This window comes from Gigantopelta aegis, chromosome 4 (assembly GCF_016097555.1).
Source record: "Gigantopelta aegis isolate Gae_Host chromosome 4, Gae_host_genome, whole genome shotgun sequence".
Classification (NCBI taxonomy): domain Eukaryota; kingdom Metazoa; phylum Mollusca; class Gastropoda; order Neomphalida; family Peltospiridae; genus Gigantopelta; species Gigantopelta aegis.
In genome coordinates, this window is record NC_054702.1 from 38,466,065 (window position 1) to 38,538,153 (window position 72,089).

Sequence of the window (72,089 nt, forward strand, 5' to 3'; positions counted from 1 at the left end):
TGTAGGCCTACATAACAAAATCTGTATTCACCGTCCGAAGAAGGAAACGTCAATAAGTAATTAAATATGGCATATACAAACATGGGATTTGGCATGAGGATACATCTCAGTACGATGTATTTAAATATGTTTTTAAAAAACGTGTAGAAAACAATAATAATTTTAAATAATGTTTTTAATCTTCGGGCGGAATACGTCACAAAAACGTTCCTCATCGCCCGAAGCCCCAAAGCAACACGAAGTGAACTTCAAAACTACAAAAAAACCCACTACTGTCGGTGTCGAAATAACTATTATGTTTCATCCACGGGCTGACTTGAGAATCGGAGTGTTGTTTTAGTTAATTGGTCCTTTCTTTCCGTGGCCTGCACATGTGATTCCTGATTGGCAGGTGTATATTGCAGGGTATCGACCAGGTAAGTGATTACCACGGTCTAGACATGCGTACAAAATACGTGCCAGTTTTTTTAAGATCACAGGGTATTGTGGCGTAACCTGTCGCGACTATAGTACAATGTTAATGGACATTATCAGCCGCCCTGCTTCATTACTGTAAATAATGCTGTAAAACCCTTGATTAAGTAGACTTTCCCATCTAAAACTACAAAACTGACCAATTACGTAGTACCAAAGAAAAGAAAATTATCACTTGGGTATCGTGAGTGGTCGTTTTTACTCTAACGCACCCTACCAATAGGCCTAATAATATGCTACTTTTTTTTATGAGAGAAAAATACTATAATCCCATTTCGTTCTATTGATGCAAATAGAAATATATTTAGTTTAAAAGTTGATTATACTCTCAAGTCATTTATGTTGTTTTACAAGCCAGGTTAATGAAAGTGAAGCGCCTTGTCGTAAATTAGAGCGTTTGTTTACACTGTGCATACAGATTTCATTATGTACAGCCCGAACATAAAAAATGCGATATTTTCTAAAAAAAAACAACCCAAAAATGTTTGTCCTACATTTATATTTTTTACATATTTAAATACATCATATCGAGGTGTATCTTTATGCTAAATATGAACAGTATACACCTCGGCATTAGCATCCGAGTTTTGGTTTTGTCTCCGGGTTACTTTCGGGCTCCGGGCTGTAAATTGGTCGACCGGTCTGGTCTGGCACCATCAGTTTCTCCACCCTCCGACTCGCTATCCGTTTTTTCTTCAGTATCACTGTTGTAAGTAAATGTGTGTCTTTCTTCATTTACTAACAGCTCATATTGATACGGCAAAACGTTTTGCGAACGAACACTCATTGTTTTGGTAAGCTGTGCAAGTCTTAGATTCTTTATGAGTGGTACTGACTAATGCTTTTAAGTGTAAGGCTTCAGATCAAGCGACGCGTCTCTGACGTCACGGACCTCGTGATTGCCCTGCTCATTAAAGATCGGCAATTTCCGCTAAGAGCTCGTATCTGGGGTTCTTTTATGGAGATATTTTAAGTAATTAATTTTTTATAATTTCTTTTTTTAGGTGATTCAATTTATAATTAATTGTACATGGTTGGTGCCAAATATGGTTTACGTGACATGTTTCCTTTAAGTATAAATCTCTGCCTAATCCGTATTCTGTCTACTCCGGACTCCGGATCAAAAATCAAGAACAAAAGAACCGTTCATGCATTAATTACCTCTGTCTACACCGGATTGGAATTTGACTGAACGGCGAGCTACTTAATTAGTTGAACAATGATCGTCACTTGCCGAGTAACCAGAACGCCGTCGCAAGATCAATTACAAAATGTAATCGCACCCGTGTGAAGTTTACTCTTATTGCAGTAGGCCGTTACATCAATCGGATTAATATTAGTGTTGTGTGTTAATACTAACTGATTTCACTCTTATGAATTCGGCATGTATAAATATATTATCTTGTTTAGAATATCAGTGTCTGTATATTCAAGGTGTTTCTGGTTGTCTTAATAATTATAAGAAGCCCAAACTCGATTTTGTATTCAAATGATTTCGTACGTACGAAAATATAATGTTTAAGAAATAAAATGAAATTTAACCTAGTACACATATTAGAACGATCACAAACACGTTTAATATGCAGCCACTACTATTTGAGACAGAAACATATATTTGATATGTAATTACATTCGTTACAATGGATTGTATGACAGTGTTTCCCAACAATCCATGGGTTCAAATGTCATTGTTGATCTCGAGTTGTCGATCATTCAAGAACCATAACTCTGTCTAAACCAGTCCTTTATGTAAACCGGACTATTTCGACGGTAGGAAGTGAGTCCGGTTTAGACCGAGTCCACTGTATATATATATATATATTTTTTTATTGTCCCCAGAAACATAAGCAAGGTCAAGGTTGGGGGAGAGAGAGAGAGGGGGGGGGGGGGGGGGAGGGGGACAGACAGACAGATAGACAGACAGACATGGACGTGTGGAGTAACAGGGATGAAGCCGAAGCCGAAGGGAACACAAACTGCGCGAGCCGTATGCACACATACATAGTATTCAATATTAAGATGAAACAGATAGGCTTAACATGATACTGTAAAACAGGATATTAGCAATGCAAAAGCCTTACATAACTGAAGAGGAAATATTCTGGAGACTAGGAAGAAGAGTACTAGAAATAGAAACAAAGAGTGAGAGAAGAAGAAGAAGAAGAAGAAGAAGAAGAAGAAAAAAACTTTCTTGAAAGATAAATAAGATCAATGCGATATATTATTATATTATTTTTGTTATGATAGACCAGAGTTACTATCGCATTCAGTTTTGTTATCTTAATGAATAGGATGGTCGAGTTTCTCTCGGCCAAGGAGTTTAAAATGTTTATATGTTTGTTTAATAACAAACTGAGAATTCAGCAGCCTTTTAAAACGTCACTCAATAACAATGACCTCAGTTGTCACCATTGCACTATAATACTTGTCATGACTGAGTCTGATACTAACTGTCGTATCTCTGGTCATAAGGGATACATATTTAAGAAATATATTACGATACATGTTTGAGAAATGTACAACGAAAAAAAGAGTCTCCATTGAAACCATAAATGCCCTTAACACCTTAAGTCATGAACTTTGTGTATGGTGACATGAGTGGCGCAAACCTTGCAGCAGAAACCTGAGATAAAAGTGGCATTAGCAGAATAATAAAAAAGAAACAATGAAGCTCTCATCAGAATAAGCACCAGGTAGTCCTGTGTATGTTTGGTTTTTGGATGCGAAAAAAAGTCTTTGATCGAGTAAATCACTGGACATTATATATGACACTTTTGAAAAAAGGCGTGCCTACTTTTGTAGTTCGCTTTCCCAAAGCATGGTATTTAACCCAATTGTTTAGTGTAAAATGGGGTGCATATATTTCCTGTAAGTTTAAAGTAACAAATGGCGTCCGTCAAGGTGGGGCAATGCCACCCTTATTATTTAGTATATATATTGATGACCTTAACCTACAGTTGTCAAAATGTGCAGTTGGGTGTTTCTAAATAACTTCAGTTTTGCTGATGATATGTCACTTCTTTGCCCATCTATTTCTGCACTAAGAAAAATGTTAACGATTTGCGAGAAATTTGCAAAAGATTATGATATTATATATAATACAATGAAAACTGTTTGTATGTGTATTGACCCAGAAACTCTGAAGTTGATCAATGTGCTTTCAATATAGTTGTGTGGTGATGTACTGAAATTTGTTGACAACTATATATATATCTAGGTCATATTATATGCAAAAACATGAAAGACGATAAAGACATTAAACGACAGTATAGAGCCCTTTTTGTACGTGCAAACATGTTGTTACGGCGATTTGCAAAATGTTCAGAATCTGTTAAAACACAATTATTTGTGAGTTATTGTAGTAATTTGTACGCGGGTGCATTATGGGTGAAATTTACACAGGATAACATGAAGGATCTTAACATATGTTATAATAATGCATACCGATGGATGATCGGACAACGACGACCATACAGTGCCAGCAAGATGTTTGTCAGTCATCGAGTAAAACGCTTTGGCGCTTTACTTCGCTCAACAGCATATTCGCCGAAGAGCAGAATCGAAACAACTTCAAACGACCTACTTGCCCACCTGCGGTGTACAACTGTGTACGTCAAATCTGTATGTGTAAATCGCTGGCACAAGCTGCTGTATATTATGTAATCAGTTTTGTATGTGATGTTTATATATGTCCTATGGATCTCTGATCTGAAATAAAAATCTATTATTATTATTATTATTATTATCATTATTATTATTATTATAATTCCCCTTCATCTAGTTCCGCCATTCCCTTCTCAAACACTCCTCTTCTTTTGGTCCTGGCTGGAGATGCACCAGTCGAAAATCTTTAAATGGCGCGCCATTCACTGCACTAGCCTAACCGGCCTCGGTGGCGTCGTAGTTAAGACATCGACATAAAGCTGATAGGTACAGGGTTCGCAGCCCGGTACCGGCAACCACCCAGAGCGAGTTTTAACGACTCAGTGGATAGGTATAAGGCCACTACACCCTCTTCTCGCTCACTAAACCACTAACAATTAACACTGACAGCCCAGATAGCTGAGGTGTGTGCCCAGTACAGCGTGTTTGAACCTTAATTGGATATAAGCAAGAAAATAAGTTGAAATGAAAAAAAAATGCACTTGCCTAGCAATATACAGACGGTGACAGAATGTAAATAGTTCAGCTTCAGTATCTCATCTGTTAAATGTTGTGTGATAGATTAGGTCTCAGTTATAACCTGTAGTACATTATTTAGTGTTTTCCCTAGACATTTGGCAAGGAATGTAATGGTAGACTAAACAATTTTGGGGCACTTTTGTTTTTCATTAAAGACCAAACAAATTTTTATTGAAATAAAAATAAATGGTCCTCCTTTTTAAAATTATTAATTAAGTGGACTACGGCCATCTAGAATTTTAATGTCAAGATGCCTTCAAATTGGAAAAACAACACCCTCTCTGTAATGAAAATAGACACATTATTCATGACTTTAACTCAGGTATTAAGTGAGATAGACCTATGATGATTTCCGATTTTCTGTATGGCCGCCGGCGCCCATCATTGATTTGGCCCTCTAATGGAGTTAGCCGGAACTTTCGCGAGGTACATGGGGGCTATTTTTTTTCTAAAGGTTCCAAAGACTTGAAATCCACCTTCAAACTTTGGTCCCACAAAAAATTATCACGGGACAATTAATTATGACCCCACTGTGATACGCAGTTTTCAGAGAAAACCCACAACATTTTTTATTAGAAGCAATGTATTTTTTGTATACTATCCCACGGCCTTTATGCTATTCCAGCTGTGGAGCATTTGTTTGCAAGAGGGAAAAAAACGAATCAGAAAATGGATTCACCAAGGAGATCCGATCCTGCAATCAATTCACAATTTTATTATTGTACTCTGTCAACCGTCTGATTAATGTCCCATCTTGTTTGGGCCATTCATATGGGAGAAGGAAGGAAGGAAATGTTTTATTTAACGACGCACTAAACACATTTTATTTACGGTTATATGGCGTCAGACATATGGTTAAGGACCACACAGACATGCAACGGTGCATGGGATGGGAAGGTTCACTGACAGAGTACATACGCCAGAACAAAATAGGGAAAACATTATAGAAACTTTAAAAAACAAATCTCTTCTTAACCGTTTAAGGAGTTTTTAGCCTATTAACTACTCAGTTGCCCCCCCCCCCCCCCCCCCCCAACAAAAAAAAATCCTAGCTACGGCCCTGTGTAGGCCTACATGAATGTAAAGTCGATTTTGGGCGTTATTTTAAACTTACTAGTCTACGCCTTTTACAGTTTTATCATCATGTAATATTTTTCTGTATATTTTGTGTATTTTCGCTTGTAGTAACTGGCCTTTGTTACGCTTAGATACAAGAACGGCTGCTTTGATATAAAACAAAGTAGGTGCTTAAGATAATGTTTGAAAATAGCATACGGACAAAACCGTAATGGATGCGCCCATGAACGAAGACGATCGTTCTGACGTCAAGCCTATATTTCCACTGTTCCCCTCGGCTGGATTTACACCATCAACATCTGCATCCACCCAGAGAAGTATACACATATATAAAATTAGTGTGACTGCACATGAACTTATGTAAATCTTTTTTAAGAACATAAATGTGAGTTTAGCACAACACAACGCTCTATAATGATAATCTATTATCGTTATTTCAGTGTTATCGGGAAATTATATATGTCATGACGAGTAGAACTTGTGGAATACAAAACATAGGATATCAATGCATTTAGCATGTGTCCCATGGTAGGACTTCCGGAAAAATATCCTCCTTTGGTACTGTCACATATAAAGAACATTAGTTACTAAGGGTTAGGGTTAGTCACTTAGTGACAGTGCCAAAGGTTTGAAAGGAAAGTCCTTCATGTCCGATATCGTAATCTCATCATATACCCCGACTAATGATACACAGTTAACTCCATTCCATTGCAACTTGTTTAATGGAATGAAGAAGAAAAAGTTTGTTTTGTTTAACGACACCACTGGATCACATTGAATCGATTAATGAATCATTAGCTATTGGATGTCAAACATTTGGTAATTCTGACAGTCATCAGGATGATCAGAGGAAACCCACTACATTTTTACTAATTCAGCAAGGGATCTTTTATATACACTTTCCCACAGACAGGAAAACACATGATACCATGGCCTTTGTCCAGGTGACAGTTGTGCACTGGTTGAAACAAGAAAAAAACCAATCAGTTGAATGGATCCACTGAGGTAGTTCGATCTTGCGATGCAAGCACCTCAAGCTAGCACTCGACTGACTGAGATAAATCCTGCCCCTTAACAAAATGAAGTATAGCTGTATTACAATATTCCTGTTGCATTTAAGTGTGCATGCATCAGTGTATGTGTGCACATGTGTGAGCATAGATATGTACACTGTCAGTATCAATTTATGTTTGGCAATGTGATCCTTTTTATTCTAATTGACAGAACTTTTAAAAACATATATCAAGATTGGTAATTACTTAATAGGGCCGAAAGTGTTACTAATGACATCAAGAATGATTCATTGATTTTCCCTTAGAGATCTAGATATGTGCATAAAAATTTACGATTTTTATTAAAATAAAATTGCAAATTGTAGTGTTGTTTTTAAAGTGACAGACCCTAGTTTTTAAACACTACAACATATTTTTCACTATTAAAGCTGTTTTTGATAATTTAATTTAGAAGTAGTAGTACTTACATTTTATTACGTATTTAGAATATATTCATTTTCATACACCTGAAATGAATATGGTCATCCAGGTTTTTCTAATTAATATCCCAAAATCAATTGTTCATAATTCTAAAAACACACATTCATCTGAGAAGTAATGGTTATCGAGACAAGCTCTAGTCTATTTTTGGATGGAATTTCCCTGGTTAAACATCACAGACTTCAGCTTCTCTCTGTTATAACCTTATCCAACAGGTGTGTGAAATAAAATGTGTTAGTGCGTCGTTAAATAAAACATTTCCAACAGATGTGTTGCAGGTTTGTAGATTAAATAAACTGTGTCCATTTTTACAGGCTGAAACTAGGGCCAGTGCCTTTGACTTACAAAATATGAAGGCTTACATATATACATGAATATGGTTTGTGTTCAGATCGCTTGTAACACACTTTAATAGGTTTTTTAAATGTTCAGTTCTTTAATACCCAGTAGCTAGTGTTTTTTGTTTAATTACTTGTACACCGAGGTATCATTCACTCACTCACTCATTCATTCATTGTCTCTTTCTGTAGCTGAATCTCTTGACTGGCTTGAGAATGCTAGTTTTAGTACCCAGGCAGTCAGCACGGTCATTGAGTTACAGAAGAAAGTGGCTGAATATGAAGCACAACAGAATCAAGCTGACAGTTCAAGGTTTGAGGATTTAAAGTTTAAAAAATTATGGGTGTAAGTTGTAAGATATACTCAAATTTTCGGTGCACCGAACAGCTGTCTATATCGTAGTTGCATTCGTATTCGTCCCTAGCTGAACTGAATACATGAATACATTTAATATTATGTAATGCTAACTGTACAATTTATATTTCTAATTCACACTAACCAAAAACGCAATACTGATTCGATTGTTTTGATAATGTCCGAATCAGTCTTGTATTAGATTGAGTGCATAGACCAATCCTTTTTTATTCAGCCCATTGGACTGGTACTCTACATGTACCTTGATTTCGCTTGTCGAAAAGCACACATTGATATTAATTAGTTTTTACATTAAAAAAAAACTATTGTTCTTCCTTTCTACAAAACCTTTTCATTTTTGCATTCATGGACGTGAATACATATTTGTATTCATCACCTTGTATTTGTGATATGTATCGTATTCGCCACCTTGTGTGTTTGTTACACCCCTTTAAAAATAGTGTTTTACTCCCCAAGTAGATGGTGTGTACACATACATACATCTTTCAAAGATTAACAACATCTAAGCATATTTGAAACTATGACTACTAGGTGTCAAACATAATTATGATAATAAAAACACTTGATCGAAAGGACACAGCTACCACAACAGGGCTTGATCTTGAGAATTTACCTACACACATGTATGGCAGTCTTGAAATCTTTTTATTGTAGGCAAAATGCTCACTTACAGCTATTTTAAACAAGTAATTTTTGTAAGAAATACATACATACATGTATAAAACCCAAAACTTATCCTTTCAACGGACGGCAATAATTTGTTTTCAGAGGCCCTAACCTGTGGCCATTCATATCGCAACTATGGCAGTTAAGTTCGGTAAACGTAGATTGCTGATAAGTAGCTTTGGCTGTCTTTATATCCACGTCTCCATATATATGTATGTCTACATGCACAATGCATGTACCACAGTCTTTGATATATGTGTCACAAGTGGGACAAAAATTTCCTAAGAGTGTGTGTGTGTTGGGGGAGGGGGTTTGACCACTGTCACTGAGGGGATCAATCCTGTGATCTATTACACCTCAGATGACCACTACCATTGAGCTACATGTACACATATGCCCTGTTCCTGAAAAGGGCGAGACGTAGCCCAGTGGTAAAGGGCTCACTTTGATACGTGGTCAGTCTAGAATCGATCCCTGTCACTGGGCCCATTGGGCTGTTTCTCTAATATGGTTTCTATAATATGCTATCCTATCTGTGTGATGATACATATAAAATATCCCTTGCTGCTAATCGAAAAGAGTAGCCCATGAAGTGGGAACAGCAGGTTTCCTCTGCCAATATCTGTGTGGTTATTAACCATATGTCCAACGCCAGATAAACGTACATAAAATGTGTTGAGTGCATCTTTAAATAAAACATTTCCTTCCTTTTGTTCTTGAAAAACAATACAATATTAAATTATTGTTTTGTGTAGGGTGATGTACATATGTACCTGTATTTGTAAACTGTAAACATTTTCTGCTTGATACAGAAAAGCACCACCTGAAGACATCCAGAGGCCGATTGAGAAGAAACTGAAGATGCTTAGAAAGGAAAGTGAAATGGCTAAAAAAGGTACCATTTAAAGTTCATTTTTATTTTAACTTGATTTTCAGACTTATATTCAATTACGGTTCTTTGACAGTGAATTAATGGTTAGTTGTTGGTGGTATAGCGAGAGAGAAGTCAATGAAGTGGTCTTACCTCTCTACTGAGCTGTGAAAACCAAGGCTTGGAATTAATTTTGTGGAATGGGAAGCAATTTAATTCTAGAAAGTGAGAAGCAATGTTAGAGTTTGGTCTCAGAATTAGACAGGGATAAACATTTAGGATTCATGTTACTGGTCCTGCAAATGAAGAATTCTGGACATATCTGCAATACTGTCAAACCTTCCTAGCATGTTCAAGCCCTTCAAGGCCTCAGATTTCCATTTCCTGGGTCACTGTATTGACAGTGGTCAACCCCCCTCCCCCAACACACACACACATTTTCAAATACACTCTGTAGGCCTTGAATTGGGAGATAACCATATGGGGATTTTATATTTGTGATTTTGATCCCACAAATTATGTAATTTTTGACCGAAGGCTTTAGCCTGAGGTTAAAAATTAAACATTTGTGGGCATCAGATGGACCATAACACTCGCAGATATAAAAACTCCATATGGTTATATCCATTGTAAACTGAAAATTGTTTTTCTACGAAACTAACTGTATATTTGGTATTTCTTGAAAAAAATACTTGGCTATAATCTAACTGTAGACCCTTGAATCGTCAACTTGGCCTGTTCCAATTGCTAATGATGTCACTTTCTAATGACGTCATTAGCTTTCAGGGTGTTATTTTTATTTGATCCCTGAAAAAGAAAGTAATTAACCAAACACAATACAGAACACACTTGCCATCAGCTTACAATATGAAATGACATCATGCTTAATTAATACTGTAGATTATGTACAAATCTCAATCAGAAAGATCAGAGGTATACATAGAGGATATTTCATGTTTTTTGTCAAATATGATTTATATCTCATCGAGTGAAGTTTGCAATCCTATCTCACGAGTAGTGCTTGCACGACGAGTGTGATATGATTGCAAACTTCACTCGATGAGATATAAATCATATTTGACAAAAAACATGAAATTTTCTATTTATTATATAACTTTTGGCAATTTACCTTTATTTTTAAAATGCCAGCAGCAAAACAGTTCCGTCTTTCTTACAGTGATAATAACACTTTCTACAGTGACGATAACACATTTTAGAGTGATATAGTGAAATTTTGACTCTAAAATGTGTTATACCGGCCTCGGTGGTGTCGTGGTTAGACCATCGATCTACAGGCTGGTAGGTACTGGGTTCAGATCCCAGTCAAGGCATGGGATTTTTAATCCAGATACCAACTTCAAACCCTGAGTGAGTGCTCCGCAAGGCTCAATGGGTAGGTGTAAACCACTTGCACTGACCAGTGATCCATAACTGGTTCAACAAAGGCCATGGTTTGTGCTATCCTGCCTGTGGGAAGCGCAAATAAAAGATCCCTTGCTGCTAATCAGAAAGAGTAGCTCATGTAGTGGCGACAGCGGGTTTCCTCTCAAAATCTGTGTGGTCCTTAACCATATGTCTGACACCATATAACCGTAAATGAAATGTGTTGGGTGCGTCGTTAAATAAAAAAAAAAATTCTTTCTTTCTAAAATGTGTTATCGTCACTGAGTGACTGATAACACTTTTATTTCACTGATATTTTAAGATATTTCACTGTACCTTTAATGGCCTTATTGTTGAGTTTAGATGATACCCAGACTAACAGGTAAAGTTACAAAGCTTTTACTTTTCATTACAGAAGAATCTAAAGCAATCAAGAAAGAAGAAAAGGGACATAGTAAAAAGAGAACCAAGAAATCGAAACATAAACACAAAAATAAAAATAAAGGTGAAGGACAAAGGGAGATGTAAGTTTATGTTCAACTTTGTGAATTGGGGACAGGGTGGAGCTCCATTGAGAAAAATGCATATAAAAGTTCCTCGCTGCTTTTCAGTAAGAGTAGCCATGTGATAAAATCAGGTTTTCTCGACAAAATGTTGATATAACTGACAGTATATGTTATATGTTATATGCAGCTAATAATTTGTTGAGGTGTCACTAAGCAAATATTCTTTTCCTGGATTCAGTTAGGATTATTTTACATGCTACCAGCTCTAACAAGACTGATCCACTTTGTACATGACAACTCCTGCAATTAATAAAATATTCACGGCAAAAAAACGTGTCTTGAAAAAAAATTTGAATATAGTCCACAACAACAAAAAGTGCAGTGGAGAATGAAAAACTCCACAACAATCTCCATGGCATTGCTGATTGCCGTGGGCACTTGCAGGGGTTGCTCAAGGAGCAATGTATAAAAGTAAGCAATGTGTTGTATAAAACTGGTCTTATTTGTTTGTCTCATAACTACCAACAGATTTTCTGAATTGCTTTCACATACATGTAATTACATTTAAAGTGATAAAATAGGAATGTTCAGTATTTCTTTATCTTTACCAATCCAACTGGAGGGAACTGTAGGTTTTGTTGCCATCCTCCTGTCTGTCTGTCTGTTTGTCCGTCTGTCTGTCCCACATACAGTTTTCCAGACACTTTTTTTCGCAGTGCCTCGAGATATTGAGCTGAAATTTTGTGCATAGACTTATTCTGTACTGTTACACACCAAGTTTGACTTTTATGGCAATTCATACATTTTTCGCAGAATTATGGCCCTTGAATTTAGGATATATCAAAATTTGTTGGTCCCGGTTAGGGGACATGTATTGCTTTAGTAGTACTCTCAGAATGATTCTCTGTGAATAAAAACTAACATTTTTGTGGTCTTGCATGTACCAGGTAATGTTTTTTAACACTATACTAAGATATATGTTTTTTTTAAACTTTCACAGAGTGCCAACTGAAGATTCATTCAGTTTTCCTCCCGGAAAGATTTTTCTTGAAGAAATACCGGGACTGCTGTCCGAACATGCGTACCGAATAGACCGGAAACGAGACAAACTCCTCTGGACATACAGCAGTCTGTGCAAGTCTCACATTGCCACCTTCCGGCATCTTACACGTCTGTGTTTGGGTTCGACGGCAGACAACAAGATATTTGTGGACAACAACTTTAAAAAGTCAAAGCAGACAAACAGTTCCAGCCAGGATCGGTACTTCTCTAAAAAGAACAGGAAATTTGTTTGGTCAACCGGTGTTACACTTTCTGCGACAGATTCATCTAAAGATGAGAACTGTTTCATAAATTCTCACATTCGGTTGTGCGAAAGTGGGAATGTTCCAGGTGTGAGTGCGAAAGGAGGAGAGAATGTTGATCCTTTTGGAATCATGGACAAATCCACTCGGTTGTATGTACAGGGAAAGGGGGCCACAGAATCTGAAGATGACGACGATGACAATGATGACATCATAAGTACATCTGGATTTCAGATGAGTGATATCTTACAGAAAGTCGGGATTTACAACAGAAGACTGAGAGAATCTCCCCGCGATGTCGACCTGTGGCTGGAATTCATCAAATTTCAGGACCACGTCTTCGAGAAACTCCACACCCAGGACAACAAGACCCCTAAAACGGAATTCATATCGTCTTCCAAGGCAGCCATAGAAAAGAAACTGTCAATCTTTGACAAGGCTTTGCAAGCTAATCCGTCTTCGCTGGAGTTGAAGGTGGCACGGTTGAAGCTGAGCGAAGACGTGGCGATGCCGGGGGAGGTGGACAAGGCCTGGGATGACTTGCTGTTTGTTCATGCTGGCAACGTGCGTGTGTGGAGATACTATCTCCTGCACCACCAGTCGAAGCTGTCAGGGTTTTCCGTGTCGCGGATGACCAAGTTGTACCACAAGTGTCTGAAGACACTGATCATGGTCATGGAAGGACGATTACACTCTGCAGATGTATCGGACAACCTGCAGGATGGAATGATCGGTAAATTATGCGGGGACATTTTTTTCTCATTGGGCCTAGTTCTGGGTCAGCAGAAAAGTCTGCCAAATTATTTATTAAACTTCCAAATTTTATAGATACCCAGTTACTTTGTAACAAAATATCAAAATATATGCTCTTCAAAAAAAGTATGGGAACTCTAATAAGAATTTACAATTGCCAAAATTGTAAGGTATATTAGCTGTGGGGAATGGTTATAAGATAATAGTGAATTAATTGGGCAAACATTACAACCGGTAGTTCAGTATTACTGTAGGTTTTATGACCACCAAAGATCTTGAAGGATGATTGGGGTCAGAAGTGAAATTTGAAAGTTGATGTTTTTTTATCAGTAAATCGCAAATTCAAACAATAAAAATTACTAAAAACAAAACAATAACAACTGTATGATCAACAGAATGCAAAAGATTGACAGAAATAATGTTCCACAGTGATTAATAGACTTTCCTGGAAATTGTCAAAATCGAGAATGACACCCCACGCACGTGTACGGGGCAACTGCGTGATGCATGTGCAAACTATGGAATGTGTTTCAGTGTGTTGATAAACAGCACTGAACGTTCTTTACTAGGATGTCTGTGGTCAAAACGTATAACATTAATATTTCAGGTTCCCCTACTTTTTTTTAAGAGTATATATTAAAATTGTCTTAAAAACTATCTAAAAATCCCAATGTTTTGTTTAAGAACTTTAAACTTCCTCAGGAGAATAAAACACAAATGAAATAAAGTTAAAGACTGGCTATAAGTGAACAAAATACAAAACAACACAAGCTAACATTTGTTTGCTAAATTTACTTAAAATTCTCCATTTGTTTTTTAAATTTGCCATTGGTGAATTTTTCGAGTGCCAGAACTACGGGTACCCCAGTCTGTGTAGGGTTATCTTTTGGGAAGTAAGGAAGAAATGTTTTATTTAATGATGCACACTCAACACATTTTCATAATGGTTATGTTGCATTGGACATACAGTTAAGGGTACACAGATAATGAGAGAGGAAACCTGCTGCTGTAATTCCACGGGCTATGGGCTACATTTTGCTATTAGCAGCAAAAGATCTTTTATATGCACCATCCCATAGACAGGATAGTAATCACCACAGCTTTTATTACACCAGTTGTGGAATATTGGTTGGAATGAGAAATAGGCTAATGGTCCACTGACGGGGATCGATCCTAGATCGATGATGCATCAGCAAGTGTTCTACCACTGGGCTACATCCATAGTTATGTTAAAAGTGACTAACCTTAGTTCCATTAATATTTACCTCTCCTGATTTACATGAAATTTATTTGTAGCTGATATAAACTCCAGGACAACCAGAAATATATCTGATTTAAGAAAAAGTAAGCTGAAAATAGATTTAATATTGTATAATGTGTAATGCTCATGCCTTCAGCTAGCCCAAATAGTTTTTCGTGCGAGAGCTAGACAGACATTTGAACAGTTATAATTGCTCTTTGCCATCAGAGATCTATAAATGTAGGTCTGTAACGAAAATACAAGATTTTTGCCTAACACAGATTAGTCAGTATTTCACATAAATTATTAATCACTAATACACACACTTGTCTACTGGAAGAAACCAGATATCACCCTTTTTCAACCAGTTTTCATTTAAATATATATAGGTGCTAATGGGTCCTGTGGTGATTATATTAGTGATTAATCTGTGAAATATTTGCTATTGGGAACTTGAAAATTATCAATGTAAAGGAATTTAATGTTAAACTTAGGATTATTGTTATATTAGAGCAGGTATCTTTGACTATTCAGGGTCGGGATGTTGCCCAGTGGTAAAGCATTCGCTTGATGTGCGGTCAGTCTGGGATCGATCCCCGTCGGTGGGCCCATTGGGCTATTTCTCGCTCCAACCAGTGCACCACAACTGGTATATCAAAGGCCGTGGTATGTGTTATCTTGTCTGTGGGATGATGCATATAAAAGATCCCTTGCTGCTAATCGAAAAGAGTAGCCCATGAAGTGGCGACAGCGGGTTTCCTCTCTCAATATATCTGTGTGGTCCTTAACCATATGTCTGACGCCATATAACCGTAAATAAAAATGTGTTGAGTGCATCATTAAATAAATCTTTTCCTTGACTATTCAGTGATAGGCAAAAATCCTGAGTTATCACTGTAGAGTTATCTTTGACATCTGAGAGAGAGAGATTATAATCATCCAAATGTCTTATCTACATGTACCGGCCTCGGTGGCTTTGTGGCAGGCCATCGGTCTACAAGCTGGTAGGTACTGGGTTCGGATCCCAGTCGAGGCATGGGATTTTTAATCCAGATACCGACTCCAAACCCTGAGTGAGTGCTCCACAAGGCTCAATGGGTAGGTGTAAACCACTTGCACCGACCAGTGATCCATAACTGGTTCAACAAAGGCCATGGTTTGTGCTATCCTGCCTGTGGGAAGCGCAAACAAAAGATCCCTTGCTGCTAATCGGAAGAGTAGCCCATGTAGTGGCGACAGCGGGTTTCCTCTTAGAATCTGTGTGGTCCGTAACCATATGTCTGACGCCATATAACCGTAAATAAAATGTGTTGAGTGCATCGTTAAATAAAACATTTCTTTCTTTATCTACATGTACATTTGTAGCTCTCAAATGACAGAGTACTTGGGCTAACCTTCACTTCAGTGGACCCAAACATTAACAATATATACTTTTATGTGCTTAACAGCTATCATAGAGAACCAAAACTGATGTGCAAAATGAGATTTGAAAATTAATTGATATATTTTATTTTATAAATTATAATCATCAGTTAGGTTTTTATAGTAAGAATATAAATGTAAGTTGCATTCAATAATTAATTTAATAAAAAATATATATACTAAATGTAATGCAAACTCTCTCCCTCCCCCCCCCCCCCAAAAAAAACCCCAACAACAACATTTCCCCATCCCCAAACAAACCACACCAGCTATTGTATTTTTTTTTTTTTTAATTTAACCAAGAGCAGGTATTCATCTGTTATTTGTATTTACTTGTAGGTTCTTACCTTTTTCATGTAAAATTACATAATTATACATGTATATACAAATGTACATATATTTTCAGATATTTTTGTCCAGTACTGCTATTTTCTTCACCAAGCCGGCCACATTGAGAAGGCAGTGGCAAGCTTTCAGGCTCTCATAGAATTCAACATTTTTCTACCTCCCTCACTGAAGAATTCCTCGACTGATGACAAAGCAACAGTGTTTGAGAGTTTCTGGGATAGCAGTGTGCCCAGGTTTGGAGAGGGTGGCGCCCGGGGGTGGGCAAAATGGATGGAAGAAAAATCCATGTCTAACATTGCAACACCAGTAATATCAGGTACATTAAAATAGCTTGGTTTTTCTGTTCTTCAATAGAATGCAATGACACCTCAGCACATTATTATATTAAGAAAAGAAAGAAAGAAATGTTTTATTTAACAATGCACTCAACACATTTTATTTACAGTTATATGGCGTCAGACATAGGACCACACATATATTAAGAGAGGAAATCCGCTGTCACCACTTCATGGGCTACTCTTTTCGATTAGCAGCAAGGGATCTTTTATATGCAACATCCTACAGACAGGGTAGTACATACCACAGCCTTTGATATACCAGTCGTGGTGCACTGGCTGGAATGAGAAACAGCCCAATGGGCCCACTGACGGGGATCGATCCCAGACCGACCGCGCATCGAGCGAGCACTTTACCACTGGGCTACGTTCTGCCCACCATTATTATATTAATACTTGGTTATTAAGGCATGTGACAATAGGTTTTAGGTAGTGTAAAATATTTTGGGGGTTTGGTTCCAACTCTAACTCACTTAATATTAACTGTAAAAACCAGTGTACATATTCTTGAAATCTATGCCTGAGGAGCTATTAAAAAAACAGATGTAAATGTAACTAATGTGTAATGTTGGGTGTAAATGTAAGAATGTTCTTAGCCACAAGTAGCATGCATAGAGATGCAATTTAATTTAAATTTGTCAAATATTTTTATTTTTCAGCATTAAAACAATCTTAAATTTATTCATTTAGAAGAAACATTGCCAAATGATTATAATATATCTGTTGATGGTTTACTTTTAGAAGAAGTTTGTTTTGTTTAACGACACCACTAGAGCACATCGATTTGTTAATCATCGGCTATTGGATGTCAAACATATGGTTATTTTGACTGTCATAGAGAGGAAACCCGCTACATTTTTCCATTAGTAGCAAGGGATCTTTTATATGCACTATCCCACAGACAGGATAGCACATACCATGCCCTTTGATATACCAGTCATGGTGCACTGGCTGTTTACTTTTAGAGACAGAATTAGAGGCATTGTTCACAGTTATCTCCCTTGTTTTCATCCTTGCTAAATATCGCCACTTGTGTTCAAGAAGTTCACAGATACATATATGCATAAATGTCATAGTAGCGAACATTTTGTTTTGCCATGGAGCATTTGCATCAGTTAAAATGGGACTAATTTATACAATATTTTGTTGGTATTCACATGCACAGAGAGGTAATTTTTCCATCTTTCTTTTTCCTTAAGTTTGAGGGGCGACACGTAGCCCAGTGGTAAAGTGCTCGCTTGATACATGGTTGGTTTGGGATCGATCCCCGTCATTGGGCTATTTCTCGTTCCAGCCAGTGCACCACGACTGGTACATGTTGAACCAGTTATGGATCACTGGTCGGTGCAAGTGGCTTACACCTACCCATTGAGCCTTGCGGAGCACTCACTCAGGGTTTGGAGTCTGGATTAAAAATCCCATGCCTCGACTGGGATCCAAACCCGGTACCTACTAGCCTGTAAACCGATGGCCTAACCACGACACCACCAAGGCCGGTACATATAAAAGATCCCTTGCTGCAAATCGAAAAGAGTAGCCCATGAAGTGACGACAGTGGGTTTCCTCCCTCAATATCTGTGTGGTCCTTAACCATATGTCCGACGCCATATAACCTTAAATAAAATGTGTTGAGTGCGTCGTTAAATAAAACATTTCCTTCTTCCTTAAGTTTGCTTTTTATGCTTAAAGTAAATTTTATAAATTAGATTGGATTTGATCAGGGCCCTGTTTTACGAAGCGATCTTTGCGCTTAGATCACAGGGCTTGAACTTAAGAACTTGTCACCCATGACAATTTTGAGTCTTTAAAAGGTGACTTTTGCAGCAAATAAATATAACTGAAATATTATTTTGTTGCATGTAGACATATTTCAGATGTACACATTGAATACTGGCAGACAATGTACACCATATATATTCATAAAATTGCTGTCATTGAGGATTTTTACTGACAGCAGTAACTTTTATACAGCGGCGTAAAAGTGCCATCGGTGATGCTCCTGATATTCCAACGATGGCAATTGCTGTCGGTGCCATCGTTAATTTCGAGCCCTGGATCATCTTAAGTGCATAAGGTAGCTTCGAACTCAATGTGATGTTAGCGCTAAGGAGTGGGACATAGCCCAGTGGTACAGCATCCACTTGATGTGCGGTCGGTCTGGGATTGATCCCCGTCGGTGGGCCCATTGGGCTATTTCTCGTTTCAGCCAGTGCACCACGACTGGTATATCAAAGGCCGTGGTATGTGTTATCCTGTCTGTGAGATGGTGCTTATAAAAGATCCCTTACTGCTAATCGAAAAAGAGTAGCCCATGAAGTGGCAACAGTGGGTTTCCTCTCTCAATATCTGTGTGACACCATATTTACTGTGAAAAAAAAAATGTGTTAAGTTCGTTGTTAAATAAAATAGTTCCTTCTTCCTTCTTCTTAGCGCTAAGGTCGCTTCATAGAATGAGGCCCTGAAATATGATCTTTATTATAAATTAGTGGAGAGGTTTGAGCTTTTAAAGAATATTTCAGTTTTAGTTTTAAATGGGTCTTTCATCTCTGTTTTCATTTCACTGCCAAAAAAAAAGTATCCTTTCTTGTTATCAAGAACAACATTTTCTCATTTTCATCTTTAGAAGACACCCTTGAGCTGGAAGAAGAAATCATATCACAACAGCTGCCTAAGTGTGACACCTGGCTCAGAATCGAAACATTACGCGAATCGTTTCATTGGTTGCCATGGCGACCCGACGTCTCAAAGAACGAGACGGAGGAAGACTGTGAGGACCTGGATAGACTGGTTCTTGCTGATGATGTCACACCGGTCTTGTTCTCTGTCGTGGGACCCGACCCGCATTTTAGACTGATGGTGGAGTTTGTGCAGTTTCTTGGATTGAACGTTCGCCAGGCCGTTCTAGCTCGTGGTACTTTAAGTCAGTCTTCAGAGTATGGTCAGTTTCTGATGGACAAACTCCATGCGGTCTCCTCTGACATGAGAATGGAGACTGGAATACAGGTGAGAAGAGATTGTTCAGCCTAAAATAAATTGGAGAAGCAGTAAAAAAAATTTTTTATCTGGGCACAGTAATCGAGAACGATTATTATAATACCAGCTGTTTTGTATTGTGTTTAGGTTCTAATTTTTAATTTCATTTAGGACAGGTATCAAAATGTATACGTATACGAGTACTTTTTGTCTCACATTTATAAAGGAAGGAAATGTTATTTAACAACGCACTCAACACATTTTATTTATGGTTATATGGTTAAGGACCACACAGATATTGAGAGAGGAAACCCGCTGTCGCCACTTCATGGGTTACTCTTTTCGATTAGCAGCAAGGGATCTTTTGTATGCACCATCCCACAGACAGGGTAGTATATACCACGGCCTTTGATATACCAGTCGTGGTGCACTGTCTGGAACGAGAAATAGCCCAATGGGCCCACCGATGGGGATCGATCCCACTGGGCTATATCACTGGGCTATATCCTGTCCCTTTATGAAGTGAAAAGGTGAAATATAGGTATTACTTTTTTGGCATCTGCAACAACTTTTACATTAAAGTTTGACGTTTTGATCAGTTTCTCACAAATCCTGGGTCAGTGAAACTTGGTTTATAGTTGCAGCTACTGTATGGATGTTCATGACAGTGCACTGAAAACGTTTATGTTGGGCAACACATTTAATTCCACAGAAGAATTCTTTTATTATTACAATACCTGCTGCTCTGTATTGTCTTTCAGGTTGATACTTTTAGAATGTGTCTCAAAATGTTTACTAAAACTTTTATTATATAACTACTGGTATTGTGTTTATAGTTCATCCCAAGTTTTTTGTTTGTTAATAATTTCAGTTTGGTTTGACGTAAGAAGAAAAGTAAAAGTGTTTTGGAAATAGTGAAAAAAACCCACCTATTTTAGTGTGCAGGTTACAAAACAATCAGCTCATAGTATGAAAAACAGGTGTTCCCTGTGGCGATGGACTATAGGTTGATAGTTTTAAGTTCATTTTAATTTTTATTATAATACCTGCTGGTATTGCCTTTAGATTGATAGTTTTAAGTTAATTGTGAGTTTTATTATAATTGCTGTTGTTTTGTGTTGTTGTCTTTCCAGGTTGACAGCACATGGATACCGCCCCCGTCTCTGCACACCTTCCTACAGCAGGTGTTAAAACAAGGCAGTCAGGTGGTAGTGGACTCTCACCAGCAGACGTGTCTCACTCTCCTGAAAATTCACCTCGAGTGTGTCAGACACGGGACTCCGCTCAGGGAACTGTCCAAACACGGGTGCAAAGAGCTGAGGAAGTTTGTCAAGAACGTCCTCAAGGAACCCCACTGCAGAAACAACCTCGTGATCTGGAACGCGTACGCCAAGATGGAGTGGCAGATGGGCAAGAGGAAGGATGCGGTGGGGGTTCTCGAAACCGCTCTGGGGATGTTTTCACAGAACTGTGCAGACGACCAGTATGCCGGTCTGTGTTCGTTGTACCAGACGTACTGTGATATCATCCTCGGATTCAGTCCCGAGCGGACCCTGGTGATAGGAGTGAAGGACACGTCTACTTTTGAGTCTGCTCGTGACCTTGCCCTTTCTACTTTGTCCTTTCTGGCAGAAGGTTCACAAATGAAACCAGGATGTTCTGCTGACATTTCCGGCAGCCGAGTGTTGAAAATCAGAAAGCATTTTCAGGAGAAGTATTCCAAGCTAATGGAAAATTTCCAGACGACAGCAAACGTCAAGGCAGCCGACCTTGTCCTTCAGCATCTGTCATGTATGGCAACCTTTGACCTCTGTGCCATTGGAACAGACTCTGCTCTGTCACTGTTTGATGAGACAGCAGGAGTGTGTAGATCTCTAGAAGAAATGGATAAAGAACACCAGCCACTTGTCCGTCTGCTAAGGGAAGAGATTTTACACCGAAAGTTGTCTCTCATGCAGAATGTGTTCAGTACAAGAGTTATGTCCCTGGACAAGTTGAGGTCCGTGTTGAACAGTAACCTGGAGCAGTTTCCGGACAGTCCGTTGTTCCTGGACTGTCTGGTGGTCGTGGAGTCCAGGTCACACATATCTGGGAGACTGAGGCGCCATTTCGATAAGGCTCTCTCCCGTATGGGTTCGCCTGTTCCTGTGATATTTGCCATCCTCTCCGAGATGTTGAGACAGCATTATGTTCAGGCCCAGCTGCAGGACGGATCCAGCTATGTAAAAGGTTTGAACGAAGATTTCACTGTACTCTAGAAGTAATGAACAGCAAATGCATAACTTTATTATAAGCTCATTTGGGGAAATAATATTAAGTTTATTTAGTAATAAATATACAGTGTGGCAGTAGGTTTTTCTCCCACATTAATTGACAATAAACACTATATGTATGTTCAGAGATGACAGTTTTTAATCATCTATAAAGTGTTTCCACGTTTTTCACTGTTTATCAAAAGTTGTCCATGTTCTTCATTCAAAACTTAAGATAAGGATTCGACTGTTGCTTGTCATTCATTCTGAATGGAGGGGCGAGACGTAGCCCAGTGGTAGCACGTTCAGTTTGGGATCGATCCCCGTCAGTGGGCCCATTGGGCTATTTTGCACTCCATCCAGTGTACCACGACTGGTACATCAAAGGCCGTGGTATATGCTATCCAGTCTATAGGATGGTGCATATCAAAGATCCCTTGCTGCTAATCGAAAAGAGTAGCCCATGAAGTGGCGACAGCGGGTTTCCTCTCTCATTATCTGTGTGGTCCTTAACCACATGTCCGACGCCATATAACCATAAATAAAATGTGTTGAGTGCATTGTTAAATAAAACAGTGCCTTCATTCATTCTGAATGGGGACAACGATTTGTCCAGTCTCAGTACTCAACCACCATTATTAAAATTTCCAATTTTGTTGTTGTTTTGAAACCCACTTTTTCATCTTTGTATTATAGACACATAATTTCTGATTTACCAATCTGCTGGGGGTCATTAAACAAACATTCCTTTTCTTGTTTTTCCTAAATCAATGTGCTCTAGTGGCGTCGTTAAATAAAACAAACTTTACTTTACTTTTTGTTTTTCCTACAGATGTCACTGTTGTGAGCGAGACTGGAATCGTCCACCGAGTGAGGTCTCTGTTTGAACGAGGACTGGAACACAAGGCTGCAGAACACTGTCCACTTCTGTGGAGAATGTACATCCAGTTTGAGGTACCTGTAGTGCTATGAAGTATGGTTATTTTGCATCTCACAATGTACATCCAGTTTGAGGTACCTGTAGTGCTATGAAGTATGGTTATTTTGCATCTCACAAATGTACATCCAGTTTGAGGTACCTGTAGTGCTATGAAGTATGGTTATTTTGTATCTCACAATGTACATCCAGTTTGAGGTATCTGTAGTGTTATGCAGAGTTCGACAAATCCGCTAGCCCGACGCCCGTGGCTAGTGGTTTATAAGTTCGGGCTAGTGAGAAACGCAAAACCACTAGCCTGCAGGGCTAGTGGTTTCCACCTCACTCCTTATCGCTCGATCGTGTGGGGTTTTTTTTTTTTTTTTTTTTTCTCTCGGCTGAAATTTCGTTTAATAAATTTGATTGTGATGTTTGTCATTGAATAATATCAACAATGCAATCAGTATATAATAATAATCCACTTGAATTAGGTCTGAAAACTGCAGTAACATGCTATCTCTACATCGCCACAGTTACAGCATGCATTCAATGCAAACAATGATTGTTTATTTTTGCCCTTTCAAGTTTTTGGCACAGGAAATAAGTCTAATGACATGCATGTTTTGATTGGTTGGACACGTCACGTGGTAGTTAATCTCGCACATATGTTTTAGGCCAAGAACTTGGAAATCACCAATCGCGACGACAGGTTAATCTGAATCAAGTAAACCCCAGTCATGCTTTGAATTTCAGTTTGTTTTATTTACCTATTGTTTTCTAATTTAACACTTCGCTGACATGTGGTTATCGGCAATCAGGAAAACAATTTACTTTAATGGTAACCGCACATGCAATGACTCTGCTTGGCCTATTGGTATTACGTGTAGCGGTCTGGATAATGCGTCACAGCTGCCGATACAATATGATACCTTTTTTGTTCATTAATTAACAACGGATTAGATGTCGCCGTTATATTCTTTTGATATCAGTCTGACACGGGATAATGCCCAGTATTTGAGCAATTGGCATCACCGTCCCTGGCAACATAAATAGTAGGGCCCTAAACGTATAACCCCAAATCAAATGTATAAACGTTTTTAATTATTATTATTATTTTTTTTTTTTTTTTTACTAACACTCTCCCCACCCCTCTCGTTGTGAGCACAGTTTCTGGCCCTAGTCAGAAATCGTGCTCACAATGAGCGTGCTTGAACATTAAATTGATATAAGCACGTTAATTCCCGACATCTGACCTGACAGTCATTTGTGGGCATACATACATACATACATACATACATACATACATACATACATATAACCCACTACCGAATACACTGAACCATGTATTACCGTGTGTCATACTGTCGTACCCTCATTTAAATTTAATTATTTTGATAGTGGTTTTAGATATCAACCATGAGTTTGCTCAATTATTTTTCCCCGGAGGGAGGGCAAAAGCGAAAACGGAACAATGACAATGGATCACACTTGACAAAAAAACAAATGTACGACACGACAAAAAACTGAAATTTACAACATGATTTAAGTGTTTTTTTTATTTTACTGTTATACTCGAAAATGTGTTATGTTAAAAAAATTATATAAAAATCCAACTATAATTGATCAGGAATTTGGGCTAGTGCTTTATCTTGGTGGGCTAGTGGTTTTCACAAACCCACTAGCCCTGTGGCTAGTGACTTTTAAAAATATTTGTCATACTCTGTGTTATGACATATGGTTATTTTGCATCTCACAATGTACATCCAGTTTGAGGTACCTGTAGTGTTATGTTATTTTGATCTCAAACTTGTATCACGGGCCCTTTCTTTTGGGCTATTTCTCGTTCCAGCCAGTGCTCCACAAGTGGTGTAACAAAGGCTGTGGTATGTACTATCATGTCTGTGGGATGGTGCATAATATATAAAAGATCCCTTGCTGATAATCAGAAAGAGTAGCCCATTGCTTGGCGGCAGCAGGTTTCCTGTATACCTGATGCAGTATAACTGTAATTAAAATGTGTGGAAGGTGTCTTTAAATGAAACGTTTGTTCTTTCTTTGTTTGCTTGATGCGTGGTCGGTCTAGGATCGATCCCTGTCAGGGGACCCATTGGGCTATTACTCGTTCCAGTCAATACTCCACAAGTGGTGTAACAAAAACTGTGGTATGTACTATCCTGTCTGTGGGATAGTGCATATAAAAGATCCCTTGCTGCTAATCAAAAAGAGTAGTCCATGAAGTGGTGACAGCGGGTTTCCTCTCTCAGTATGTGTGGTCCTTAACCATATAACCGTAAATAAAATGTGTCAAGTGTGTCATTAAATAAAACATTTCCTTCCTGCCTTCTATGTTTTGTTTACCACTCACAAAGTAAAATTTAATTTCAAGCAAGTATGTATAAAAAACACAAATACAGTAGACCCTCCAAGTGTGAAATAGAGATTACAGCAAACATAGGTTAGCGCCACAAAAGATTTACCATTTTGCCCCACAACTGGTGTATCAAAAGGCCATGGCATGTACTGTCCTGTTTGTGGGAAAGAGCATATAAAAGTTCCCTTGCTGCTAATGGAAAAATGTTGCAGGCTTCCTCTGATGATTAGGGGCGTGACGTAGTTCAGTGGTACAGCGCTCGCCTGATGCGTGATCGATCTAAGATCGATCCCCGTCGGTGGGCAAATTGGGCTATTTCTCGTTCCAGCCAGTGCTCCACTACTGGTGCAACAAAGGCCATGTCTGTGGGATGGTGCATATAAAATATCCCTTGCTGCTAATCGGAAAGAGTAGCCCATGAAGTGGCGACAGCGGGTTTCCTCTCTCAATATATGTGTGGTCCTTAACCATTTATCCGATGCAATATAACCATAAATAAAATGTGTTGAGTGTGTCGTTAAATTAAACAATTCCTTCCTTCCTTTCTCTGATGATTAATTAATCAATGTATTCTAGTAGTGTTGTTAAATAAAACAACCTTTTAACTTTATTCTTCAGGTGAAATATGGCAGTACTGAACGAGCGAAGGGAATCTTCTACCGATCTCTACAGCAGTGTCCATGGGCAAAGGTCAGTTGTGCATGTCGGAGAGCAGGAATATGTTACTGGTGAATACTAGAGTAAATGTAGAAAGGAGGTGCAAGACGTAGCTCAGTGGTAAAGCACTCGCTTGATGTGCGGTCGGTTTGGGATCGATCCCCGTCAGTGGGCCCATTGGGATATTTCTCATTCCAGCCAGTGCACCATGATTGGTATATCAAAGGCCATGGTATGTGCTATCCTGTCTGTGGGATGGTGCATATAAAAGATCCCTTGCTACTAATGGAAAAATGTAGCAGGTTTCCTCTCTAAGACTGTCAAAATTACCAAATGTTTGACATCTAATAAATAATCAATGTGCTCTAGTTGTGTTGTTAAACAAAACAGACTTTAAATGTAGAAAGGAGAGAGAACCATATGTCAGAGGTCAGGCTATATATACACGTATGAAAAGAAACTCATTGTTTCAGAAGGGGATGTAACTCTATGGTCAACTGTTTGCCTTGAGTAGGTCCTAAGATTAACACCACCCACACATGGTCCCATGAAAACCAGTGCTTCACTGATCATACTTCGGGTACCATGGTATGTGCTGTCCTGTATGTGCGAAGGTTACCTTTCTGGAAATCATAAGTAATAACCTATGTAAGAAGGGTACACTTTCTGGAAATCTTACGTGATAACCTATTGTCAGGGCACATTTCTTCTCCAACAAAGTGTCACAATACTTTATTTGACACATGCATGTAATAGCTATCGATTGAATATTTGTCATGGGAACTTTAAACCAAATAACCATGTCTGATGATTTTAAACAGGTTCTGTCCGATATGAAATGTATTTAGTTCAGATTTATTTTTTGTATGCACGTTGAGGTTTGTTCTAAACAGTAATCAAGTCTTTTGTGAACAGTCCGTCTTTAAAAAAACAAGTCTTTTTAGAGTTTGTGATGCCCACATCAAATAAATTATGTGGAATGAATGGCATTGTCGACTCTTCACTATGATTTTAAATCTAGTTTCTGACAACTAAAGCTGTACACAATGTGTCCAATACCAGTATAAATTCTACCTTTGAGCCTGGAATCTAGATTTTTGCGCTCGCTTGCTATGTGGTCGGTTTGGGATCTATCCCCGTCGGTGGGCCCATTGGGTTATTTCTTGTTCCAGCCAGTGCACCACAACTGATACATCAAAGGCTGGAGGATGGTGCATGTAAAAGAGCAAAACAATGTAGTGGGTTTCTTCTCTACTACTCTGTCAAAATGACCATATGTTTGGCATCCAATAGCCGATGATTAATACATCAATGTGCTCTAGTGGTATCATTAAACAAAAGCAAACTCTCTTTTTTGTTGCTTTAATCAGTATTTTACATGTGTAGCTCTTCATCTCATTTCTTGGGTGTTTTTTTTTTTACTAAAATAAGTTAGTTTGTATGGTCTTTTATTCCTTTTTTCTTTTCTTCTTTTATCTAAATCCGTGTCTTTTTTCTTATGAGAACTCTTTTCACATTTCCATTCAGACCGCAGGACCTGTACCTGGGTATCTTATTTAGCTGTTTGCATCCACATCCCAATCTTTGCTTGTCCAACTGTGAAACAGGGGCAGGACATAATGAATAAAAAAAAGTTTGTTTTATTTAACGACGCCGCTAGAGCACATTGATTTTGTATCTTATCATCGGCTATTGGACGTCAAACATATGGTCATTCTGACACTGTTTTTTTTTAGAGGAAACCCGCTGTCGCCACATAGGCTACTCTTTTTACGACAGGCAGCAAGGGATCTTTTATTTGCGCTTCCCACAGGCAGGATAGCACAAACCATGGCCTTTGTTGAACCAGTTATGGATCACTGGTCGGTGCAAGTGGTTTACACCTACCCATTGAGCCTTGCGGAGCACTCACTCAGGGTTTGGAGTCAGTATCTCGATTAAAAATCCCATGCCTCGACTGGGATCCGAACCCAGTACCTACCAGCCTGTAGACCGATGGCCTGCCACGACGCCACCGAGGCCGGTGACATAATGAATAAATGCTCCAATATAAAAAATTCTTATTACTCAAAACAAAATAAAAAAAAACTGATTCATTTGTACTTCAAGAGTTTGACATATACATGTAATTCTTTACCAGTGGGCGGGATGTAGCCCAGTGGTAAAGTGCTCGCTCGATGCACGGTCGATCTGGGATCGATTCCCGTCGGTGGGCCCATTGGGCTATTTCTCGTTCCAGCCAGTGCACCACGACTGGTATATCAAAGGCCGTGGTATGTACTACCCTGTCTGTGGGATGGTGCATATAAAAGATCCCTTGCTGCTAATCAAAGAGTAGCCCATGAAGTGACGATAGCGGGTTTCTTCTCTCAACATCTGTGTGGTCCTTAATGATATGTCTGACGCCATATAACCGTAACGTGTTGAGTCGTTAAATAAAAACATTCTTTCTTTTTGGACATTTCCCCAAGTGTTTGTAGTACTGTTCAACTTTAGTATGTGTTTAACACTGATGTTGCAATGATTTCAGGTTCTGTACAAGGATGCAGTGAGTGTGTTTGGAGCGGAGCAGCTACAGGAGGTGGTGGACCTCATGACTGAGAAGGAAATACGTATACAGATACCAGTGGAGGAAGTCGACCTTCTGATGGCTTCAGAACCGGCTGCTGCACTCCAGGGAGAGTCGGACGATGGCATCATGTTGGACGATGATGCACAATCTGGTGATGGTGTGAAGTCAGATGATGGTGTGAAACAGAATGATGGGTTAGAATCTGGTGATGGTGTGAAGTCAGATGATGGTGTGAAACAGAATGATGGGTTAGAATCTGGTGATGGTGTGAAGTCAGATGATGGTGTGAAATAGAATGATGCTGAATCAGATGATGGGTGGTGCAGAATGAGATAATGGTGTGAAACAGAATGATGCCAAATTGGAGGATGGCATGAAATAGAATGATCCTGAATCAGATGATGGTGTGAAATAGAATGATCCTGAATCAGATGATAGTGTGAAATAGAATGATCCTGAATCAGATGATGGTGTGAAACCAGATGGTGGAACAAAATCATAAAATTGTGCAGAATTATAACCAGACCACACCACATGAAAACGAACTGTATGTACTGGGAATCAATGGATCACAGTTGAGATTCAACTATATACAGAAGATTATAGTGAACAAAAAACATTAAAAGTTTGTTACTCCATCCAACAATAACCATAGTTTCATTCCGTTTAGTATCTATGCAATTAGAACCTGAAGAAAAGGCCAACAAAAATGTTGATGTGAGAATTTGTAATAGCCAAGACATTGACATCGAGCTACTTGTCAAATTTGATTACAAATGATATTTAAAAATATATAGACATATATCTACATGTTCTGATCCATTTGGAGAAGAAACAATATGTATATAAATTATATACCGAGTATATATGTACATGTACTTGCATATCATATATGCAATCATTAAATGTTGAAAATAGAAATGTGATTTGATTGATAGTTATCACCAATTTCAATTGTTGTTGACGTTTTCCTGAAATAGTTTGATTGCAAAATAATAACAATTTACCATTGTCACCAACTCCTTGGTCTCCTCTGAAATTTAAGAACCACTTCTCTCGTTTTTGTACAAGGTTAACATTAAACAAACATTCCTGTCTTTGTTGAAAGGTTATTTTTGTTATAAAGAAAATAAAGTTACGAGTTACGAGTATTTTACCTTTGCATTTCATCAAATCATTGTTAACAGTTTAATTAAGCAATGAGTGAAACCCTGTGTTTTTTCAGCTGAGGTGTTGGGATTGTAACTCAGCAGTAGCTTTTAATGGACTCGTTCTGGGCCAGTGCTTATAAAACTTCAGAGAAGCTCAGAACAGACTCAAATCTTTAATGACGCCACATGTAATTTGTATGACGTTGCCATGATGTGAAAGTTTCAAGAGGTTATTAAACACTTGAGTGCTAGACTGAAGATTTTTATAACATGGAGCCAGGTTTCCTACAACTGGTATATCAAATCTTTTGTGTGGTTTGTGTATTCTTGATTACACTAATAATCTAAAACATATTCCTGACTGTGGGAAAGTTGACATTTTACACATTTTTTAAAGATTGTCTGTTCACAGATAAGTTTGTACATGGGTTGTTTTGTTCATACCCAGATAAATGTAAAACAAAAGACAATCCTTAAAATTAAATTTAAAATATACAGTAAAGTACACTTAGAACGAACATGCTTAGAACGAACTACTGCATAGAACGAACTGATTGTAAAGTCCTGTTTTATCTCCCTAGCCTATATATCAATAACCAACGTTTGCAAATGTGTACAACGAATTACGGCTATAACGAACTAACTATAATGGTCCCTTCTGCTTCGTTATAAGAGTACTTTACTGTACTTTCTAATAACAGCACTAAAAGTTAATATTTTATTTTGAATTATTTTTTGGTTCTGAAACAATAACGTTCAATAAGACAAAATACCAATACAAAGTGACATCATCAGATATGACATTTCCCCAACGACATAATTTTTACGTTCATTGAGATACAAGCAAACTCAACGTTGCTGCGGCTGGACCAATGAGATGATGTTATATTGTAATGAATGTAACAGAAATGTAATTTTAAACGCCTAAAACTCTGTTGAGTGATCTACTATGGCGCTACATCCTGTCCATGTGTTAAATGAGACTGAAACACCAATACTTGTAAAATATTTATTAAAGGTGAGTCATGGTAAAATGTTGTCTTTTATACGTTAAAGACACATTTATCTGCACATTGAGACCAATCTAAATAATCTCGATTGTAACATAATTTAAATAAATATTCAGCAGTTGATATATTTTTATGAAAGCAGTTGTACATTCCACTTTGTGAAGGGTATGACAGCAGTCATCCCACCGAATCTCCAAATTGTACAAGCTGTTGAACATATTTTTAAAATCCAGAGAGAAAAACACCATGATATGTACTAATAAACAAATTGATAAATCAATTAGTGTATTCCCATCGAGAAATGTATATAAAAACACGAAATAGTTTCTATTCTAAATTTACATGCATCATTATGCAATAGCATAAATACATTTTAACAACAAAATAATTAAATGGTGGCTAAAGTTATTAAGGAAAATATGTTTCCCCATGTGTGTGTGTGCATGAATCCATTTATGGTTTAATTTTTACCTCTATCCTGTGCACCGCAACTGGTATATCAAAGGCTGTGGTATGAGCTTTCCTGTCAGTGGGATGATGCATATAAAAGACCTCTTGCTGCTAATCAAAAATGTGTTGAGTGTGTCGTTAAATAAAACATTTCCTTCCTTCCATTAATGGTTTCAGCACACTGTTCTGGACACACACCTCAGCCATATTATATATTATTATGAAGAGTGTCTTGGACAGGGATTAATGGGATTAATGGGATTAGTGAGCAATTAACTTTCACATTTTAACTTGCATTTCAAGCTTATATTCAAATGAAGTTCAAAACATGATGTTCTTGACACACACCTAATGGTTAGCTGTTGCTGAAAAAGAAGTCAGTCTAGTAACCCGACACTTCCTACGTAAGCTGTAAAAACTCAATCTAAGTGAATGCCCGTATTGGGAGTTGAACCCAGCATCTACCAGCTTGAAGACCGATCGCTGAACCACTACACAAGAATGAATGAATTAATGTTTAATGACACCCCAGCATGAAAAATACATCGGCTATTGGGTGTCAAACTATGATAAATGCAAACCACTACACAGCCAAGGCTCTTGACAAACAGTTTCAACTACTGTAATTTTTTTTTTTACAATACTGGTGCAAATCCGGTTACACGTTCTATAGCCTTGGCCTGTTCTAAGGGCATCATCTGTTCATAGTGTGACAGTTCCATGGTGAAGGTGGCCATCCCGGAGCTGATGGTCCGAATGGCAGTCGAGTAGCCCATGAGTTCGGCGAGAGGCGTGATGGCCCTCACGACCCTGGTGTCCTGTCGACTCTGAATCTCGTCTACGTGACTTCGTCTCTGAGCCAGATCGGAGAGGATTCCGTGCAGCTTGTCTTCGTCCGTGTTTATCTGAAAAACAAGTTGACCAAGGTGATCAGTTAGAGATTATTACCCATATGGTTAAAAATATCTTGGTACATATCAAAGTGATACGTCCCACTAGAACACCAAGTTAGACGTAACACTTTCAACGTCACACAGTGACATAATCGATCGGCACACAACAACCTTACAGGAACGCCAACCAAACAAGTTGAGTGATATAAATTAAGATCAATTATGAGTAATAAATAGGATATTAAACTCAATTCCTGCTTATGTCCCTCATGAAATAATTATACAACCTTACAGAAACGCCAACCAAACAAGTTGAGTGATATAAATTAAGATCAATTATGAGTAATAAATAGGATATTAAACTCAATTCCTGCTTATGTCCCTCATGAAATAATTATACAACCTTACAGAAACGCCAACCAAACAAGTTGAGTGATATAAATTAAGATCAATTATGAGTAATAAATAGGATATTAAACTCAATTCCTGCTTATGTCCCTCATGAAATAATTATACAACCTTACAGAAACGCCAACCAAACAAGTTGAGTGATATAAATTAAGATCAATTATGAGTAATAAATAGGATATTAAACTCAATTCCTGTTTATGTCCCTCATGAAATAATTATACAACCTTACAGAAACGCCAACCAAACAAGTTGAGTGATATAAATTAAGATCAATTATGAGTAATAAATAGGATATTAAACTCAATTCCTGTTTATGTCCCTCATGAAATAATTACACTACAACCTTACAGAAACGCCAACCAAACAAGTTGAGTGATATAAATTAAGATCAATTATGAGTAATAAATAGGATATTAAACTCAATTCCTGTTTATGTCCCTCATGAAATAATTATACAACCTTACAGAAACGCCAACCAAACAAGTTGAGTGATATAAATTAAGATCAATTATGAGTAATAAATAGGATATTAAACTCAATTCCTGTTTATGTCCCTCATGAAATAATTATACAACCTTACAGAAACGCCAACCAAACAAGTTGAGTGATATAAATTAAGATCAATTATGAGTAATAAATAGGATATTAAACTCAATTCCTGCTTATGTCCCTCATGAAATAATTATACAACCTTACAGAAACGCCAACCAAACAAGTTGAGTGATATAAATTAAGATCAATTATGAGTAATAAATAGGATATTAAACTCAATTCCTGCTTATGTCCCTCATGAAATAATTATACAACCTTACAGAAACGCCAACCAAACAAGTTGAGTGATATAAATTAAGATCAATTATGAGTAATAAATAGGATATTAAACTCAATTCCTGTTTATGTCCCTCATGAAATAATTATACAACCTTACAGAAACGCCAACCAAACAAGTTGAGTGATATAAATTAAGATCAATTATGAGTAATAAATAGGATATTAAACTCAATTCCTGTTTATGTCCCTCATGAAATAATTACACTACAACCTTACAGAAACGCCAACCAAACAAGTTGAGTGATATAAATTAAGATCAATTATGAGTAATAAATAGGATATTAAACTCAATTCCTGTTTATGTCCCTCATGAAATAATTATACAACCTTACAGAAACGCCAACCAAACAAGTTGAGTGATATAAATTAAGATCAATTATGGGTAATAAATAGGATATTAAACTCAATTCCTGCTTATGTCCCTCATGAAATAATTATACAACCTTACAGAAACGCCAACCAAACAAGTTGAGTGATATAAATTAAGATCAATTATGAGTAATAAATAGGATATTAAACTCAATTCCTGCTTATGTCCCTCATGAAATAATTATACAACCTTACAGAAACGCCAACCAAACAAGTTGAGTGATATAAATTAAGATCAATTATGAGTAATAAATAGGATATTAAACTCAATTCCTGTTTATGTCCCTCATGAAATAATTACACTACAACCTTACAGAAACGCCAACCAAACAAGTTGAGTGATATAAATTAAGATCAATTATGAGTAATAAATAGGATATTAAACTCAATTCCTGTTTATGTCCCTCATGAAATAATTATACAACCTTACAGAAACGCCAACCAAACAAGTTGAGTGATATAAATTAAGATCAATTATGGGTAATAAATAGGATATTAAACTCAATTCCTGCTTATGTCCCTCATGAAATAATTATACAACCTTACAGAAACGCCAACCAAACAAGTTGAGTGATATAAATTAAGATCAATTATGAGTAATAAATAGGATATTAAACTCAATTCCTGCTTATGTCCCTCATGAAATAATTATACAACCTTACAGAAACGCCAACCAAACAAGTTGAGTGATATAAATTAAGATCAATTATGGGTAATAAATAGGATATTAAACTCAATTCCTGTTTATGTCCCTCGTGAAATCATTTTCATTGTCACTCATTAAAGCTTGTGACAACTGAAAATTATTTCACTCGGGGCATAAACATGATACTACACGGGTGGTCAGAGTAAAGCCTTTATTATAGGTTATCCAACAGACATGAGTATAGTTATTTTACTGCTTACAATGTTACATGTATCCTAAAAAAGAATGATTGATGGGATTGCCATTGTAAGATGTTTCCAGCTAATAAAGCCGTTTTCATGACTAAATTTACACATTAAATAGATCCTGCCTTGAACAGAACTCTCTAGCAAAGTAAGAGGTTATGCCCACGACAAGCATTCTTGACATTTCCTGGTCGAAGCACATCAAAAATGTCCCATACCCATTTTAAATATATTTTTTCTTGTTTAGAATATTAGTGTTTGTATAAAAAAGGTTTTTCTTGTCATCCTATTTATTGCTTGAACTGGCTGGAATGAGAAATAACCTAATGGACCAATCAATGGAGATCAATTCTAGACTGACCATGCATCAACTTATGAATAAATATATTTAAAACAAGTTGGATGAAAAATCACTGCTGCAAACATTAGCATGTGACTAAATAAAAAACACATTAGATATACAATTTTTTTTATTCTAAATAACAAAATGTATTTAATAACTGTTGTATCAAAAAGGTTTCTAAACAAAGTTTGTTTTGTTTAATGACACCACTAGAGCACACTGATTTACATGGCTGTTAACTGTCCGCCGTGAGACGGATTTCCGTCGTCGGAGAAATTGTGGAAATTATTTTTTCAATCATTTTTAAAAAATGTTTTAATGAGAATCACTTAGGCCGTTTTCGGTTTCCGTAATGTCAACCCGATTACTTCGGCCGTTTCCTTTGCCCCACTGACCCCCCTTTAGGTACCCATCGGATGGGTATAATCTACCATACATTTAGGGGCCGGTGAACGGCCCCATTCCCCTAACGTAAATTCCCAATCCAATATCAAACCTTTTCCCCAGTTACGACCCAACGGTTTTCCAATAAAGAGTCCCAAAGTTGCTCTCATTGTGAACACTTGAACTCATAAAAATGTTTACAAATTTAGCTAATAGTATATTTTTAAAAAACTGACATCGAAAAAGTTTCGTTTTGGTTTTCCGATTGATTACGAACACATGACGAACAAGTCTGACCTGGATATGCAAATTAGGTGCATCTTGTTTTTGACAGAGTCTGTTGTGTCATAGTTTTTAGTAATAATGCCTACATTGTCCGATATAATACAGTTTTGGTAGATTACAACTTTTTTGTTTTAATTCATCCATTTGCGTTAACACATATTTGGGATCTATCGCAACACGTCCAATCCGCTATTTACATAGTCCGAACGGACATAGAAAGTAAAGTATTGACTTTATGTGCACCCTGCACTGTCATTTGCTGTGCTATTTTAAGCAGACGATCTTATTTTGTAAAAAGGTGTGTACATATGTTTCGTACTTTTTTTCTTCAAATATTTTATTATTTTATTTTATTTTTTTTAAATCATTTTTGGTATGGTTTTTGTAATTAAAAAAAAAAAACAACGTTACTACAGTAGTTGTAAATTAAGTGAAAAAAACCCTTTAATTTAAATGTGCTACTCACTTCCTTTGAAGTAATGGTCGTACCCATTGTCACATCATGTGGCGTTGAACACTGTTACAATGTAATAGTTCTGCTGGGAGATTATTAGATTGCATATTATAGATATTGAAACTTAATAAAGTTGATCCGGTCAAATATAACATTTACCGACCAGCGGTATGTTACTTCTTTATTATTTACGATTGAATAATGGGTCATTCGAGAACTACGCAACGTGCACTGAGGAGAGTGGAAATTATGGGATGTGTGACAAAACGTAATTGGGGTGTGTGGGGGGGGGGGGTGTGTGTGTGTGATTATTGTGCAATGTAATGTTAATTCATAAAGTAAAATGTAACCAGTCATTGCCATTTTATGTTAACATATATGTATTACTAAAGACCCCAAAGTAAAATATGACACGGTCACAAAAAACGTTACAAGGGGAGGGGGGTATTAAAACTGCAAGATTTTGTGTTACGTATTGTTAAATGGACACAAAGATCAACAAAGGACTATTCCACATTAGCGTATTGCAGTATCAGACATTGGCTTTTACCCCAATTTTTAATGACCCCCTCCCCCTCCCATAATGAAGTTGCAATAACGCAAGGGCCACCCGATGTAAATGTATTTGAATATTTGATTTGCCGTTCATTAGCTGGCCAAGCCTAAATAAATAATATCGGGTAATAATGCAAACTTTAAAAAAATGCCCGTAGCTTATGAAAGAACACCCCAACAAATGTCAGCCTAATAGGACTATTTTCATTAATATAGGTTCAGTGCAGGACCCATCAAATTAATGTTTTTGTGCAATAAAAAAAATAACATGGTGTGGGATGGAAGAAATACATGTTTAAAGTGGACTACAATTGTCATATAAAACATTACCATTTTGAATGCCCTGTACCTTGAAATTTCAGTCACAACATTTTACTTTTGTTAACAGCCATGGATTTATTAATCATCGGCTATTGGATGTCAAACATTTGGTAATTTTGACATATAGTCTTGGAAACCAGGTACATTTTTCCATTAGTAGTAAGGGATATTTTATATGCACCATCCCACAGACAGAATAGCACATACCACCGCCTTTGATATACCAGTCGTGGTGCACTGGCTGGAACGAGAAATAGCCCAATGGGCCACTGACGGGAATTGATCCCAGACTGACCACGCATCAAGCGAATGCTTTACCAATGGGCTACATCTCTTTAACTGGTCTTAAAAGTATGATTTCTCCCTCCTCAACATTCCGAGGAGTGTAATTTGTTTTATTCTCTCGGGTTTTTCAACAACAAACGTCTGATGTACCTCGAGAATCATCATTGGCTCCAACAGGACAGTATTGGCTTGCTTGAGCGCTTTGTGCACAGCTTGAGCTGCACACGCAGATACCATGGCAATCGATGTTCCTGGTCCCAAGTGGAAGCTGTGAAGATGTACTGTGACATTAATCACTGGGAAGTTTAGAACAGGACCTGTAAGATAAAATTACATATCAACACAGATGTATAAATTTGTCTCGTATAAGAAAAGTTGGCTTGGTGTTAAACATGATTTTTTTTTTTTTATTTTTTTTTTATTTTAATTGTGATAGATCTAGATTTAAAAAACAAATCTCCATAATTTTTTTTTATTTAAAAAATGTTCTTGTTTTTAATTGTGATAGATTTAGAGTTTGTTTTGTTTTAACAATACCATTAGAGCGCATTGATTATTAATCGATGGCTATTGGATGTCAAACATTTGGTAATAGTCTTAAGAGAGGAAACCTGCTACATTTTTCCATTAGTAGCAAGGGATATTTGCATCAAGCAAGCACTTTACCACTGGGCTATGACCCACCCCAGATATAGATTTGTAATTTGTTTTTACCATTGGTGATGCCCGACTGAATGCCACTCTCTATGGCCTTCAGCTGGTGTTTTTTCACATGGTCCAGGTTTTCCTCTCGCGATGACATCAGAATGACGTGTTTGAACTGAGTGGCACTCGGGTCTGGATGTAGAGAAATCTTCATCTTCACTAGATGGTGTCGGTCTCCAAGCTTCTTGTCCAGTATCTCTTCCACCTCGGTGCTTTCTGTGGCCGTTTCCCTGGTAACATCAGTTTCAAATATACAAATGAGTGAATGAGTGAGTGAATGAATAAATATTAGGTGTCAAACAAAGAAAAGTACAGTTTATACAGTTTAACATCATTGTTGGTATATAATAATATAGAATTAAAAAACAATTCTCACAGCAGTATAAATTATGCTATAAATTTAAAAAAAGAAGTGATTTTATGCTAAAAATTAGGATTGCTAGTAAAAACTAAATTAACTTATAAAATGTCAGATGAGGCCCTATTTTCTTGCAAGAATAATAAAAAGCAAGGTCACGTCCGAGCTGTTGGGACACCCGATTGATTTTGCACAAGCGAGGTGATCCATTGCTCATGTCAATTTTAATGTTGCTAGTTAATATTATTATGAATTAAAATTGATTTGATGTAAAGCAACCATCAGTCTTTAAAAAAAAAACATGCTCTGTGGCAATTTTGTATCTAATTATGTTCAAACAAAAATGAATAAAATATAAAATTCTTTGCTTTCTTAGTTATCTCCCTTGGGTAGAAATCCTTCGGCTAAGTTAGCCAGCCGTTTGTCACAAACTTGCTAGACTGTTTTTTTCTGCTAAATATTAAACTGAATGACCACTTCAAGAAATGAAATATAACCATTTATGTCTGACTAAACTTAATGATATTTGAAGTAGAGGGTCTGAGCTATTTTTCTTTTTGGATGGCCCCACCCCACCCCCAATACATGTATATAATGGTAAAGTAGGAAAATAGATGAATCTCCAGTGTGTGGACTGGATACATATGTTGGACATTCAGGTGGCCACCTATTCGATCATAAAAAATATCCAGATTTTTTTTTGTACAAATTTAGTACTACCTGTAACATGTTTTTGTATTTGATGGAAAAACTCACCATAAAACCATAATTTTTAAGACCTTAAAAAAATAATTCTGATTTAAAAAACAAACAACAAATTGTCCAGTCTTTTTAATTTCTGCCTGTATGAAATGCTGGTAAAGGGTACAAGCTACTAATTAAAAGTAATCTGACGGTGCTACCTATAAAGGGGCGGGACGTAGCCCAGTGGTACAGCGCTCGCTTGATGCGTGGTCAGTGTGGGATCGATCCCCGTCGGTGGGCCCATTGGGCTATTTTTCGTTCCAGCCAGTGCACAACGACTGGTATATATCAAAGGCAGTGATATGTGCTACCCTGTCTGAAGGGTTGATGCATATAAAAGATCCCTTGCTGCTAATCGAAGAGAGTAGCCCATGAAGTGACGACAGCGGGTTTCCTCTCTCAATACCTGTGTGGTCCTTAACCATATGTCTGACGCCATATAACCGTAAAAAAAAAGTGTTGAGTGCGTCGTTAAATAAAACATTTCCTTCCTTCCTACCTATAAGCAATTTGGAGTGGGCCGAGATCAACATCTACATTGTATTCATTGGCTATCCTTGATCTGATGATGTCCAGATGGAGTTCTCCCATTCCTGACAGAATGGTCTGGCCCGAGTCCTTGTCCACGTCCACCTGTAGACCAAGATGACAAAAATAATAATGTGATATTTACAAACAAATAGAAACAAATTCACATTGACGTACAGGCGAATGTCCGAGTATATTTAGTTATGAAAAATAATGGAACTGAGACCTACTAGGACCAAGTCACATTATTTTTAAGGAATGAAAAGTTACTAGGATATTTCCTTACAGACAGCCATCATATACATGTAGTTGTGTTGTGTGCCCAGGACAGTGCACTGGATATAAGCATATTTAAAAAAATAAATAAATTACTGATGTTTTAATTATAAAAACATTTTCTGAAATTTATAAATTATAGGCAATTTTACACTAAATCTGTGACTGTTATAACTCAATAAATTTTTTAATATTTGCAAACAATTCTTATAATTACAAACAACGTGACTTAATTAGTTAAAAATTAGGGCTAGCTTTGGGTCAGCAGAACATTTTGTCAAATTATCTATTAAACTTAAAACACTGCACAGACCCATGTATTTTCAAACAAATTATCTATTAAACTTAAAACACTGCACAGACCCATGTATTTTCAAACAAATTATCTATTAAACTTAAAACACTGCACAGACCCATGTATTTTCAAACAAATTATCTATTAAACTTAAAACATGGCACAGACCCATGTATTTTCAAACAAATTATCCATTAAACTTGAAACATTGCACAGACCCATGTATTTTCAAACAAATTATCCATTATTTCTAAAATTACTTCGCCAAATCAAAATAAAATCAACCAATTGTTTTTTAAATTCGCAGTTGGCAAATTTGGCAAGTGCCAGAGCTAGCCCTGAAAATACACATAAATAAGTTTCTAACATCCTTTCAATGATCAGTTTTAGATAATAAAACCCCATTTGACGCAATGACATAATTTTTTGAGGTTTACCAAATGTTAACATTCAGGTTTTCTTTTAGCAATGTCATCCCATCAGAATAGCATAAATCAAATAATGGTGAAAGTTTGTAATTATTCTCGGATAAACAGTGGGACGGACAGCAAAACCAGATAACTTTGATCACCTTTAAACTTGGATCCTCTTTCTGCAAACACTCTAGTGCAAAGTCAAGCTGTTTCTGCAGAGCCATGGTAGGGGGCTCCACCGAGCAGAAGAATACAGGGGTGGGCACTTCGACTCCTGCCAGGATCGGAGCACCCAATTCCTCACTGTTCCTGGCATCTGTCGCCTTTGTCTTGTGGAATTCTCTAGCTGCTGCTCTGGCGCTCGACTGACTTGACGTGATTGTATCACCTGTGTAGGTCTGACAGAAACATTACATACATAAAATACATTACTTTTACAAAACTATTGCACATCACTGGAAATGTACTTGATAATAACCTTACGGTTTGGATAAACGTTTTGATAAATCATCAGTCTGCACCAACCAATTAATAATTTATTGATTAATTAGTTAAAATGTACATCATACTTTGGGGGTACTAAATCTGCTACTTTATGCCAAACCAGTTGAAGGTAGGGTTTTTGTTTCTTTATATATTTGTTGTTTTTTGTTGTGGGGAAAAGGTTGTGAGTTTTTGTTTATTTCGTTTTGCTTTGTTTCTATATACTAAAACAAAAGGCCACAGAACTGTATTGGCCCTAATCTTTCTGATATTTATTAATACAGTGAAACCTGTCTTAAGTGGTCACACACGGAAGTAGATAAAAATGGCCGCTTAAGACAGGTGGCCACTGATTACAGGTTGCCACATATATAGTCTTTAAAACATTTGTTGTTGTTTCTTGTTTTAGCATTTGTACTGCTAATCAACTTTTCACATGCTGTCTCCTTGAGAAATAATTCAAATGGAATGTATTAAATTGACCGTTATCACTAAATTTCTTTTCTTTTTCCATTTAATTATTTAATTCCTACTTTATACAGTGTATTGTCATAGTAAGTGTGAGGTAATTAGATGCATTCCATAGTCATACTTTCTTAATGATACACAGTAGAGATGGGACTGAAAGGGTACTGGTATTCCTGAAGGTGCGAAGATTGGTTATTTGCTGCACCTTATCGCTGTTGTTAAAATATCCCTTTTATATAGTAGTAAACATTTACTGTGGCCGCTTAATACGGGTATTTTAGCGATTTGGGATCTGATTTAGGTGGCCGCTGTCCACGTTAGACAGGTGACCACTTATTACAGGTGCATTTACATTATAAATCGTGTGGGAGGGAAAAAAGTGGCCGCTTAAGGCAAGCGACCGCCGATTACAAGTGGCCACTAGGACACGTTTGACTGTAATTGAAAATACAATATTTTCACGAAATGTAAACCCCAGGTACAGATTAAATCCAAAATAGCAACAACAGGGCTGAGTTCAGCCAGAAAAACATGTCCACTAGGCTGGTTTATGCGCTTCACAGTAAACCAAATGGCCATGCTGGGAACTAATCAAATAGTTTGTGAACGTTAGTGAAACGTTTGCTGGCTTAACTTAGGGCTGCTGAAATCTTAAATAATAAATACAATATTTGTTTTGTTTTGTTTAACGACACCACTAGAGCACACTGATTTATTGAATGAGTTATTGAATTGAATGTAAAAACTTTGGTAATTTTGACATACAGTCTTAGAGAGGAAACCCACTACATTTTGTTCCATTAGTAGCAAGGGATCTTTTATATGCACCATCCCACTGACAGGATAGCACATACCACATCCTTTGATATACCAGTTATGGTGCACTGGCTGGAATCCTGCCATGAGAAATAGCCTTTAAAAACATGTTTTATTTTATAAAATAAATAATTTGTTAATGTAAAACTTGAAGACTGATTTTTGGGTTTTTTTTATAAATAAATAAATAATTTTTAATGTAAATGGGCACCTGATGGAGCATGATGTGAATGCTTCACTACTGGGCTACGTCCTGCCACTTAAAAAATGAATAAATGCTCCAATATAAAACAATCTTATTACTAAAAACCAAATCAGAAAACTGATTTATTTGTACTTGAAGAGTTTGACTTATAAATGTAATTCTTTACCAGTAAATTTTATTTCATGATGCAGGGGGCGAGACGTAGCCCAGTGGTACAGCGTTCGCTCGATGCATGGTTGGTCTGGGATCGATCCCCGTCAGTGGGCCCATTGGGCTATTTCTCGTTCCAGCCAGTGCACCACAACTGGTATATAAAAGGCTGTGGTATGTACTATCATGCCTGTGGGATGGTGCATATAAAAGATCCCTTGCTGCTAATCGAAAAGAGTAGTCCATGAAGTGGCGACAGCGGGTTTCCTCTCTAACTATCTGTGTGGTCCTTAACCATATGTCTGATGCCATATAACCGTAAATAAAATGTGTTGAGTACGTTGTTAAATAAAACATTTCCTTCCTTCATGCTGCAATGTGTTCCACATACCTGTTTCAGTCCTGCAATCAGTACTATATTTCCTGCAACAGCCGTCGACATGTCTTGAAAATCATCGGCATACACCTGCAGTATACGACTGGTTTTCTCCGAACACTGTCGGTTAATATTGTAAACCGTAGACCCGCTTTTCAAAGCACCCGCATACAATCGCAAGAACGTCAGGGGGCCTCGCTGTTTATTGTGAATGACCTTAAAAGCCAGAGCACAGAGGTCGGTCCTGTAGAAATCGATGAAACTGTGATGAACATCCATTGGGCTCGGCAGGTAGAGATTCACGGCGTCAAGTAGAGGCTGAACACCTTTGTTTTTCAACGAACTGCCACACAGGACTGGGATGATCTTCTGCTGTATGGTGGCCGATCGGACAGCCTTGCGGACCGCTTCACTCTGGATATCGTCGAGCTTCGTATCAGCCAAAACCAAGTCGGCAATGCTGTCGTCAATGTCTGCTAGCTGACCAATCAGATGGTGTCTTGCTTTTAAAGCATCTTCATACAACTTGCCATCTGATTGGCTTAATAACTTCTTTTCAAATTTGATTCCATCTTCACAGATTTTCGAGTTCCATACGAGTTTTTCCATCATGATGACATCTACAACACCTTCGAATTCCCTCCCTGTTCCTATCGGTGCGTTCAGAAGAAGGGGTTGCACTTTGAGCTTCTGTTTGATGGACGAGAGACAGAGTCCGACACTGGCTCCGGGTTTGTCCATTTTGTTGAGGTAAACCATCCTCGGGACAGAGTAGCGATCTGCCTGCCTCCACACTGTCAGAGTTTGGGCTTCTACACCTATAAACACAAGAACAATGACTGAATGGAGAAACAGAACATCGTACAGACATTGTGGAAGAAAACAAATTAATGATTAAAGTTTATTTTAGAGCACATTGATTTATGAATCATTGGTTACTGGATGTAAAACATTTGGTAAATTTTTACATATGGTCCTAGAGAGGAAACCCACTATATTTTTTCATTAGTAGCAAAGGATCTAAATATGCACCATCCCACAGACAGGATAGCACACACTACGGCCTTTGATATACCTGTTGTAGTGCACTCGCTGGAATGTGAAATAGCCCAATGGGCACACTGATGGGGATCGATCCTAGACCAACTGCCCATCTGGCGAGCACTTTACCAGTGGGCTAAATGCCATCCTCAGTAAACTACTGACAACTGTTTAAAGTTTATTTAGCTCAAGGACACCGCAAGAGCACATTGATTTATTCATCATTAGCTGATGTGTGTCAAACATTTGATAATTCCGATATATAATCTTAAACAAAACCCACCACGTTTCCACTAGCAGTAAATGATCTTCATATACACTTTCCCACAGTCAATACAGTACATACCATGGTTTTTAGATATACCAGTCGTTAGGCCATGGTTGGGACAGGGGAAAATCCAATGGGTCTATCAAGGTTTGATCCTATGATCCAAACATCTTAGGTGAGCGCTCTACCAACTGAACTACACATAGATTCCACTTCTGGAAGGAATAAGGCTGCTGTGATAATAATGCAGGGCTCGAATTTAAGGATGGCACCGACAGCAATTGCCATCATTGAAATATAAATTGCCATAGGTCAGGGGCATTACTGATGGCAATTTTGTGCCAATGAATAAAAAATACTATCGTCAGTAAAACTCAATGACATCAAAATGTATACACAACTTGTACATTTGAAATAACTCTTAATACAGCAAAATAACTTTTTCAGTAATGTTTATTTTCTGCAAAAGTCACTTTTAAAAAGACAATTGCCATCGGACGGCTTAAACATTGCCGTCAGGGGAGTTTTACCTAAAGCAATTAAAAAAAAAAAATTGCCTTGATGACAAATTCTTAAGTTTGAGCTTTTGTAATGGGCAATTATTATCAGCCTGGTTACACAAATTGATTCCGTGAATACATAATGAATACAAAATGTACCTGCCGATGCATCAAGCACAGCTACCGCTCCGTCCAACACTCGGAGAGATCTCTCTACCTCCACTGTGAAGTCAACATGACCTGCAACAAGACAACACATTCAACTGTTTCACAATATAGACATCATACCATAACCAAAATAAAATCTATAAACACAATTGTTGCTTTAAACTGCAAAATATCTCTCAAAATGAAAAAATGTTGTGCTGTTTACATACAATAAGAAAAACCAAAACAGGCTAGGGATTTTCAAGCTATCTTAGTGCTATGAGGTCATAAAATCATTGTATGCCATAAGTCACTACAGCACATGCCATAGTGATGTCATAGCTAATGATGGTTTTATAATTCTGTAGTGCTAAGATAGTTTGACAATATGGGCCCTAATGGGTACACATATATGTATGTATTAATGAACATTTATCTACAAGCCCTTAAATATATAATATACAATGCACAATGTACATCAATAAAACATTTATTGAAATTCTGTTTCTTAGTCTAATGGAAAAAAAAGAGAAGTTTTGTTTAACGACACCACTAGAGCACATTGATTTATTAATCATTGGCTAATGGATGTCAAACATTTGGTAATTCTGACATGTAGTCATCAGAGGAAACCTGCTACATTTTTTTCTAATGCAGCAAGGGATCTTTTATACGCACTTTCCCACAGACAAGATAGCACATACCACAGCCTTTGATATACTAGTCATGGTGCACTGGGTGGAATGAGAAATAGCCCAATAGGCCCACCAATGGGGATCGATCCCAAACCGACCATGCATCAAGTGAACGCCTTACCACTGGGCTACATCCCGCCCCATAGTGTAATGAGTCAAAACTAAACTAATGTCTTTGTAATTATTACACGTATTTACTGGTACTTAATTTTCAATTAATCTAAATAATATCATCATGTAGAATACTGAGCACTATAACCTTTCGATGCAGTTTAACAAATCTCAAATGGGGGTGGGGGTGGGGGTGGGGGTGAACAATAGAATTAAAACAGTATTAAATTGTATGTTTGACAAAGAGTAATTTCCCCTTAACTGTAAAGGCAAAAAGAGGACATTTTTACAAATCTTTAAGTTTGACTACAATTACAACATACGCCTTAGTGGCCTATTGGCCAATCCCAAAACCATGTGTGTGACAGAAAATAAATAAATATTATTAAAACCAAGTACATTAAGTGAGAAATTTTAACAATAACTGTGTTTACCAGTCATTCCCAGTTAAGACATAAAAGCAGAGTGGCATGTAGCTCGGTGGACGAGCACTCGTCCTACATGTAGGTCATTTCCCCCATCTCAACCTGTATCCAAGTTCCAACAACTCAGTTACTGATATATCAAAGACTGTGGTATGTGCTGTCCTGTCTGGCAGAGCACATATAAAAGAACTCATGCTGCCATTGTGGATCGACCTTAGCGGTAACCCGGGATGTTTTGGCTACTCATTTGTTGCTCGGGCTACCAGATGTCTAAACCCAGTATTCTGCTGGGCTACAAGATTTTTGTTTTCACATCCAGTTACTCTGCAATCAACAAGACACTTAAACACTTCAAAAAACCCACCTAAATGATTTTGCTTTTTTCTCTCTTTTTTAAATTTATTAAAATTATGGGGCTACCAATTTTTACTAAGGACTACCAGATTTTATAACCTGGTAGCCCAATGGGCTATCACTGAAAAAAGTTACGGTCAAGGTCTGGAACTCTTGTGGTTTTAAGCTTAGCATTGGCATTGCTCTATCTATATGGCATTGCTCTATCTATATGGCATTGCTCTATCTATATATCTATATTAATGGCCATAATATGCTAGCTGCAATTTAAAACGTGCTAAGGTGTGCTTTAGCAAACATTCCTTTCCTTGCTAAATATAACACAGAAAAAGAAAATCATGGCCCAAACAACATAGAACATACTGTAGGGCTCACACTGGAAAAACATAGAACATACTGTAGGGCTCACACTGGAACAACATAGAACATACTGTAGGGCTCACACTGGAACAACATAGAACATACTGTAGGGCTCACACTGGAACAACATAGAACATACTGTAGGGCTCACACTGGAACAACATAGAACATACTGTAGGGCTCACACTGGAACAACATAGAACATACTGTAGGGCTCACACTGGAACAACATAGAACATACTGTAGGGCTCACACTGGAACAAATTGTCGTTTAGCCAATTTTGTGATATGTAGAGAATTTCCAAGAAAATTATTAAAAAGTGGTTAATTTAAGGAATATTCTATCAGCAAAAGGCTAAATGAAGAACTTGAAGTCACTTTGTATAAAAAGTGTTTTTATAGCAATTTGCTAATTTGGCAAAGGACAGGGTTAGCCATGTGTACATGCATATGTATGTAGGCTAGATGTTAATGTTACCTGGGTTGTCATGCCACAATCGGAAGAGATCAGGCCCTTTCTAAGGGCCCTACAGGCAACCTAGGGAGACACCTCATCATCCGCAGGTCCTAATTAACGAGCTACTCTCAGCCTACTAAATCCAAACCTATATGTAGCTCCCTAGCTTTTATTCTTTAGAATGACCATCAAAATTGCGCCAAACTTCCCTCATCAAAATGCGCACCCATTTCCCTTTGGCTTAATACTACAGGACATTCCAAATTACATAGCACCATACCACCTTCTGCCTGTTACCGGCTACGGTCAGACTGCTGGTGCTCCCTTGCACCTGCCAGTGCAGGCGGTCCCTCCTTCACCCACCCCAACCTTTCCTATCCTGTACGTGTGCCCAGGACAGGCGTGCGCTACAACAGCTTGCTCTGAATGTGCACATTAAAAAAAATTCAATTCCATTCCATTAATGTTACCGGGTGTATCAATGAGGTTCACTTTGTGGTGGTCCCAGTGAAAGGTGATGGCGGCCGATGTAATGGTGATTCCTCTCTCTCGCTCCTGTTCCATGTAGTCCATCACTGTGTCTCCATCATCAACATCACCTAAAATACGAGGAAACAGAATCCCATAAAACAAACTCAAATTTACAACACTCACATATAAACAATTCATGTAAGCATAAGTATATCACATTTACATACAATGATACATGTACCAAACATTCCCAGTCTGGAGCTCGATGCGGTAAGATGTGTTTGTTTCACTTGTGCACATTGCACATGCTTTCGCGACTCGACTTCGGGATCCTTCACTTCGCCTGTTTATGTCAGCGAAGTGAAGTTTTCTACTGGGATGTATGCGGCCATTGGAACTGATTGAACGCTTCTCGTTTCGACAGTTTGCACCTCCAGGTTGGATTATTTTTAGCAAGATTCCTTGCCTCCACGTCATTTCTCCGTCTGACTATGTTGACTTGTTTTTTTTCGTGGTTTCGTGTTTAGTCTCTACATATCCGAGCCTGTCCTAGCAGCACTGGAAGAGTGACCGCCCCACTCTAAGAAGAAATAGGAAACGGGGTCGGCCCCTACTACTCTTTTCTAGACTTTACTTTGTTTTATTGTGATATCATCTCGTATCCTCCGCACCACTATACCAACCCATGACGACTGGACTATACCCTAGTCTGATTCTCTCTCTCGTTCAGACGGATCCGGCTTCTCAAGATTTGTATTTCAGCACAGCACTACACCTTCAACATCTATTAACTGTCAATCTAGGGGTTTTCTTGACGGGATGCAACCCATCTCGTCCAGGGCTACAAGCTGTGCACCCTAACGGCCTTAACGAGGCCACTCGCGTGGACATATGGATCGGACTTTAAACTTTTAGACTGTCGTTCAAAAGTTCATGTCGAAATTACTTTCTTTTTTTTAATATTATTAAATAGTCCGACCCTCTCTTCTTTCTCTTATTTATTTTTGGACTGTCCTTCTAAAATGCTCCAAATTATATAAATATTCGACCAAGCAGTCAATTCTTTTTATTTTTGGCTTGTAATTTTTTTCTTCTTTTTTTAAATTCTATTAACTTGTTTACTAATTGCTATTTTCATGCCCATTTTCAACTCTACCCCCCCCCCCATCCATCCCGAGTCAGTCCACCGATCTTATTTAATTTCTTTTTGACCACTTGATCTAATCTAGCGACCAAATTTAATTAGTAGAATTCTCTTTATTAATTATATTAATTAGAAATGCACATAAATTTTTTAAAGGCCCAATATTTAATTTTTGGATGTAAATTTCTAAATTGTCCCCTTAATTTTTTTCTGTCCCAGGACAAGCCCCTGGCTATCCAGAGACAGGCCCCACGACAGACATGCTCGAAACTCTAGTGGTATATGAGCATGTAAAAATTATTCGCACTTGCACATGTACCAAATTTGTAATTAGCAAACCCACTTGAATAATTTTTAAATTGCTTAATTCATGTTACAACGGTTTAAATTTAATACGTACACAGACCTGTACATATATGTAAGCACAGTATATTACATTTTAATAAAAAAAAACTACTTTAATAGCAAACCTTAATTTCTGAAATAGCTTAATTAATGTTGCAATTAAATTATTTAAATTTACAGGGTTTTTTAGTCCTACTTTATATAAATAACGATAAAAATATAGTGTGTGCACTCACCCACCCCTGAAGTCATACCCCAGTCACTAGAGATTGTGCCCCCTCCCTACACTCACACACTGAGATAGGGTTCCTACGTGCCTGTGATAAAGCCACTTTAATTAAAAAAAAAAAAAATTACACCTGACCACAGATGCAAACAGATATACCTAAATGCCTGGTTAAACCCGAATAATACAACATTCTTTCCGTAGTGGTTGTTTTCCCAGCATCAATGTGAGCCATAATTCCAATGTTTCGAATTTTAGACATGTCTTCATGATCTACATTTGCTGTGCTGTACATTCGATATTGGCACCCAAATAGTGCCCCTCTAGACAAATGTCTTGAATATTTCACTTTTGCTAATTTGTCAGCTATAAATATATTCAGCTGGGGTAACCCCAAAAGCTGACGTAAACAGAGAACCCTAATCATTTTTAAATTATCGAACAGCTCAGACTTTATCTCAAAAACTCTCCTGCTACTAGTGCTAGTTGAACGCGCTCGTACTCCGGTTCATGGGCGCAGCCATGACAGTTGCTGAGTTTTCAAGGACAGCGGAAATATGCGATATATCTCGAATGTCGGAAAACAGCACTCGGAACATTTCGGACGATTCCACGAATCATTGTCTCTGACATACGACATTCATTTCAACTCTTTTTTTTCCCTTTTTTGTGTGCTTATATCCAATTATGGTTCAAACACGCCCTCCTGGGCACACACCTCAGCTATCTGGGCTGTCTGTCCAGGACAGTGGGTTAGTTGTTAGTTGGTTAGTGGTTAAGTTAGAGAAAGAAGAGGGTGTAGTGGTCTTACACCTACCCAATGAGCTCTTAATGAACTCGCTCTGGGTTGGAGCCGGTACAGGGATGCGAACCTTGTACCTACCAGCCTGTAGCCCGATGATATAACCAATGCGCCACTGAGGTCGGTGGACATACGACAGACGTCGACCCGAATGAACATGTTTTGTTTAATGACATCACTAGAGCACATTAATTTATTAATCATCGGCTATTGGAAAGAAAGAAAGAAATGTTTTATTTAACGACGCACTCAACACATTTTATTTACGGTTATATGGCGTCAGACATATGGTTAAGGACCACACAGATTTTGAGAGGAAACCCGCTGTCGCCACTTCATGGGCTACTCTTCCGATTAGCAGCAAGGGATCTTTTATTTGCGCTTCCCACAGGCAGGATAGCACAAACCATGGCCTTTGTTGAACCAGTTATGGATAACTGGTCGGTGCAAGTGGTTTACACTTACCCATTGAGTCTTGTGGAGCACTCACTCAGGGTTTGGAGTCGGTATCTGGATTAAAAATCCCATGCCTCGACTGGGATCCGAACCCAGTACCTACCAGCCTGTAGACCGATGGCCTAACCACGACGCCACCGAGGCCGGTCGGCTGTTGGATGTCAAACATTTGGTACAATTAAGTTTCTGAAATATCCGCTACATTTTCCCATTAGTAACAAGGTATCTTTTGTATGCATATATAAATAAATAAAACAAGAAAAAGAAGAAGCAAGTTTTAAACCTTCAAATATTTATTTTAATATTTTTATTTGTGCGTCCTTTTTTCTTTTTTTCTTTTCTTTTACTTTTTTCTTTAATAAATAAATAAATAAATATACGTTGATAAGTGTACGATCTAATAACAATGACAAATACACGTAAGTTGACTTGTACATCAAAAGCCGTGGTCTTGTCTGTGGGAAAGTGCATATAAAGATCCCGTGCAGTTTTATCGAAATGCCTATGGCGGAAGCGGGTTTCCTCTTTTTCTCTCTACCGACCAGATGTCGAAATATTCATATATCAGACATTAAATGGCCGTTTTTTAAATGTGCCAGTTTTTTCTCCCTTTATCACAAAAAGAGACTGCTCGACTGTGCTACCATCGTTGAGATGTTTTTGCCTAATGATACTAGGCTATGTTTTTCACGACTAAAATTACATTTTCTTGTTTAGACTATCAGTGCCTATAGACCACATGGGCTGGAATTACGAACCCTGTTTTCCTTAAAAGCAGCTGTTTAAAGTGACATTATAACTATTTTTAAAAACATAAATCAGACATTACGTTGATTTTAATATTTAGATAATACATCCCAAGTGTTTCTAGTCATCCAGGTGTTTCTAATATCATGGACAGTGCCGGATTTATAAGAGGGCAAAGGGGGCAACCCCCCCTCCCCCCGCCAAAGCCCCCCCCCACCCCCGACTAAGGACTTCCTTTATAAAAAATTAAATAATTATAAAATTAGTTCATTTTTTTTATTTGTCATGTAATTTAATTTCTATGTTGAGGGGCCCCCGAACCTGAAGTTCCCCGGGCCCCCAAGTCCTAAATCAGGCACTGATCACGAAAACACATTTTTCATAATTTCTGTAAAACGTCTGAGATGTAGCGGTTATGAAGACGAACTTTAGTCTACTTTTAAATGGTATTTCCCAGTTTCAAAGTCACATACTCTTGTTTCCCTCTATTGTAACTTTATCCAAATGTGTTACAGATTTGTAGACTGACCAAACTTAGTGTCCATCTTCACGGGTTGAAACTAGAGTCTGTGACTGTACATGTAGTTACAAGTCTAAAACAGGCTATGTACATCCGGTGATGATGATGATAACTAGTTTAACGTGTCCATATACCACTAGGGTTTTGAACACGCCCATCCCGAGTCCGACCTCCGATAAGATCGGTGGCCTGACTCGGGATGGAGGGGGGGGGGGGGGGAGGGGGGGTGAAAATGGGCAGAATTTTGAAAATAGCAATTAGTAAAAAAGTTAATAGAATAAATAAAAAAAAATAAAAAAGGTTACGAGCCAAAAATAAAAAGAATTGACTGCTCGGCCGAATATTTATATAATTTGGAGCATTTTAGAAGGACAGTCCAAAATTAAATACATCCGGACAGAGTATTTTGGGCCATCGCAAGACCCTTATGATGATTTCGGAATTCCAAATTGGAATCCAGCATGGAATATCGCCATATATATGTTTTAAACTACTGATAAAAATGGCTATATTAAATTTCCTTGTTCCTCATATATAGTGTTTCATATATCATCCATGTAATTAGAAAGTATTACATCAGGAAGTTGAACTTGTCGGTATGACGGTAGAGAAATAATTAAGACAAAAGAACAAGGCTTCTTCAGTGGCTAACATGCATACTATATATATATATATAGTTGTCGTTTTCGAGTTGAAAGACACTATTTTATAGAGTGCTCAACCGTGTGGGAGCCAGATACATCGTTAAAAGTGTATGTTTATCTCACAGAGTCCATTACGTCATCAGCTTTCAGTTGACGGTGTAATTAAATCTACATCTGATGAGTGAGAGCAATTCAACTCTCTCACGAAACAAGCCTGTCATGTAGAGATAAACATACACCTTTAACGATATATATATATATATATATCCGGTAAGAAACAAAAAATAAAGTTGGAAACTTTTAATAGAGGTAACTGCTATAGTCATCGAAATATATCAGGCCACCAGCTGAGAGTTTGTATTACAGGGGTATAAATTATTACAATCTGATTGTAATCAATTCTACCGTGGGGGGTCACCAACCCTCATTTGATTCAATCATGCTGTCCTGGACACACACCTTAACTATATGGGCCATCTGTCCAGGACATTGGGTTAATGGTTATTGTTAGAGACAAATCGTATAAGTCACTCTGGGTGGGATCCGGTACCGGGATGCGAACCCAGTACCTACAATGACTTAATCATTACACCACCGATGTCAGTAGTTATAGCACATACATTTCGTATTCCTAAAATACACGCAAAAAAAAGTTATCAAATACCGCCAAAAAAATGTAGGTCACTGAACAGTTTGAAAACTCTCAAACTCAACAGTTGGGTGCGAAATAGTTTTCCAAAAATAGCACTCAAGGATGTGTCGAATACACCCACGGGTGATCTAGTAAAGAACTGTGGGTGGATAAGCAATACATATGTATTAGCAATAAAAGTTTTCTCCTAAACCTTCACACAATTAACTTTTAACTTATGAATAGCAATACGATTATCATAGATCATGTTGTAAAAATGTGCTGTTATTATTTTCTGTCAAGAATGCAAGCAGTGGGCTGCCTTTGTTCTGTCTTTGAACATTACACCAATAGGTGTGTCCGGGTCTTTTCAAATGAATGGTGTCCTACAGCTTAACGACTGCTTGAAATATTTGCTTGTCACTATGCAAACAAATCAGGAAATACAGAAAAAAAGTAGATCTATTTTTGGCAGATATGTTTATTTCATAAGTGTTTTTTCCTGTGGTTTGTGTATTGAGAAGTGGTAGAAAATGGTCTGGTTAAATATACTAAGTAAATTGTAAAATTGTGAACGTAGTTGGTACACATTAATATAGTATAAAGACTGGGGGGTGGGGGGGGGGGGGTTGGTTTATTTTTAATGTTTTTGGTCAAGGTGGGTGGGTGGGGGGAGATGAATATAAATATATCTATTAAAGTTTGATCATTCAAATGTTTACATTCACACTAAACTTGTTTTTGTTGCTGACAGACATTGGGAATGCCATAGAATGAGCCAATAAAAAAGATAATAAATAAATAAAATTAAAAAACGAGGACATTGAGAATGAATGTCTAAGATTTATTTTATAATGGTTTTACTGATAAACTTACTAAATTTGATATGAAAGTAGAATTAGTTTTAATATTGCCGGTCAGGCGCGGATTTAAGAGGGGTGGGGTGGGTGCAGGACGTGTCCACCCCTTCACTTAACGGCTTCAAAGTATCCCAAAAATCTAACTTTTAACGTATGAACATAATTAATCTTTTATATTTTGTTGCTGGAAAGAAAAATCCTCCATCGTAGCTTGATACCGGTTTCTGTCTTTCTGTAGAATATATTAAATATTGATAAAAAGACTTTGTTAGCCAACTACATGTAGACAAATTGTTTATTTAGTTCCACCCCAGGTATACTGGTCAGCTCTACGTACAAGTCGTCATACATTTGTATGCATATTTACTGTTTCTGTCTTTTTCTGTAGAATACATTAAATATTGATATAAAGACAGTGTTACTTGCTGTTAATCTTTCCAATAACCTCTGTGTAAAGAGAATATTAATTCTATTATCATATATCCACGACATGTTCACAATTACTTGCGAATTATATTATAAGCCACACGGTCGAAACTTGGTGATGCTTAATTAATTTGCCAGAATTATATATTAAGCTGATGGGTTAAGGGATAATGCCATTACCTAATTACCCTATTTTAGTTAACAGTAAACATAATACATTAATACTTTGTATTAAACTACTGATTTAAAATGGCTATGTTAATTTTCCTTGTTCCTCATATATAGTGTTACATATATCATCCATATAATTAGAAAGTATTACATCAGGAAGTTTATCCGCTGCTCTGATTGGTTCATATATCCGTTTGTAAAATTTTCCCCGGGCAAAAACTCCGCTTATGTACACCACTTTTCTGTTTACAGTAGATTATTTTTCTGTTTAGCTATTCATAAATTCCCTGACATGAGTCTATACATTGACGCGACCATTGCATTCAGTGGTGAATATTCCTGGTGTAGATAGAGAACAGTATGTTTACTGAAGGTATACACACACACACACACACAAACAAACACACACACACACACACACGCACACGCACACGCGCACGCACACGCGCACGCACGCATACACACAGTGAGAGGCTATATATTTTATGTTGAAGTGAAGAATTAAATATTTTAAAGTTTATTTTGTTTAACGACACCACTAGAGCACATACATTAATTAATCATCGGCTACTGAATGTCAAACATTTGGTAATTCTGACTCAACAGTCATCAGAATGAATGAATGTTTAACGACACCCCAGCACGAAAAATACATCGGCTATTGGGTGTCAAACTATGGTAATGAAAACAAATAAAGTGATGATCAACATCAATATAAACATTCAAGATTTGAACAAAAACACAGTGTAAAGAACCGTGCAAAAACACAAATATCACAGATAGATACTGACTTTTACACAAAATTTATTTGTGCTATATTGGCCATTCTCAAAGAGAATGTTACACCCCTGCACCACGGTGAGGTTACAGCAGAGGAAACCCGCTACATTTTCCCATTAGCAGCAAGAGATCTTTTATATGCACTTTCTGACAGACAAGAAAGCACATACCACGGCCTTTGACCAGTTGTGGTGCACTGGTTGGAACGAGAAAAACGGCAATGGATTCACCGAGGTGATTCGATCCTGCGACGCAAGCACCTCAGCTAAATCCCGCCCATGGACATATTTATTTTGCACTAGTTATAAAATAATAAAGTGATGTATCAGCTTGTTACCAAAAAAAGTGTTTTGTTTAACGACACTTTACAAAACATCCGCTATTTATGTCAAACATTTGGTAATTTTTACATATAGTCTTAGAGGGGAAACCCGCTACATTTTTCCATTAGTAGCAAGGGATCTTTTATATGCACCATCCCACAGACAGGATAGCACATATCACGGCCTTTGGTATACCAGTCTTGGTGCAATAGCTGGACGTGAAATATACCAATGGGCCCACCGACGGGGATCGATCCCAAACCGATCGCGCATCAGGCGGGCACTTTACCACTGGGCTACGTCTCAATCCCAGCCTGTTTTGAGTAAGCATAGTATTGTATAAAATAGAGAGAAAAAAAGAGAAATGTTTTATTTAACGACGCACTCAACACATTTTATTTACGGTTACATGGCGTCAGATATATGGTTAACGACCACACATATATTGAGAGGAAACCCGCTGTCGCCACTTCATGGGCTACTCTTTTCGATTAGCAGCAAGGAATCTTTTATATGCACCATCCCATAGACAGGATAGCACATACCACAGCCTTTGATATACCAGTCGTGGTGCATTGACTGGAGTATAAAACAGAGTTGCATACATATATACGCATTTCACACACAGACATACACACGCGTACATACACACACACGCACGCACACACATTGGCAAAAAAAGACCTGTCTTTCAGCTCACCAATGCATCAAAATATACAATGTATCCTTTCCGTAAAAGCGCAGGCACGTAGGAACCAAAGGGGCGGGGCGGGTTTTTTTTTTTTTTTTTTTTTTTTTTTTTGTGCTGAACCCACTCGAGTTTTTTGTCCTCTATATAAATAAAAATAAAAATGTGGCTTGTGCCCCCTCCCCACTAGAGACTGCCCCCCCCCCCCCCACGCACACACACGCACACACTGACTAGATATAGTGCCCTCCACCTCCAGATATCGTTCCTACGGGCGTGAAAGCGTCAATAGCTTTAAGTCAAATAATCCACACCCAATGTCACACACACATGTAACAGCAGAAACAAACGTTTTGGGGGACTCATCAACATTCCTTCGGTAAACTTTATGTTCTTCGAACGCGAGCACCACAATAACAGGGAACATTGTCTGTTTTAACATTGACACTCCGGCTCTTGTTTGGAAAGCTTTTAACAAACATTGATCCTGCTTCTTCTAAAAGTCTTTACGACTGTTCCGTCCCAGCTGTCTTAACACGTGCGTTAAAAAATGATCAAATGCAAATCTAGAAGTCAAGACAGTGTGGATGGTTATATTTTTTTGGAAGCGTTCGCTAGAACAGAGTAAATAGTGGAATTAAGGTATTAGGATAAAAATAGGGCCCAAGACCAGAGGAGCATGTTGATAACATACAGTAGAAATAAGTCGCGTGAGATTCTAACGCCCAGTTAGGAATGGCGCGACAATGACACTTATATGCGAAGGTTGCGAAGACATCAACATTCGTGTTTTAAATAGAAACGTACAGCTCTGTATGTTTTAGATTATATGATCCTTTAGTTTGCAAGGGATCGAATCACTTTTGACAAGAAACGGTTACAGACAAAAACACACACACACACACACACACACACACACACACACACAAACACACACACACACACACACACAGAGAGAGAGACAGAGACAGAGACAGACAGACAGACAGACAGAGATAGAAGGAGTGAGAGAGATAGAAGATAGGAGAGAGAGATAGAAGACAGGAGAGAGAGATAGAAGACGAGAGGGGGGGGGAGAGGGGGAGAGAAGTGGGGGAGAGAGACATATAGAGAGATAGAAAATACAGTGAGAGTTAGAAGAGAGAGTGGGGGAGAAAGAGAGAGTGAAAGTGTTTTTGTTTAATGACACCACTAGAGCACATTAATTTATTAATCATCGGTTAATTAAGTTTGACATATGGTCTTAGAGAGGAAACCCGCTACATTTTTTTTCCATTAGTAGAAAGGGGTCTTTTATATAGACAGGATAGTTTGTTTCGTTTCGCTGTTTCGGTTTTGTTTGTTTTTTGTTTTTGATTGTTTTTGATTGCTGTTTGTTTTTCAAGAATAGTGAAAAAGCAAATAACCTTAATTCATTTTATTTAGTTTTCATTCAATCAATCAGAATGTTCATCTATACCAGGAAATTTATTTTGTAACATTTATCTACCGCCCTCGACAAATCTTTACCTGGTGTATTCGCTGGACATCTGAAAAGTGGGTCAAACAATAGCCGACATTGTCTTCGTGGTCAGACGGAAAAGTGCAGACGAACTTCCCATGACGTCATCTGTTATCGTTGACCAAAGTTATTGGCACATCATGCAGGATTTCGATATCAAATTGTCGTAGAATAATTGCACGTAGAGTTACAAACAGCTAGCGCCGTCGCGCTTCTGTGTTTGTCACTCGGGCATTCTCGGAATCATTGTACGATCTACGGATGGAACTTCATACAATGATGATCCAGATACACACGAATACACACTCCAGAGACACTGGCCCTAGTTATTGACCTTAGTTATTAGGCAGTGTAGAATATGTTTCGGATATTTACATGAGCTATCCTGAATTTTCAGCCCTAGCAAGACTCCCATTTGTTTCCCAACAAAATAAGCACACATCCTGCTACACATACCGCATAATATTACATTGTCCAGAAATGACTTGCCCATAGATATATTAATATTCTAAGCAAGGAAATGTAAGTAAATTGTAATTTTAATAATGTAAACATATTTATTTAACAAAAACCTTTTAAAAATAGCTACAAACTCAGGCTACTCCCTTTAACACACACACACACACACATACACACACACGTGTGTGTGTGTGTGTGTGTGTGTGTGTGTGTGTGTGTGTGTGTAAAGCCTTTAAATTACACATTGGTAACATTTGTTTGGGTAAATTATTAGTTTCGGCAAATTCAATGTGTTTATGTTTGTAGCAGCCTCAGGGCAGGATATTCTCAACTTTCGCGAACACCTGATACCATAACTGTTTTCACAGTGATTCAGAAGTGGTTGTCATCACAGCTATATTTATTCTAATAAGCTCCGTCCTGTGCTAATTGTGATTTAGTAAACTGGTCTGGGTGGCAGTCCTCTTTTGGCAATGCTGTATTGTCCAGTAAAGGATGTTTTCGGAAGTGGCTATCCTCCTATAGACTAGGCACTAGATAAATATTCATGGGATTAATCCCTATTTTGCCAAATGCCCATTGTACTCTACATTGTGCAGAGATACTGTCTTGACTGTGGATAAAGGTTTTGTCGTTCACATTTTATGCGATACAAAAAAGATGAGTGGCACACTGAATGTGTTAAGTTTGATAATTTAAGGTTAAAAAGTAAAAGGTCAAACCTATTTTACATTGCCTAATAACAAAATCTAGGCTTAGTGCCTTTAACATTAGATTATGATTCGCGGTCGGTCTAGGATCGATCCCCGTCGGTGGGCCTATTGGGCTATTTCTTTTTCCAGCCAGTGTACCACAACTGTATATCAAAGGCCGAGGTTCGTGCTATTCTGTATGTAGGATGGCGCATATAAAAGATCTATTGCTAATAATGGAAATATGTAGCGGGTTTCCTTTCTAAGACGGTAAAAATTACCAAATGTTTGACATCCAATAGCCGATGATTAATAAATCAATGTGCTCTAGTGGTGTTGTTAAACAAACTTTAACTTTAACATTAGATTATGGTGAGTGCCATAGCAATGATAGCAGCATGTTCACTATTGATCGTGATGAAAGTTAAATGTTTGCTTTATTTTACGATATCACTAGAGCACATTGATTAATAAATCATCGGCTATTGGATGTCTAATATTTTATAATTCGGACACATAATCTTCACAGAAAGTCCGGTATATTTTTCTATTAATAGTAAGGGATTATTTTTTCTTATTTTTTTGTGTGCACTTTCCAATAGACAGGCTGGTGCATACCACAGACCTTTGATATACCAGTAGTGGGGCACTGGTTGAGATAAGGGGATGGGTCCGCTGAAGAGGATCGATACTACGACACAATTAGCTCAGGCGAACGCTCTACCGACTGACGCAAAAACCCGCCCCCACCCTTGAAAAATCGAAGATGTGCATTATTAGGCCCATAGTACACCGAAGATGAATCTGGCGTGAAGAAATGCACTGAATCGAATGTGACAAAACACACCACATTTGTATTGGCGCGAAATATAGACCTATAACGCAACAGACGACGTAACAAAAAACATGCTATGTAGTTTTACATTGAGAGACTTGCAGCTGCACAATGTTCGAGTCAGACGTTTTAATTTAAACAGTAACGGTATGTATACTCTTCAAAAGAAGAAACGCAAAACCACATTGTCGTAACATTTGGAGAATTGATTTAATTATTGAATGGCGAGTCCGATAATTACCAAATGTTGCCGGATTGTTCACAATTCACTCTAGTCCATTGTGAGTAAGTGATAGGACACACCACCAAGGTCAAGGTCATCTGGAGTCAATACCGGGTGTGGCCTCCGCGTGTGTTGACAACTGCCTGGCACCGCCTGCCCATTGAAGCAACCAGAGTACGGATGACGTCCCGGGGGATGGTGGCCCACTCGGCCTGCAAGGCTGCTGCCAGCTCGGGCAGGGTCTGGGGCTGTGGTTGTCGCTGTCGGAGGCGTCGGTCCAACTCGTCCCATAGATGCTCAATTGGGTTCAAATCCGGTGATATCGATGGCCAAGGAAGGACATTAATGTTGTTGTTCTGTAGGAAAGCCGTTGTGAGACGTGCTGTGTGAGGCCTGGCGTTGTCATGTTGGAACACTGCGTTGGCGTTGGCCATAACTGGAACGATGTGTGGCCGGAGGATCTGGTCAATGTAGCCCTGTGCATTCAGGTTGCCCTGCACGTGGACCAGGTCAGTTCTGCCAGTGTGTGAGATGGCTGCCCACACCATGACACTACCCCCGCCGAATCTGTCCACTTCCTGCACGCAGTTTGCCGCATAACGTTCACCACGACGCCTATACACGCGACATCTTCCATCATGACGTCGGAGCAGAAATCGGGACTCGTCACTGAACCACACCTGTCTCCATCGCAGTTGAGGCCATTGTCGATGAATCTGGCACCACTGCAGTCGGAGTCGACGGTGTTGTGGTGTTAAGATGACACCTCGAACTGGACGTCTGGCACGAATTCCTACCTCACGTAGGCGGTTCCGTACGGTCTGGTCGGATATCCTGCGCAAACCTGGTATTGCTGCGGCTGTGGAGGTGGCAGTAGTCAATCGTTCCCGAAGGTGGCGTACCCGGATGTAGCGGTCCTGCCCGGAGGTAGTGACCCGTGGTCGACCGGATCTAGGGAGGTCACGTGTTGATCCATGTTGCTGGTAACGGTCCCACAGTCTGGAGATGGTGCTTGGAGACACATGGAATGCCCTGGCAACGGCCGTTCTGGATTCGCCTGCGTCTAGTCGGCCGATGGCATTGTTTCTCTGCGGTTCACTGAGACGTGGCATGTCCTGGATTGTCAACTGTCGGCCAGATACAGAGGCCAGGCAAGCGAACACCCTGCACTTTTATACTGTCGGTGTTCATGTTGCACGTGCAGACAACGCACGTGCAGTGGTGACATGGTTTGCACGTGGCTGCGTTTTTGCGAATATTCACATTTTGAAACTTTATTTTACAGTAGCTGCGTTTTATCGAATGTAACCGTGGGAATGTGTTTGGGACATGCAATGACCTTATATTCACAAAGCATGAACCGGTAGGAAACATAAAATCGGAGTTATAACCCATCTGTACCCTTTTGCGTTTCTTTTTTTGAAGAGTATATTAATCAAATGTGGAATTCTCACTCGTACGTATGAAATTATTTAAAGACAAAATCCAGTTTGGGCTTCTTACAAATATTAAGACGACCAGAGACACACTGAATATACAGATACTGATATTCTAAACAAAAACATATATTTAAATATGTAAGTTTAATCGTAGAAATATTTTATCAGTCGAAAACATCTTACCATGCAGCAAACTCAGGAATGTCCCTTTAAAAGGTACAAGCTTAATTGAGGAAGGTCATGTTCCTACAAAAAGTGCTAAATTTGATAATTTAAGGTTAAAAAGTAAAAGGCCAAAACTATTTTACAATGCCAAATATCAAAATCTAGGGTTAGTGTCTTTAACATTATATTATGGCGAATGTCATAGCAGCATATCCGCTCGTGATGAAAGTTAAAAGTTTGTTTTGTTTCATGATACCACTATAGAGCACATTGATTAATAAATCGTCGGCTATTGGATATCAACTTACATCAAAACCCTTCTTAATTCTTTTAGACAAAACGGAAACGTTGATTTCTGACTTTTATCATGTTAAAACTGTTAATCTTCCCAAAATTGTAAACGATTATTGTGAAGGTTCTGTAATCATAACTGGAATCCAAACAGAAACAAATTTCAATCAAAAACGTTCTTAAAAGGTACAGGCTTCATTGAGGAAGGTCATGTTTTTTTTTTTTTGTTGTTTTTTTTTTTTTTTTAAAACCCACAACAACAAAAAGCCACAACATTGCTAGGAAATGTTTGACAATGAAAATCATAACACTTGACTTGTAGCCAAACAGAAAGAACCGTTCTTTATTTGAGTGATTCCGCTCATTATTTGCAAGGTGGGGATATAGTTTCGGCTTACCTTGGCCAGTTTATATTTGCATCACGAAGACACACAAACAGATACAGGATCCACACGTCCCTGCATCGACTTAGTTCCTTGATACAACACAATCTAACACTTACACGGTTTGCAGTTCCATGTATTTCGATGCAGACGTCATCTTTAATTCAGAGGCCCTGACCTTCCCAAACACGAGTAAATAGTGTACGGGAGACCGAACTTTGCCGATCATACACGGATCAAAAGTCTGGCCCGACAGCTCTGTTTGAGAGAAACATTTTATATCTGAATTCAATATTTTATGGCATAAATTCTAATTCTTTGCCAGAATTGTTTTGCAGATAGTATTCTTTGTGTGCCGATTTTGGATTTTGAAAACGGCCAAGGACAACATTCCTATAATAGATTGTTTTTGTTTAGATTATTTTATGATCATAATTTAAAAAAATTAAAAATCCATATTTCACTGTTAAAACCTGCAATCTACTTAATATATTTAACAGCGTTCTGTCCTTTTTATATTTGTGTTTTAATCATAGATGCCCTGGTAGGCAAAAAGAAGTAAGTAAAATTCGGGTACAAAATGAGTTAAAGGGATATTCCTGAGTTTGCTGTAATTTTGTAAGATGTTATCAACTAAGAGACTTTTTAACGATTGTAATTACATATCAAATATATTTTTCTGCATAAAATATTAGTGGTTGTATATGAAACGTGTTTCTGATCGTTCTAATATTTGTACTAGGTTAAATTTCATTTTATTGCCTAAAATATATTTTTCATACGTACGAAATTATTTGATGACAAAATCCAGTTTGGGCTTTTTACAAATATTAAAACGACCAGAAACACATTGAATATACAGACACTGATATCCTAAACAATAAAATATATTCAGTATATAAGTTTAATCGTAGAAATATATTATTAGTCGGAAAATCTTACAATGCAGCTAACTCAGGAATGTCCCTTTAATGTAGAAACTGTGGTATTTTCCCGCTCTGCTAAGGCAAAAGGCGATACATGAAAATCGGTTAGAAAATAAGTTAATGTATAAATTGTGATATTTTAAAACAAGCATCGAAATAATATAACCAGGTACTGAAGAGACATATGAAGCAAGATCATTTAATTGCTTAATAAAGCCTTTACCAGATGGACGAAAGGGACACAAATGTATCTTCTCAAAATCGTTAATTCACCACTTTCTGCCTTAGCATAGCAGAATCTGATGTTGTGATGTGCTTTCTATAGTACTTCCATTTAACACGGACAGGTAGGAGGTAGTTTAAGGAAGCCAATCTCTTGGGCAACGTAAGTCTTTTATCAGGATTAAAAATTATTTAACTAACACAGTATATAATTGGCAGACTTAGACTCAGCAGGGTGACTGGAACATTTGCTATACATGTATGTTTTCTTTCATATAAACGAAGATGTTTCGTCTGGCCTGGTTTTGTTTCCATTAAATTCAGTATGTTACTTCATGGCTTGTACAAAAAAAAGACAAAAAAAACAACAATAATAATAATAATAAGCAAACATAACGTCAGAAATGTTAAGTTTACACAATTTGATAGACAAGTGACCTTGGAGTAAAATTTTTGTGTGTATGTACCTTATAATATGCAAGGTGGTCATTTGTCTGGTGTTGAATTGCGTTTATACAACATTGTTGTTGGCAGGCCCGTACGCAGGATTTTTAATTGGGGGGGGGGGGGGGGGGGAGTCCTCGTGATGGGACATAATAATAATAATAATAATAATAATAAATGTTAACGTAACGTTATCTAAATTTGATACCACAAAAATGTGGATCTTTGGTAAGTTCGGGGAGGGGGGATGCGTGCGCACCCGTCAACCCCCACCACACCCCACCCCATCACACGTGTACGGGCCTGGTTGGTGCTGATGATAAACAGCAAACATTTGTTAGTATGTTACGGTTATGACTTATTTGATTACAGGTTACCTTTATTTTCAATTTAAGATGCATTCTAAGAAAGTCAATCCATTTTGAGATTGCGCACACTAATCTAGTGAACAGAAAACTATACGTAGTAACAGGAAAACGGAAATACCCGAACTACTTATTTAACCAATCAGAGGACAGACAAAACGGCATTATGACGTCATAAACGCTTCGCTTTAAAATTAAAGCAGCGTGACTCTTGTGTGTTGTAAGAAAACGTGGTTTTCGTTTTGGATTTACTGTCTTGATGTTCTGAAACGTAAAAGGTAAGCATTAACTTGTTATGTTATGTCAGCGATCCCAGGTTACAAGGTCGTTTACTTTTTGTTTTGCATAAAAAATTAATAACATTTGCTTTAGGCCTCGGTGGAATTGGTTAAGCCATCGAATTTCAGTCTTGTAGGTAATGGGTCTCACAGGTCACAGGTACTCCCCAGACAGAACCCCTAATACATATACTATATAAAGAGAAAAACGAAAAAGTCCAAGACGCACCGCGTCTAGGACACAGGTATCCCCAAACAACAACGTCAGATATATCATAGTAACGTTATGTAATACTCTTTATATAAGAATAAGAATAAGAATAAGAATAATTTATTTGCTAACACCCGAATATGGGCAGAACAAAAATAACAATATAATATACTAATATTACATATAGTAATAGTAACATAAATATACATTAATTACATGAACAAACATCTGAATCAACAAATACATATGTAATTTAAGCCTTATTATTAGTGATATTAATATTTAGGTAAAAGCAAATATTGTCAGAAGTGTAGAGCCATAAAAAACCATCAACTATGGCGTTCGTGAATTATTTATATATGTAACTATAGCATTTGCATTACGGGTTTCTGTTTGGGGGTACCTGTGGTCTAGGAATTGTAAATCAACTTATGTTGAACAAATACATGTAAGTTCAGGGGCAGCGCAGACGGTACCACGTGTGTGTGTGTGTGTGTGTGTGTGTGTGTGTGTGTGTGTGTGTGTGTGTGTGTGTGTTTGTGCGTGTGCGTGTGGGTTATATTTGTTGTATCTGTAAACATGTCCTTACAAGTACTTTAAAAGGCGAGTCTGACAACCACAAGCCGTACCACTATTTTTTACACTGAGCTTTATTACATAAATAGGCCTACCATTTTATTTTTTTAATGAAAACAATCATTTACGATTACAGTATTGTGTAACTTTTCGTTGTTAAAAAGGCCTATGTTATTTATTTTTGAAGAAGATTTAAAAAATCTGTTCAATCGGAAGTGTCCTACCTTTACTCTTAAAAGTAGGGCCTATAACATATCCGATGTCTTTGTTTGGGGAGACCGGCCTCAGTGGCGTCGTGGTAGGCCATCGGTCTACAGGCTGGTAGGTACTGGGTTCGGATCCCAGTCGAAGCATGGGATTTCTAATCCAGATACCGACCCCAAATCCTGAGTGAGTGCTCCGCAAGGCTCAATGGGTAGGTGTAAACCACTTGCACCGACCAGTTATCCATAACTGGTTCAACAAAAGCCATGTTTTGGGCTATCCTGCCTGTGGGAAGCGCAAATAAAAGATCCCTTGCTGCTAATCGGAAAGAGTAGCCCATGTAGTGGCGACAGCGGATTTCCTCTCAGAATCTGTGTGGTTCATAACCATATGTCTGACGCCATATAACCGTAAATAAAATGTGTTGAGTGCGTCGTTAAATAAAACATTTCTTTCTTTCTTGTTTGGGGATACCTGTGCCACAATAAATAACTTGTAGTAAATTACATAGTAGTACAGGGGCATAGCGTGAGCTGGACCTGGGGGGGGGGGTCGAATATGAACCAAGTGGACCTTCTCTATTTTGTTTTTGCACCACCAGAAACTCCATATTATGTATAAACCTGCATGTTTTAGTCCTGAAAGCGGACCATTTGCTTCAGCGGGGGGGGGGGGGGGGGGGGGTTGGTTGGGGGGGTTCGTCCGAACCCACCCACCCCAGCCTACGCCCCTGTATTAAAAAAAATAAACAAAGGCGTTCGCTGTGGGACGGACTATAAATACCATAACGTAGTGCTGACATCGACAAGGTCTTCTCGAAGACGTTGGCGAAAGTTTCCGTTACAATACCGAAACTATAGCTCCCACCCAGGACCGGATTTAGACCTTGGGGGACCCGGGGCACTTCAGGTTCGGGGGCCCCTCAACATAGAAATTAAATTACATGACAAATAAAATTTTATAATTATTAATTTTTTGTATAGAGGAAGTCCTTAGTCGGGTGGGGTGGGGGGGGGGTGTGTGTGGCACTGGTCCCACCCAGAACAAGATTAACGACATAGTGGGTAGATGTAAGGCCACTACACCGACTTCTCTCTCACTAACCCCCAACAAATTAACAAATTAACCACTAACCCGCCGTCTTGACAGTCCAGATACCTGAAACTGTGTGATATACAATTGGTTAGCAAAAAAAATAATAATATCGGTAATGTGTAGGCCTATTTTAATCATACAACAGCCGGAAGGTCACACCGTCGGTGCCTTTAAAATTCAGAATAACAAAGAATTGAACTTTTGAAATTCAGTAACACAAATAAATACATTATTCCCGGGACACATATTTGTCTCCGAGTAAAACCTGGGCTATCGGGCGTTAAGTAGGGCTATCGAGCGTTAAGTAGGGCTATCGGGCGTTAAGTAGGGCTATCGGACGTTAAGTAGGCGATCGGAACTGAATTTTTAATTTGAGGGCGCGTATGCGGAAAACAATTCAGGAGGTGAAATCCAGAATATGGCGAGCGAAGTTTCTAGTGTTCAGCTTACAATTGTCGTTTGATAGCACCCCCCCCCCCCCGCCCAACACACACACACACACACACACACACACATGTCAATTATATTAGCTAGACCATAATGTCACGCATGGTATTGTTCCATTTTGACGAAAGTGGGTCTAAGCAACCCATAAATGAATTAAAATCCACTGTCATTGACATTGTCGACTAGTTCTAATGGCAAAAACATGCTTACATTTGCACGTAAATTAGGGCGAAAGCGAAAGGTCTGCTAAGTGCCCATAACTTGCTTTTTCACAAAGCGCTTCATTTGCACGCTTTGCACGTGTAATCCATGTTCCCAATGCTGAATTTCCGTATAATTGGAGCTTGCGTTCGTGTACGGTGCACACTCCAAATTCGACTTCAACTGACTATCGAAGATCGAGGAAGGGCTATTGCTTGGCTTCAGGATGGCAATACGCAAAGAAATGTTGCTCTGAGACTTGGAGTCAGTCAGAGTGTCGTTGGCCTACTGTGGCAACGGTACCAAGCAACGAATTCTGTTCGAAATCGTCCACGTTCGGGAAGACCCCGAAGCACTACAAATAGAGAGGACCGCTACATCACCAATACGGCTCTACGTCAACGCACAACCACTGCACGCCGATTACGTGACAATCTGCGAACTGCGACTGGAACTCGAGTGTCTGATCAAACCATACGCAATCGTCTGGGAGCCAATAATCTACGCTGCCGTCGCCAGGCTGTTCGACCACCACTCCTACCACGTCATAGAACGGCCAGACGTCACTGGTGCACGCTTCATCTGCGGTGGCAACGTGTTCAGTGGGGTCGAGTGATGTTCACTGATGAGTCCAGGTTTAGTGTCCAGTTCAACGACGGTCGGGTTCGTGTCTACAGACGTCCTGGGGAGCGCTTCGCTGACGTTAACGTTAGACAACGTCACCGGTTCGGTGGTGGTAGCGTCATGGTGTGGGGCGGCATCTCTATCCACCACAGGACCCCCCTCTATTTGATGGATGGCAATCTGAATGGAATCCGCTATCTGAATGAGATTATCCGGCCGTTGGTTCTCCCAGGCCTTCACCAGATTGGCGGCGGGGCAGTTCTGCAGGATGACAATGCCGTCTGATCAACAGCATGAGGCAACGATGTGTCGAGTGTATTCGCGCCAGGGGTGGATTAACACACTATTAAACGAATGTTCTAATGTGTAAAATCCATGTTTGACAACCTTCAACTTTGACAGCATGTCATGTGACTTTTTTGTATACAGTGACATTTATTTGTGTTTTTTTGTAAATATGGAACAATAAATAAAAAAATTGGTGTAGTTTACATCATCAATCTAATACACTCTGAAAGTTATTTGGTTATAAATTTTTGACCCTTAAATTCTTTTGAGTAGTATATATATATATATATATATATATATATACTCTTCAAAAAAAGAAATGCAAAAGGGTACAAATGGGTTATAACTCCGATTTTATGTTTCCTACCGGTTCATGCTTTGTGAATATAAGGTCATTGCATGTCCCAAACACATTCCCACGGTTACATTCGATAAAACGCAGCTACTGTACAATAAAGTTCCAAAATGTGAATATTCGCAAAAACGCAGCCACGTGCAAACCATGTCACCACTGCACGTGCGTTGTCTGCACGTGCAACATGAACACCGACAGTATAAAAGTGCAGGGTGTTCGCATGCCTGGCCTCTGTATCTGGCCGACAGTTGACAATCCAGGACATGCCACGTCTCAGTGAACCGCAGAGAAACAATGCCATCGGCCGACTAGACGCAGGCGAATCCAGAACGGCCGTTGCCAGGGCATTCCATGTGTCCCCAAGCACCATCTCCAGACTGTGGGACCGTTACCAGCAACATGGATCAACACGTGACCTCCCTAGATCTGGTCGACCACGGGTCACTACCCCCGGGCAGGACCGCTACATCCGGGTACGCCACCTTCGGGAACGATTGACTACTGCCACCTCCACAGCCGCAGCAATACCAGGTTTGCGCAGGATATCCGACCAGACCGTACGGAACCGCCTACGTGAGGTAGGAATTCGTGCCAGACGTCCAGTTCGAGGTGTCATCTTAACACCACAACACCGTCGACTCCGACTGCAGTGGTGCCAGATTCATCGACAATGGCCTCAACTGCGATGGAGACAGGTGTGGTTCAGTGACGAGTCCCGATTTCTGCTCCGACGTCATGATGGAAGATGTCGCGTGTATAGGCGTCGTGGTGAACGTTATGCGGCAAACTGCGTGCAGGAAGTGGACAGATTCGGCGGGGGTAGTGTCATGGTGTGGGCAGCCATCTCACACACTGGCAGAACTGACCTGGTCCACGTGCAGGGCAACCTGAATGCACAGGGCTACATTGACCAGATCCTCCGGCCACACATCGTTCCAGTTATGGCCAACGCCAACGCAGTGTTCCAATATGACAACGCCAGGCCTCACACAGCACGTCTCACAACGGCTTTCCTACAGAACAACAACATTAATGTCCTTCCTTGGCCATCGATATCACCGGATTTGAACCCAAATGAGCAGCTATGGGACGAGTTGGACCGACGCCTCCGACAGCGACAACCACAGCCCCAGACCCTGCCCGAGCAGTTGTCAACACACACACACACACACACACACACAGAGAGAGAGAGAGAGAGAGAGAGAGAGAGAGAGAGAGAGAGAGAGAGAGAGAGAGAGAGAGAGAGAGAGAGAGAGAGAGAGAGAGAGAGAGAGAGAGAGAGAGAGAGAGAGAGAGAGAGAGAGAGAGATAAACGAGTTTCCTGTTATTATCAAATTTTATGCCCAGAGTGAAATAATTTTCAGTTGTCATTTAAGTCTAATAAAGAGAACTTTTGTCTTTGAAAATTATCTATGAACGTGATTAAATAACAAAGTTATAGCAATACTCAGAACAGTGCGTAAAGTGGTTTATATCGTTTCTATACACGTACGTGCATGTGTGTCGAAAATAAAGGCTTTTAGAAAAAAAAATTACTCGGGTAATAAGTAGAATAACAAACTCGGTAACAGTTATTATTAAATTTATGTCCCTCGTGAAATAATTTTCGGTTGACAAATGAAAATTATTTCACGAGGGACATAAATTTGATAATAACCGGAGACTCGTTTATTAACCAATATATATATATATATATATATATATATATATATATATATATATATATACAGTAGAATCTCGTTAGCTCGACCTCGGAAGGGTCGATCACACCGCAACGCTCGAACCAAACACGAAGTCCCGAGTTTTTTGTTCGATAAACCCTTATATTAACTGATATATATATAGGGTTTGCCCCCCCCCCCCCCCCCCCATATAAAATCCCGGTTACGCCAGTGAATGATCCAGTACTTCTTTTTGTGTGGCTTTTTTTTTCAATATGCCCCCGGACACCCCCCCCCCCCCCCAGCAACTCGGGCGCTTCGCCCGTACAACAACCCTAAACGACACCCCCCCCCCCCCCCATCTCAAAATCCTGGCTACAGGCCTGCTTGTGGTTGACATAAATATTATACATATATACCCTTAATACCGATATGCTATTATATTATACAGTAAAGTGTACATAAATTAGAATCTGTACGCAAAAGGTCGTCCTAGATATTAATGTCTTTCCTTGTAGTTTGATAAAGTATCAGAAGAAACCGAAACTAGGCGTGTTACAAGGAAATTGTCTTATCGTACGACTTCTGATAAGTAGGCCGCTATATTCATACCTGGTACAAAGGGGCAGGTACTGTTCAAGAGATGGGACGCTATCCTGTTTCCCACTCCCCCACCCAAAGCAGCACTTGACCCATGACTAGAACGTCAAAGGCATATATACCTGTCCTGTCTGTGGGAAAGACAGTGTGAATGTTTTTTATTTGCTATATTTTCGAAATGAGTATCCTCTATGGCGGCAGCTATCTCAGTCTCTCCTCTCTCTCTCTCTCTCTCTCTCTCTCTCTCTCTCTCTCTCTCTCTCTCTCTCTCTCTCTCTCTCTCTCTCTCTCTCTCTCTCTCTCTCAACCATGTGTTGAAACTATTATTTTAGATTCTCAACCATGTGTTGAAACTATTATTTTAGATGTCATGTATAATAGCCGTAGTTCAAAGAAATAATATTATGATGAGATGTCGTTAAACAAAGCTATATTCTGTTCTGTTGTGCCTCTGTTAGCACCCTACCACTACGCTATAACCAGATAGTTATGAGTATGGTGGGCGTGCAGGAAATTGTTTAGGGGTGAGCGGTCTTGAGTGTCGCGCGCTGACTTCCCAGGAATATACATTTAAAATAAATGGAGCAGGAGAATTTCGACACATTATCCCCCCCACCCCCCCACCCCACACATATCTGTATATATATATATATATATATATATATATCTATGTATGTATGTATGTATGTATGTATGTGTGTGTGTGTGTGTGTGTGTGTGTATGTGTGTGTGTGTGTGTGTGTGTGTGTGTGTGTGTGTATATACCACCATCTCTTTTTTAAACAGCTGACTGTCGGTGGTAAAGGTTAAAAGAAACTTAAACGTAAGGCTAATTATTCACGTTAAAGGTGCAACCACACAAATTTCTTGTGTGTTTCCTCTCTTAAATAATACATTTTCTTACACACCCGTTGGTAAGAACACTATGCATGGATTGTTTACACACGTACGTGTGTTAACAATTTCAAGACATACGACTGGCTGCTCCTAGGTGATGACCAGGTCACCAGTGCCATACAGCCAATGAAAAACTACACGATGGAAATCGATTAG

General features: G+C 38.5%; 2 protein-coding genes across 2 annotated transcripts; one reads left to right on the plus strand and one right to left on the minus strand.

The window, feature by feature from the left end:
• Positions 1-5,956: 5,956 nt before the first annotated feature.
• Positions 5,957-29,652, plus strand: LOC121370509 (nuclear exosome regulator NRDE2-like). Its single transcript, XM_041495793.1, has 11 exons — positions 5,957-6,050; positions 7,757-7,877; positions 9,419-9,501; positions 11,276-11,384; positions 12,367-13,403; positions 16,492-16,749; positions 19,392-19,771; positions 20,875-21,970; positions 22,826-22,947; positions 25,899-25,970; positions 28,468-29,652. Exons 1-11 carry the CDS (start codon positions 5,957-5,959, stop codon positions 28,801-28,803), a joined length of 3,708 nt encoding a protein of 1,235 aa, XP_041351727.1. The 3' UTR covers positions 28,804-29,652.
• Positions 29,653-30,655: 1,003 nt separating this feature from the next.
• LOC121370510 (ribosome-releasing factor 2, mitochondrial-like) lies at positions 30,656-50,112 on the minus strand. Its single transcript, XM_041495794.1, has 9 exons — positions 49,663-50,112; positions 47,788-47,916; positions 44,928-45,008; positions 42,975-43,777; positions 40,620-40,859; positions 39,449-39,582; positions 37,857-38,077; positions 37,293-37,459; positions 30,656-32,025 (listed from the first exon to the last, which is right to left on the minus strand). Exons 1-9 carry the CDS (start codon positions 49,928-49,930, stop codon positions 31,756-31,758), a joined length of 2,313 nt encoding a protein of 770 aa, XP_041351728.1. The 5' UTR covers positions 49,931-50,112; the 3' UTR covers positions 30,656-31,755.
• Positions 50,113-72,089: the final 21,977 nt, after the last annotated feature.

Excerpts from the sequence above, each read along its gene's own strand:
- LOC121370509 (XM_041495793.1), top strand. The coding sequence starts at position 5,957 with ATGAACGAAGACGATCGTTCTGACGTCAAGCCTATATTTCCACTGTTC. Across the intron at positions 11,385-12,366 it reads GGTGAAGGACAAAGGGAGAT|AGTGCCAACTGAAGATTCAT; the intron begins GTAAGTTTATGT and ends AAACTTTCACAG. Across the intron at positions 13,404-16,491 it reads CCTGCAGGATGGAATGATCG|ATATTTTTGTCCAGTACTGC; the intron begins GTAAATTATGCG and ends ATATATTTTCAG.
- LOC121370510 (XM_041495794.1), bottom strand. The coding sequence starts at position 49,930 with ATGATTAGGGTTCTCTGTTTACGTCAGCTTTTGGGGTTACCCCAGCTG. Across the intron at positions 39,583-40,619 it reads AAGAGGATCCAAGTTTAAAG|GTGGACGTGGACAAGGACTC; the intron begins GTGATCAAAGTT and ends CTTGGTCTACAG. Across the intron at positions 32,026-37,292 it reads AGCCAATGATGATTCTCGAG|ATAAACACGGACGAAGACAA; the intron begins GTACATCAGACG and ends CTTGTTTTTCAG.